Source organism: Carassius auratus, unplaced genomic scaffold (assembly GCF_003368295.1).
Source record: "Carassius auratus strain Wakin unplaced genomic scaffold, ASM336829v1 scaf_tig00017072, whole genome shotgun sequence".
NCBI classification, from domain to species: Eukaryota; Metazoa; Chordata; class Actinopteri; order Cypriniformes; family Cyprinidae; genus Carassius; species Carassius auratus.
In genome coordinates this window covers 172,499-244,587 of record NW_020524738.1, presented here as the reverse complement: position 1 = coordinate 244,587, position 72,089 = coordinate 172,499, and the positions used below count along the sequence as shown (strand labels likewise).

General features: G+C 36.7%; 4 protein-coding genes across 4 annotated transcripts in view; 3 read left to right on the top strand and 1 right to left on the bottom strand.

The window, feature by feature from the left end:
• The window catches only part of LOC113075489 (zinc finger protein 271-like), a 6,788-nt gene extending 523 nt beyond the window's left edge, over positions 1–6,265 (top strand). Inside the window, exons 2-5 of the mRNA XM_026248207.1 lie at positions 220–420; positions 705–1,338; positions 4,447–4,628; positions 4,939–6,265. Coding sequence (XP_026103992.1) covers positions 363–420; positions 705–1,338; positions 4,447–4,628; positions 4,939–5,573 — 1,509 coding nt within the window. The 5' untranslated portion in view covers positions 220–362 and the 3' untranslated portion in view covers positions 5,574–6,265. The remainder of the gene's footprint in view (positions 1–219; positions 421–704; positions 1,339–4,446; positions 4,629–4,938) is intronic.
• Positions 6,266–17,353: 11,088 nt separating this feature from the next.
• Positions 17,354–30,601, bottom strand: LOC113075484 (gastrula zinc finger protein XlCGF57.1-like; the record flags this gene model as incomplete). Its single annotated transcript, XM_026248203.1, has 4 exons — positions 17,354–18,132; positions 23,153–23,356; positions 24,147–25,280; positions 30,547–30,601. Coding segments are annotated over 4 exons (1,485 nt in total), but the record flags the coding sequence as incomplete, so codon positions are not given.
• A 16,533-nt stretch (positions 30,602–47,134) lies between these two features.
• LOC113075476 (zinc finger protein 271-like) lies at positions 47,135–63,546 on the top strand. Its single transcript, XM_026248194.1, has 3 exons — positions 47,135–47,301; positions 54,808–55,132; positions 61,393–63,546. Exons 2-3 carry the CDS (start codon positions 55,054–55,056, stop codon positions 63,132–63,134), a joined length of 1,821 nt encoding a protein of 606 aa, XP_026103979.1. The 5' UTR covers positions 47,135–47,301; positions 54,808–55,053; the 3' UTR covers positions 63,135–63,546.
• A 5,716-nt stretch (positions 63,547–69,262) lies between these two features.
• LOC113075482 (zinc finger protein 239-like) overlaps positions 69,263–72,089 on the top strand; it is an 8,867-nt gene continuing 6,040 nt past the window's right edge. The window contains exon 1 of the mRNA XM_026248202.1: positions 69,263–69,315. The gene's annotated coding sequence lies outside the window, so the exon portion shown is untranslated. The remainder of the gene's footprint in view (positions 69,316–72,089) is intronic.

Sequence of the window (72,089 nt, the reverse complement as noted above, 5' to 3'; positions counted from 1 at the left end):
GCATTGTTACTGAGTGAGCATTTTAAACTAATGTGCTCTTTGTGTAGACGCCATTTCTTTTAATATAGTAATATTATGATCTACAAAGAGGCAATACTCTTGTGTTTTTGTAGGCTCTTGTCTCTTCAAATATTTGAATTTAGAAGACATTTCCTTCACCTACATAAAAAGTAACTAGTTGTTATTGTTGATTTTGGCAAATCTGCTTCTTTCACTTAGACATTCATCTCCATTGAAGCTCCTCCCACGACAATCACACATTTAGTAATTCAGCAATAAATGCTAAAGTGAAGTCGAGCATCAGATCATCAGAAGAGCTGAAATCTGTAAAGACAGAGTTTATTAAAGAGGACAGAGAGAAGATGAGAGATCCAGAACCCTGCAGAATCAAACACACTGAAGATACTCAAGAAGAAACAGGTTGGTGTTTATTATTCATTCTTCATTCATCAACACAATTTCTGTTAGATGATGGTGTAGCTGATCAAACATATTTAATAATTTAATTTGTCTATAATGTTTTAAAAATGATAATTTGAAGATCAATGTACTTCCTTCATGTAACGTTACAGAGGTATATAATAAATAATAAAAATACTATAATGACAAACATTTTGCATAGCAGTTGTATTTTTTTTTTACAACAAGGTTCATCAGGATTTTTGAGTGTTACTGTAAATTAACCATTTTTACTTTTATTTTAGAGTTGATTGAAGAAGACGAAGAGAATGAAGAATTGAGTGAAATTGATATGAATAATCATGTCAAAACTGGAGAACAACTTTTGAATTGCTTTCAAACCAAACAGAGAGATTTAATGAAAAGTGCCGAGAAATCTTTCACCTGCACTCAGTGTGGAAAGGATTTCTTATTGAAACATCATTTTGATGTTCACATGAGAGTTCACACTGGAGAGAGACCATTCACTTGTGATCAATGTGGGAAGAGTTTCACACAATCATCAAGTCTTAAGATACACATGAACATCCACACTGGAGAAAAACCTCACAAGTGTTCACACTGTGACAAGAGATTCAGTCAGTCAGGAGACATGAAAATACATGAGAGGATCCACACTGGAGAGAAACCATACACATGTGATCAGTGCGGGAAGAGTTTCACACGAAGACCACAATTTAAGGAACATGTGAGGGTTCATACTGGAGAGAAACCGTACAAGTGTTTATACTGTAACAAGAGATTCAGTCAGTCGGGAAACCTTAAGACACACAAGAGGATTCACACTGAAGAGAAACCGTATCACTGCACTGAATGTGGGAAGTGTTTCAATCATTCAGTTTCTTTACGCAGTCATACAAAAAACTATCACAGCAAGTAGATCATCTTCAGATCCAGCTCTTTCAGATCTGATGCAGCGTACTCAACAGATAAGACACAATTATGCATCAAGTAGTGAAATATCATCTGGATGAATCTCTCATTACAAGTGACATGTCAAAGAAACATCTGAAGTTTTCACAGTGAACAAAGTTCATCTTCAAAAGCAGCAGATTCAACTGAGATTCAGATCAACTCAAAGATGGAGTTCCTCTCAAAAAAACAATGTCACAAATTAGAATAGAATAAAATAAATTCCATTGCCTATCCTCTCAGGATACCTGGAATCACTGGAACAAGTATTCCAGGAACATCGTTTTCCCATGTTTCCATCTACAGATGTCTGAGTTCTGCTCCCTGTGCAACTGATACTCGACTGCCATTGGCTCTTCTGCGTTAGAGGGAAGGGGTTTACCTGTAGGTCATTATTCAAAGCTTTCGAACACGGTTTATGCTAAAAATAAATGACACCTTTCAAATGTTTTGTTCCATTACAGCCAGTTATCTGGTTCTACAGCTGATTCTTTGTTTTATTATATTTTATAAAAATAACATCATTGCCAAAGTCATTAATTTGTGTCGGTGTACTGGCAATAAAATAAGTGAATAAAAAAAATTCATAAATTAAATCTAAGATCTGTTTATTTTAACTCTGCCGATTATTAGGTCATGGCCAAAGTAATTTTTTGAGCTCAATATATAAATTACACATTATAATGTAATAAAGGAAACTGCGCTGAGATTTGTTTAGTTTGAACCAGATACTGAAGCAGTCACATGGTTTTCAGGCGAATAAAGCTTTGTCCGTCATAGATCATGTGCTTTTCTCAAAATGAACCAAGCTCTGATACAGTGCTTTTATATGAAATGTGTTGTTTTTTGATACAAGCTTCGGTGTTGAATGTGACATCACTAGTCAGCTGTAGTTTAATCACTTTTTCATGAAGGAAAGAAGATTTTAAGCAAGTTCTTGTTCAGGAGCCTGAAGAAGAGGCTGTAACTCTTCTGTTGTTTTTTAAATGAATAGTTATTCTCCATTTATGATGTATTTTGAAAACGGAGATGCACGATATACTGTCATGTAGCTTTGCAACTGATCCTTCCAACTGATTCTTCTCTTGTAAGTAGGAATAGTACCTGAACCCGGTATTAAACGAGCTGGGTTAAATTACGAAAGACAATAGTATTCATAAGCTCTGACGTCATCGGTTCTTCAGTACTGGAAAATTTCAGAAAAGCCAATTACATTTTATTATTGCTATATAAAAGTTATCAGGCAAATTGTATCTTTCCAACCGTTTGTATTATGCGATAATATCTACATGTGTCTATAATTGTGTTTTCGTATTTATTTATAAATATTTCAAAGCTTAATCTCTGACAGACCTGGATCCAACCAGAGGAGACTGCTACACCTGCAGCACTCTCCAATAATTTCCCATTTTCCCTTTCCCCCCGTTTGACTGGAAGAGGTGGAGGTACTGGTCTGCTCATCTCTAATGATTGGATATTTAATCCTTTACCATCTTTGGGTATCAACAGCTCCTTTGAATCTCATTCAGTTACTGTTACCTACCCTTTTAAAATACATTTTTGTAGTGGTCTATCGACCCCCAGGACCATTGGATAACTTTTTGGATGAATTATTTCAAATACTTACACTAATAACAAAAAATACTTACAGTAGCTGATTCGTAGCAAAGTCAGAATTACCTCCTCTCCTCGGTTAACGAAACGGTCATCCTAAAGATTCCTAAATGCATCTACTTTCAGAAGACCAAATAAAGTGGTTTTGCTTTCTCCTAGATACACACAGCATGGTCCTAATTCTCCTACTTGTTTAACTTTCTGTTTTGGACTCTGTCCGTCCATCTCGGTCTCTCCTTTTCTAATTGGTCTCATCTGCTAATGAGTATTTGGGAACACTTTTCCACTCCATCAGCTTACATGTCAACACCGTCACCGTGAATTGACAATGTTTTTTCAGCTTAATCATGTCTAAGTAATGGTAGCCATTTAGATTTTCCTCAGTTGCCTGCTGCCACTAAACTAAACCAAAATACCAACTTTTATTTTATTATTTTACTCTTGATTTAAATCGTCCCTACTTTGAACACCGTGTTAACACATAAAAGCTGTGATCACAGGGATTTCAACTTGTTAGCTTATTGAAATTTAGTACCTACTCGTAAAGTATGCGATTTCGGACGCAGCCAACGAGTACACCATTTCAGACACAGCCAGATTTGACGCTTTTTCGATGACGCCATCACTAGCGCGCGCTCACGCACTCGTCAGCGCCGAGTCTTCTGAGGAGAGGTGAGCAGTTCACATTATGTTTACACAATTGTAAAATACACTTTACACCGTATGTTCATGCAACAATAGGTCGTTTCTGCCTTGTTTTAATAGTGCACAGCGCTGTTTCTGCGTCTGCTAACTCAAAGAAACATGAGAAAACGTAAGTTCATTGAGGAGGGATTTCGTGTTTTTGTTTGTTCGCGTGAATCATTGTTTCGAGGTCTGGAGTGATAATGTTGCTGTTACTGAATGTCTCAGGATCTGTGAGAGGAATAAACACGAACTGATGTCAAGTTATGCTGACGGTTTTATTTAAAACTTTATCTGTCGTTTATCTTTGGACAAACTAGTTATTGTCGTTTCAGATGGTTAACATTACTTTCAAACCCTGATAAATAGATAATATTGCGCTTATCTAATGAGCCACGTGGGACATTTAAAATGTGGATATGAACAGATTTATAATATACATCTGTTCATGTTCATGTATCTTAAATGTCCCATGGCTGTTAAATGCATTGTGTGAATTACCACGTGAGATTGCATTGTTACTGAGTGAGCATTTTAAACTAATGTGCTCTTTGTGTAGACGCCATTTCTTTTAATATAGTAATATTATGATCTACAAAGAGGCAATACTCTTGTGTTTTTGTATGTAGGCTCTTGTCTCTTCAAATATTTGAATTTAGAAGACATTTCCTTCACCTACATAAATATGTAAAAAAAAAAAAAAAAAACAGTAACTAGTTGTTATTGTTGATTTTGGCAAATCTGCTTCTTTCACTTAGACATTCATCTCCATTGAAGCTCCTCCCACGACAATCACACATTTAATAATTCAGCAATAAATGCTAAAGTGAAGTCGAGCATCAGATCATCAGAAGAGCTGAAATCTGTAAAGACAGAGTTTATTAAAGAGGACAGAGAGAAGATGAGAGATCCAGAACCCTGCAGAATCAAACACACTGAAGATACTCAAGAAGAAACAGGTTGGTGTTTATTATTCATTCTTCATTCATCAACACAATTTCTGTTAGATGATGGTGTAGCTGATCAAACATATTTAATAATTTCCCCTAAAGAAACACGGGATTTGTCTATAATGTTTTAAAAATGGTAATTTGAAGATCAATGTACTTCCTTCATGTAACGTTATAGAGGTGTATAATAAATAATAATAAAAATACTATAATGACCAACATTTTGCATAGCAGTTGTATTTTTATTTTTTTTTTACAACAAGGTTCATCAGGATTTTTGAGTGTTACTGTAAATTAACCATTTTTACTTTTATTTTAGAGTTGATTGAAGAAGACGAAGAGGATGAAGAATTAAGTGAAATTGATATGAATAATCATGTCAAAACTGGAGAACAACTTTTGAATTGCTTTCAAACCAAACAGAGATATTCAATGAAAAGTGCCGAGAAATCTTTCACCTGCACTCAGTGTGGAAAGGATTTCTTATTGAAACATCATTTTGATGTTCACATGAGAGTTCACACTGGAGAGAGACCATTCACTTGTGATCAATGTGGGAAGAGTTTCACACAATCATCAAGCCTTAAGTTACACATGAACATCCACACTGGAGAAAAACCACACAAGTGTTCACACTGTGACAAGAGATTCAGTCAGTCAGGAGATGTGAAAGCACATGAGAGGATCCACACTGGAGAGAAACCATACACATGTGATCAGTGCGGGAAGAGTTTTACACGAAGACAACAATTTAAGGCACATGTGAGAGTTCATACTGGAGAGAAACCGTACAAGTGTTTATACTGTAACAAGAGATTCAGTCAGTCGGGAAACCTGAAGACACACAAGAGGATTCACACTGAAGAGAAACCGTATCACTGCACTGAATGTGGGAAGTGTTTCAATCATTCAGTTTCTTTACGCAGTCATACAAAAAACTATCACAGCAAGTAGATCATCTTCAGATCCAGCTCTTTCAGATCTGATGCAGCGTACTCAACCGATGAGACACAATTATGCATCAAGCAGTGAAATATCATCTGGATGAATCTCTCATTACAAGTGACATGACAAAGAAACATCTGAAGTTTTCACAGTGAACAAAGTTCATCTTCAAAAGCAGCAGATTCAACTGAGATTCAGATCAACTCAAAGATGGAGTTCCTCTCCAAAAAACAATGTCACAAATTAGAATAGAATAAAATAAATTCCATTGCCTATCCTCTCAGGATACCTGGAATCACTGTAACAAGTATCCCAGGAACATCGTTTTCCCATGTTTCCATCTACAGATGTCTGAGTTCTGCTCCCTGTGCAACTGATACTCGACTGCCATTGGCTCTTCTGCGCTCGAGGGAAGGGGTTTACCTGTAGGTCATTATTCGAAGCTTTCTAACACGGTTTATGCTAAAAATAAATGACACCTTTCAAATGTTTTGTTCCATTACAGCCAGTTATCTGGTTCTACAGCTGATTCTTTGTTTTATTATATTTTATGTAAATAACGGTCATTACCAAAGTCATTAATTTGTGTCGGTGTACTGGCAATAAAATAAGTGAATAAAAAAAATTCATAAATTAAATCTAAGATCTGTTTATTTTAACTCTGCCGATTATTAGGTCATGGCCAAAGTAATTTTTTGAGCTCAATATATAAATTACACATTATAATGGAATAAAGGAAACTGCGCTGAGATTTGTTTAGTTTGAACCAGATACTGAAGCAGTCACATGGTTTTCAGGCGAATAAAGCTTTGTCCGTCATAGATCATGTGCTTTTCTCAAAATGAATCAAGCTCTGATACAGTGCTTCTATATGAAATGTGTTGTTTTTTGATACAAGCTTCGGTGTTCAATGTGACATCACTAGTCAGCTGTAGTTGAATCACTTTTTCATGAAGGAAAGAAGATTTTTCGCAAGTTCTTGTTCAGGAACCTGAAGAAGAGACTGTAACTTTAATCATACACTAGATTTAATTATATCGCATGGAATCGATCTTACTGCTATAGATATTGTACCTCAAAGTGATGATATTACAGACCATTTCCTTGTATCGTGCATGCTGCGTATAACTGATATTAACTATATGTCTCAGCGATACCGTCTGGGCAGAACTATTGTTCCAGCCACCAAAGAAAGATTTGCAAATAACCTGCCTGATCTAGCTCAACTGCTAATTGTACCCAAAAATACACACGAATTAGATGAAATTACTGACAACATGGGCACTATTTTCTCTAATACATTAGAAGCTGTTGCCCCAATCAAATTGAAAAAAGTTAGAGAAAAACGTACTGTACCATGGTATAACAGTAATACTCACTCTCTCAAGAAATTAACTCGTAGTCTTGAATGCAAATGGAGAAAAACTAACTTAGAAGTTTTTAGAATTGCATGGAAAAACAGTATGTCCAGCTATAGACAGGCTCTAAAAACTGCTAGGGCAGAGCATATACACAAACTCATTGAAAATAACCAAAACAATCCTAGGTTTTTATTTAGCACAGTGGCTAAGTTAACAAATTACCAGATGCCACCTGATTCAAATATTCCACCAACGTTAAATAGTAATGACTTTATGAATTTCTTCACTGATAAAATAGATAACATTAGAAATACAATAGCGAATGTAGATTCTACAGCGTCTAACACTTCAGTTTCATCCATCGCACCCAAAGATAAACTGCAGCGCTTTACAACCATAGGACAGGAAGAGCTAAATAAACTTATCACTGTATCTAAACCAACAACATGTTTATTAGATCCTGTACCCACTAAATTACTGAAAGAGCTGTTACCTGTAGCAGAAGAAACGCTTCTCAATATCATAAACTCGTCGTTAACTTTAGGACACGTCCCAAAACCATTCAAGCTGGCGGTTATCAAGCCTCTTATTAAGAAACCAAAACTAGATCCTAGTGTACTGGCCTATTATAGGCCTATTTCAAATCTTCCATTTATGTCTAAAATTTTAGAGAAAGTTGTGTCTGCTCAATTGAGCACCTTCCTGCATAAAAATGATATGTATGAAGAATTTCAGTCAGGTTTTAGGCCCCACCATAGCACAGAAACTGCACTTGTTAAAATTACAAATGACCTGCTCAGACCAAGGCTGCATCTCATTTCTAGTCTTACTTGATCTTAGTGCTGCGTTCGACACCATAGATCATGACATACTCATAGATCGATTACAAAACTATACAGGTATTCAAGGGCAGGCTCTAAGATGGTTTAGATCCTACCTGTCCGATCGCTACCATTTTGTTTACTTAAATGGGGAGTCATCTCATTTATCATCAGTAAAATATGGAGTGCCACAAGGATCCGTCCTAGGTCCCCTTCTATTTTCAATATATATGTTGCCCCTTGGTAATATTATTAGAAAATACGGAATTAGCTTCCACTGTTATGCTGATGATACTCAGCTATATATCTCAACGAGACCAGATGAAACTTCCCAATTATCTAAGCTAACAGAGTGTGTTAAAAATGTAAAAGATTGGATGACACACAATTTTCTCCAATTAAATTCAGATAAGACAGAGATATTAGTTATTGGACCAAAAAACACTACACAGAATCTTGTAGATTACAATCTGCAACTAGACGGATGTACTGTTACTTCCTCTACAGTCAGAAATCTGGGTGTTATATTAGACAGCAATTTGTCTCTTGAAAATCATATTTCCAATGTTACAAAAACTGCATTCTTCCATCTTAGAAACATTGCCAAGCTACGAAACATGTTATCTGTTTCTGATGCAGAAAAGCTAGTTCATGCATTCATGACCTCTAGACTGGACTATTGTAATGCACTTCTAGGTGGTTGTCCTGCTTCGTCAATAAACAAGCTACAGGTCATCCAAAATGCAGCAGCTAGAGTCCTTATGAGGTCAAGAAAATATGATCATATTACCCCAATTTTACAGTCTCTGCACTGGCTACCTATTAAGTTCCGTATCAGTTACAAATTATCATTACTTACCTATAAGGCCCTAAATGGTTTAGCTCCAGCGTACCTAACTAGCCTTCTACCACGCTACAACCCATCACACACCCTAAGGTCACAAAACGCTGGACTTTTGGTCGTTCCTAGGATAGCAAAGTCCACTAAAGGAGGTAGAGCTTTCTCACATTTGGCTCCCAAACTCTGGAATAGCCTTCCTGATAATGTTCGGGGTTCAGACACACTCTCTCTGTTTAAATCTAGATTAAAAACACATCTCTTTCGCCAAGCATTCGAATAATGTTTCTTTTTAATTGTGAGTGTAGTTGCATCTGTTCAAAGTTGCATTTTTATTCATTAGCTTGGGTTAAACTAATTTTACTTTGTTGGATCAGCAGCTATGCTAATGATGTCTGTATTTTGTTTCTATGTTTCGCCACGGGATTTACATCCCGTGGTAACTAGGATTTACACAAGCTCCAGTCTGGATCCAGAAAACCTGAGAAGAGATGATGCTGACCCTCAGAGGACCCCAGATGATGCTAACCTTGAATCAACAAACAGAACTAACAATTATTGCTAAATGTGTGACTGAATCATATAATAACTTAATAATATTGATAGTTCATCGTCTAGCTGACTACGTCTTGTATTATTATTATTATTATTTTTTCTAAAATCCTGTCAAATATGCACAAACTACTAGCTACTACTAAATATTGTAGAAACATAATTTTCTGTAAAGTTGCTTTGTAACGATTTATTTTGTAAAAAGCGCTATACAAATAAACTTGAATTGAATTGAATTCAAATTGAATTAACTCTTCTGTTGCTTTTTAAATGAATAGTTATTCTCCATTTATGATGTATTTTGAAAACGGAGATGCACGATATACTGTCATGTAGCTTTGCAACTGATCCTTCCAACTGATTCTTCTCTTGTAAGTAGGAATATTTCAAAGCTTAATCTCTGACAGACCTGGATCCAACCAGAGGACACTGCTACACCTGCAGCACTCTCCAATAATTTCCCATTTTCCCTTTCCCCCCATTTGACTGGAAGAGGTGGAGGTACTGGTCTGCTCATCTCTAATGATTGGATATTTAATCCTTTACCATCTTTGGGTATCAACAGCTCCTTTGAATCTCATTCAGTTACTGTTACCTACCCTTTTAAAATACATTTTTGGATAACTATTTGGATGAATTCTTTCAAATACTTACACTAATAACAAAAAATACTTACAGTAGCTGATTCGTAGCAAAGTCAGAATTACCTCCTCTCCTCGGTTCACGAAACGGTCATCCTAAAGATTCCTAAATGCATCTACTTTCAGAAGACCAAATAAAGTGGTTTTGCTTTCTCCTAGATACACACAGCATGGTCCTAATTCTCCTACTTGTTTAACTTTTTGTTTTGGACCCTGTCAGTCCATCTCAGTCTCTCCTTTTCTAATTGGTCTCATCTGCTAATGAGTATTTGGGAACACTTTTCCACTCCATCAGCTTACATGTCAACACCGTCACCGTGAATTGACAAAATGTTTTTTCAACTTAATCATGTCTGAGTAATGGTAGCCATTTAGATTTTCCTCAATTGCCTGCTGCGACTAAACTAAACCAAAATACCAACTTTTATTTTATTTTTTATTCTTGATTGAAATCATCCCTACTTTGAACACAATGTTAACACATAAAAGCTGTGACCACAGGGATTTCAACTTGTCAGTTGAATATTTAAAAAATCTTACACCATGTGTTTTTACTGCTGCATCCATCAACAGAAAAAAGTCAAAGTGGGTCCTCCGGGTTAAAGGTGACCAAAATATGCCTGATTTATTTAGAATTTGAAAAAGTTTCACTTTTTGAATGGAATTAGTGAAATTAATCAACTTTTTGATGATATTCTAATTATATGACCAGCACCTGTATATGTGTATGAGCTGCAAGAGCCAGATTTCAATGATCACGGGTTGAGAGGAGAGATAACTGACAGATCATAGAGGATTTGCTGCCCAACAGATCCTGAGCTCATTGATAAATATCTGATCTGTCTTTACACAGAAAGCATGTGATCACTAAATCTAAAGTAAAAGTGAACAGCGAGCACTCATTCAAGAGATTAAAATACTCTGCATATTGATGGCGGCTCCCTGATGAGCGAAAATTATCAGTAATATTATAATGTTTGAGGGAGCGGGCGGGACCGGACACAAAAAACATGAGAGCGGGCGGTAATGGTCAGAAATTCAGCTGGAGCAGATTAACAAAACAGTATCTCACAGGGCTCTTAAAACAAAAACCAAACAATGAATCGCGGACTGTAGAAAGCAAAAGCCGAATCCTGGACATTTTGGGAGATTTTGAAATCCCGGGAAAAGAGGACGTAGGGTCCCCCATTAAAAAAAGGTTTTGTGTCGATACATTAACTGCACCCTCCTCCCCTCCCAAACACACACAGCACACACTCACTCACTCCTGTCCCACCCACTTTTTTCTACACGTCAGATTGATATTTCCATCACATCGGCTCAATGTTTCCATCAGCAGGACATCATCAAGACAAGAGACATGACACAATGAAACAAACAAGACAAAATGTGCTCACGCAAAACAAACACACAAGCACATGGCCAGCAAAACAATAACCAGCCATGTGCTTGAACAAGACAACACATGGAAATATCACTGACATAAAGATAAATCTTGCTGTAATCTGGCCTGTTATTTGTAGAGAGAGTATTTTATTCTCATGTTGTATCCATTACTATTTCCTCTTGGTGCTGCGGTTTCTTCCTCCTTGCAAAATAATTAAACTCAAAAGCATTTGGTGAGCTCTCATGATTGCAGATTGTTAAGTGTTCCTGTGGCTCAGTGGTAGAGTATTGTGTTAGCAGTGCAAAAGGTTGTGGGTTCGATTCTCAGGGAATGCACATACTGGTGTGTGTGTATATATATATATATATATATATATATATATATACAAAGTTTAGCCTGAATGCACTGTAAGTTGCTTTGGATAAAAGCGTCTGCTAAATGTAAAAAAAATTATAAAATTTTAGATCATTGTAATTCTTCAGATTGTCGTGTCACCTTTATTTATATTTTATTTTATATGGCACTTTATACAATACAGATGATTTACAGAGTTAAACAGGAAAAATGTGTGCTGATAATGCAAGAGGACAATAGAGAACAGTCAGTTTTCCAGTTAAAGTCAGGTCATCATTGATTCAGTGATGTCATCATCCAGCTCTGTTCAGTGCAAATAGTGTCTGTGCAGTCAAGTCAACAATCCTGCCAGAAATTAAGTGCCCCAAACTAGGCAAGACAAAAGTGACAGTGGCAAGGAACCAAACTCCACTGATGACAGAAAAGGAGAGAGAGAAAAACACTTGGGAGGGAGCAGGTTCAGTCGGGGGTCAGTTCTCCTCTGAACAGAATTTGGATTGTTTGAGGCTTAAAAACTCAAGAGAACTTCTTACACAGATGATCTGAAGAACAACCACAGAAGGAGCAGCAAACACTGTGAACTCAACAATAATCACAATCACTGCAGGACAGGTGATCAAAAATCAAGAGGGAAAAAAACAGACTGTCTGTGAAACTGTGAATGAAATGAAATGCATTTTAAGACAATAATAATTTGAAACTCATACGCTTATTACAAATCATATAATTTATATCACGAAACAAAAATTGTTATTTGGGGAAGAACTGAATCTTTGAGTTAATCTAAATCTCACAGTTGAATCTGTTGGTTTTGACGATGAGCTTTATTCACTGTGAAAACTAGATAATGTTTCTTCATCGTGTCACTTGTAATGTCTGGTTAGGACAGATTTATCAAGACGATATGTTAATGCTTGATTCATTATTGTGTCTCATTTGCTGAGGATGCCGCATCAGATCTGAAGATGATCTGTGACAGTGTTTTGTATGTCTGTGTAGAGAAGATGATTGACTGAAACGCTTCCCACATTCAGTGCAGTGATACGGTTTCTCTCCAGTGTGAATCCTCTTGTGTCTTTTCAGGTCTCCTGACCGACTGAATCTCATCACAGTGTGAACACTTATAAGGTTTCTCTCCAGTGTGGATCCTCTGGTGCAGTTTTAAACACTATGCTGAAATAAAAGTCCTCCCACACTCAAAGCACATGTGATCTCTCACACCAGAGTGAACTACACTTTGTTCTTCTTCCTCTGTTTTCTTCAATCAACTCTGAAATAAAAGTAAAATTGGTTGACTTTCAGTAACTCTCCGTAATGAACCCTGATGTAAAGTAGACCATTGAAGAATCAGATTTCATTCATTTTGATGCATTTTTGTAAATATGTCGCTGAAACTCTCCAAGAATGATGTACATTGATCTTAAAATTATTATTAGTTTTACAGAATTATAGGCACAAATCCCATATTTCCACAGGGAGAGCTATTAAATATGTGTGATCAACTACAAAATTATCTAATAAAGTTATTGAAACAAATCTAAATTATCTTGAAGCTTTATAAACATCAGCATTATTAATGAAGAATAAACACCAACCTGTGTGTTCTTCAATATCTTCAGTGTGACTAATTCTGCAGGGTTTGTGGGAGGAGCTTCACTGAATATTAATTTCTGTCTGGAAGAACATTTGCCTAAATTAATATATTAAAATGTAACAGTGTCAACACAAAGAGCACATCAATTTAAAATGCATTCAGTAAAATGTGTGCTAAATTCACACATTCTATGCAATTCTGTTTCTCTCTTTCAATTGTTAACATTTCTATCTAGTGTTGTCAAAAATATCGATATTTCGATAAATATCGATACTAAAATATCTGAATGGTAGCAATACTAATTTCTCTTGGACGCGCTACTTGTATGCGTTAAACATGAATATTCTTTTTTGTATTTTCCTGTTTGTTTTATTTTCCTTGTTTTCCGGTAAAGACTATGGTGTTTCTTAAAGTGGGCGGAACTAATGCGCAAACGGAATCTCATTGGCTAGGTTTGACTGAACGCAGACAACCTGATTAATATAAAATATTCATGAATCCATTACTGTTCTTATTAGTAGAATTCATATTATTATAATTATTATTATTATTATTATCATTATCATCTTATCAGTGTTATTGTTAGTTTGTCCCGTTTTTTACAGAAACACTAAATGATCAACAAAGCACCACCATCAGTCCTAAATTCAGTTAAAATGTCTATGCATTCATACACGGTTACCAAGTTTTAATTATAATTACTAAAGTTCTATCATTAAATAATACTTGATTATCCAGATATCATATTATAATTCTTGACTGACTGATGTTAAGAGTGTACTTTCAGGTATTTAAAAGCTGTGCCATTTAAAAAACATACAGTACACACACACACACTTATATACATATATATATATATATATATATATATATATATATGACGTTATATTTATCTTTTAAAAAAATAATATTGTGGCAATTTTTTCTCTGTGGTATCGAATATCGATATTTTTTCAAGGTATCGTATCGACGTTTGAAATTCCAGTATCGTGACAACACTATTTCTATCCTTGTTTAATTCTTCCCCTCAGTATTAACATATTAAAACATACGTCTAGAAATATACAAAATAAATAGTATAAATTCTTCTAAATATAAATAATAGTAAGAATTAAAAATTCAAGCACAAACACAGAAATTTTGTGACACCCATCTTCATTGACAAATAAGTAAATATACAATAGAACACATAAAATATAAATAATACTTGACTTCCTAAATCTTTACAGCAATAAAGTAATTAAAATATATCCCGGATGGCCCAATAGCGAAATGTCATTTCCAACTTAATGTTTCCAGCAATTTCTCGGAGGGGAAATGTTAAACCAGATTATTTCTACTGCTTTTTCATGGTGTTTTCACTGTTACAGGCTATCTTTACCAGAAAAAATCTGTCTCTATGGACCCTTTTCACATTTCCGGGTTTCTCAGCAGCAGAAGTCGTCATAGTTGTGTTAACTTGAAGAGCAGTGAATGGGAGAATACCACAAATATATTTTTTGTATTGTATTGCCATTTGCTCAAATAGCAAAAGAAAAACTCCACAATAGTGGTTTTGTGACTTTTTTTATTAAAAAGAAAAAAATTAATAGGCCGATAATGGCAGTCAGAAGCGATAACGATGTCAAATGAATGGTCCCTCCCATAGATGCTGCATCAGAAACACCCTCGCGTTAGCGTTAACTATTTTTTGTAATCTGATGCAAAGGTGATACAATACAAAGAATAGTGTTATAAATGTGCATACATTAAAAAAAAAAACGTATGAGGATATACGATGCTGATGGCATTGTGAACAATTGATTTATGATGAGTTATTGTTGCTTTTTGAACTACAAAATGAGTTTTTAATTCATTACTGAATAATAATTACATTAAATTTATCCATTTAGCAGACGCTTTTATCCAACGCAACTTACATTGCATTCAGGCTAACAATTTTTTTCTAACATGTGCTCCCTGGGATTCGAACCCCCAACCTTGCGCTCGTTAACGCAATGCTCTACCACTTGAGCTACAGGAACACTTGAATGAGTGATTGAATAATTGAATGAGACTGTAAATTATTACTGTAATGTTTTAATTCTAGACGTTTATTTGTATAAATGCTGTGTGTGCGTTAAGCTCTGCGTGAGCTGGGAGCAGAGTTGCCATGGAAACTCTTACTGCTCTTTTCACTGCTTTCAGGTAACTTTAGTCCCTAAAATCAAACAAATATTGCATATAAATGTTCCTGACACGTTTCTTACTTGTAATTGACATGTCTATTGAATATTTATTTTATAGAAATGGTTTAGTGTCTTCAAAAACAGTCCGTTAGCAGTTTTCAGGTAATGTAGACTAACCATGTTCCATACACAACGATATTCCGTATACATGACGTTTTAGCGTAAATTGCTCAATAAATACTTCCAGGTCGTACATAAATTATATATCCGTAGGATCAGTAAGTTTTCTAGGTGCGCCCAACAAGCACAAATCAAAATCACAATCACAAATGGTTAAATATATTACCTTTTGTTTAATAAATGCTTTGAATGGAAACTTTTCAACTTCGAATGCGGGCAATGATGACCACTTGCTCCACTCTCATCTGAGACGGGCAGCATATCTGTCAGCACAAGACGCGGTTTGCCCTTCATCCTTCGTTTCAGGAGGAAAAAAAGAAACTCTACAGAACAGATGGGAAGCTCCAAGATTAAAATGGGGGCTCTGAAAACACTGCTTGTTGAATAATTTGTTAATATTGTAAACTTTCATTTGAATACATTAAATAAGTGTTTAATGAATATTGTTGTGCCCTTTTTTTTCCAACCCCACTGTTACTGAACTGTAAAGTGAAAATATTGTGTGATTTATTTTGCATTCATTTTTCAGTTAAATATATTTCCCAATATCAAAGTTGATATTTTATGAGGATTTATTTTTGCTTTTTTTTTTGTTTTTACAGGACAGTACAGAAAGCACAGAAGTGGGAGAGAGAGGAGGGGATGGCGTCAGAAAGGACCTATAACCAAAAGTTGTATTGAAGTTTATAGCTGCTAGTCATTTGATTTTTAACCTTTTTCATGGACAGTGTTGATCTAAAAGCAAACTAGGCTCTAATTGAACACGTACAGTTGTGTATTTACCCATGTTGAAAGGTACGACGGTGAAACAATGTTGCGTTATCAAACTTGATTCTCATTACAAAATAAACAACTAATTCAACATTAATTTAACAAAATTCGCCCATGTGGAAGGTAAGTCGATGATATATATACATATACATTAATAAAGTGTAGTAAATACTATAATATATTACAGTGTACTACAATTTACTACAGTTTACTATTTACTACATTTTATGAACTCACTTAAGTCGATACTATAGTATGCAATAGCACAAGTTAAAAATGTGTAGTAAATACTATAATTTACTACACTTTACGGTAACACTTTAGAATAAGGTTCTATTAGTTAATGTTAGTTAATATATTAATTAACATGAACAAACAATGAATAATACATTTATTACTGTATTTATTCATCTTCGTTAATGTTAGTTATACAGTTATTCATTGTTAGTTCATGGTAATTCACAGTGCATTAACTAATGGTAACAAGCACAACTTTTGATTTAAATAATGCATTAGTAAATGTTGAAATTAACATGAACTAAGACTTATAAATGCTGTAGAAGGATTGTTCTTGCTTAGTTCATGTTAACGAAAGTAGTTAACTAACATTAACTAATGGAACCTTATTCTAAAGTGTTACCCACTTTACTATAGTAAATACTCAGTATATAAAGCAGGTTTGACGAATCAGTGGTCTGGCCTCCGTAAGTTAGACTACTAAAAAAACCTTTGGTCACGTACAAACAAGTGTGCGCCAAACACACCCGTGGATAATTTCATTTCCCACACAAATCGAGTCCGCTGTATGTCGGGTGTCCTTCGCCTTCAAGTCATGCATTCAAATAGTTTAATGCACAGCTAGCCATTGACTAATCCTCGGAAGTCAGACTCAATCAAAAATAAAATTATATTAATCACAAAGCATTAAAGTACAATAGATCTTTCAGCTGGATTGCAAAAAACGATATCGCATCGCAGACGGATATCTGGATATTATCACATGTAGAAACAGTTGGCAAGATACAGTTAGCTTGAGAATATTTATATACAAATAATAAATTGTTATTGTATTTCCTTAATTTCTCCAGCACCGAAAGCAGAACAGTTAAAATTTGAGTTTATTGATATGACGGTCTTTCATAATTTAGCCCCAGGGCGTATTACTGAGTTCAGACATTAATTCCTACTGAAAGAGAAGCAATTAAAGATCAATTAAAAATCTACATGACAGTATATCTTGCATCTGTGTTTACTAAATATATCATAGAAGCATGACTCATTATAAAAATAACAAAGAAGAACCAATTAAAAATATATCTTGGTATCTCTTAAAATGTTAGTCTCCTCTTCAGCTTCCTGAACAGTTTGTAAAAAGCTACTTTCCTTCATGAAAACATAAGCAAACTAAAAGTGATATGCATTATAAGACAAATGAACATGAATTAAATGAAAATCTAATTAGGGCTCAACAACACCGTGGGTAAAGACATGCGATGATGATAACATCGTTTGACAAAATATACAGACTGGCTGTACACATGAAAAAGATAAAGTGTCAGTTTTAGATTTATCAACTCTGGGACCAAGATGCTTTTTCCAGTGTGTATCTTCATGTGTTCCTTTAGATTTGCTGATTGTGTGAAACTCTTCCGACATTGATCACATGTGAATGATTTCTCTCCAGTATAAACTCTCATGTGATCCTCAAGACTTGTATTGCTTTTCAATCTCTTTCCACACTTAATGCAGATCACATATTTCTTGGCTCTTCTTTTCTTTAAATATTTCTGTTTGGTTTGAGAGGAACTCTCAAAAAAAGAAAAGTTTTTCTCTAGTTTTGACATGATGTTTCTCCTCAACTTCACTTGATTCTTTATACTCCTCGTTTTCTTCAATCAACTCTGAAATAAAAGTAAAACAAAACGTTTTTATTTTCAGTATCTTGTAAAAAAGCTGAGAAATGTGAAAATAAAAGTGAAACCTGATGTAACAGCGCAGGGCTCCAGTCTAATGCTGGGTACACACACAAGATAATCGGGCTGACTTGGGACCGATTATTCCCCTTCCGATAATCGTAGGCAATGTCCCGATTATGTAATTTTCATGTAGAAAAATTGATATATTCTACTCTTACTAAACGTAAAATATTTTCGAAATTCAATATATAAAGCAAATCATAGAAATGAATGAATAATAAGTAAGTCACCTTCACTGCCATCTACTAGGCATGTAACAATTCACTGAACTCAAGATTCAATTCTATTTACGATTTTGATTTAACGATTTGATTCACAATTTTTGTGAAAAATGATTTTTAAGACAAATTATGAATTAAATGTGTCTTTTTATTATTGTTTGGACAAAATGTTGTAAATTTCTTTGTGAAATTATATATCTATAATAATATACAGGGCCGCTGCTGGCCAAATGGGTGCCCTAAGCAGGATTGTATTGTTTTAACCCCCTTCCTCATATATTATAAGAAATAAATAAATAAATAAAACCACTATGGGGTGAAAATAGAACTTTAATAAAATAAAAAAAGTTAATAAATGAATAAATTGTATTATTTACAAATTACAACTGTAGCTCTTGACATTTATCTATGGGTATAACTTTATTATGACTCTCATTTATTGTTTAGTCTCAAACATTCAGAAATCTTGAAAAAGAAAATTAAATAGTTTTACTATGATAAAACCATGGTTTATTTTAGTAAGGGTTGTTATGTCCACATGTATTGTTTAAGGAAATTATAGAGTCTATGTCATCTATAACAAAAAAAAGAAAGAAAAAGATTAAAGGGGGGGGGGGGTGAAATGCTTGTTTTCACTCAATATCCTGTTAATCTTGAGTACCTATAGAGTAGCACTGCATCCTTCATAACTCCAAAAAGTCTTTAGTTTTATTATATTCATAAGAGAAAGGTAGTTGTAGAGAAGATAGTTGTTAAAAGTGGTTATATATAGTGTTACTGCTTCTGGGTTTCTGTGTCAGCACTTGTTTGATCTGTTCATAACAGAATGATTCTCATTAGATCTCGCAGCACTGTGTAGTATAAGTCGTACTTATATGACCGCCATCAGTTCGTAGCAGTGAATGAAGATCTAATCTAACACAAGTGCAGTATTGAGTACCTCAAGGCTCAGTACTAGGGCCGCTACTCTTCACGCTTTATATGTTACCGTTGGGAGATATCATTAGGAAACATGGTGTTAGCTTTCACTGTTATGCTGATGATACGCAGCTCTATATTTCCTCGCAGCCAGGTGAAACACACCAATTTGAAAAACTAATGGAATGCATAGTCAATATAAAAACTGGATGACGAGTAATTTCTTACTGCTAAATACAGAAAAAAAACAGAGGTGTTAATTATAGGACCTAAAAACTCTTTTAGCTTGTAATAACCTACAACACTGTCTAAGACTTGATGGCTGCCCTGTCAATTCTTCATCATCAGTTAGGAACCTAGGTGTGCTATTTGATCGTAATCTTTCCTTAGAAAGCCACGTTTCTAGCATTTGTAAAACTGCATTTTTCCATCTCAAAAATATATCTAAATTACGGCCTATGCTCTCAATGTCAAATGCAGAAATGCTAATCCATGCATTTATGACCGCAAGGTTAGATTATTGTAATGCTTTATTGGGTGGTTGTTCTGCACGCTTGGTAAACAAACTACAGCTAGTCCAAAATGCAGCAGCAAGAGTTCTTACTAGAACCAGGAAGTATGACCATATTAGCCCGGTCCTGTCAACACTGCACTGGCTCCCTATCAAACATCATATAGATTTTAAAATATTGCTTATTACTTATATTACTTATAATTGAATGGTTTAGCACCTCAGTAGTTGAATGAGCTCTTTTTACATTATAATCCTCTACGTCCGCTACGTTCTCAAAACTCAGGCAATTTGATAATACTTAGAATATCAAAATCAACTGCGGGCGGCAAATCCTTTTCCTATTTGGCGCCTAAACTCTGGAATAACCTACCTAACATTGTTCGGGAGGCAGACACACTCTTGCAGTTTAGATCTAGATTAAAGACCCATCTCTTTAACCTGGCTTACACATAACATACTAATATGCTTTTAATATCCAAATCCGTTAAAGGATTTTTAGGCTGCATTAATTAGGTAAACCGGAACCGGAACACTTCACATAACACCGTACTTTCTACATCATTAGAAGAATGGCATCTACGCTAATATTTGTCTGTTTCTCTCTAGTTCCGAGGTCACCGTAGCCACCAGAGGAGGTCAGAGGAGAACTGGCCCCCCAACTGAGCCTGGTTTCTCCCAAGGTTTTTTTCTCCATTCTGTCACCGATGGAGTTTCGGTTCCTTGCCGCTGTCGCCTCTGGCTTGCTTAGTTGGGGTCACTTCATGTACAACGATATCGTTGACTTGATTGCAAATAAATGCACACACACTGTTTAACTGAACAGAGATGACATCACTGAATTCAATGATGAACTGCCTTTAACTATCATTTTAAATTAAATGCTCTTACATTTTCCACCCTATTTATAGTTCTCCTTGCCCTCTTGTTTTTGCCAGTTTGTGGTCATTTTCAACCCTTTTGTCACTGACTTTGTCTGTGGATGTGTCTGAGTGGGGTTTCTTGTCTCCCTGCCTGGTTGGTCTTGTGCCCTTGTCTTACCTAGTCCTTTGTAGTACCATGTTCTTGTCTTTCTCCTTGTTTTTGCAATTTGCCTTTTGTCACTTTTTTTATTTATCCAGTTCTTCTAGTCCTGATCTTTTGTTTTGCATTTTGTTTGGTATTAAGTTAGATGTGTTTGTTAGATTTGTAATAATTTCTTATTTAGTTACTTTACTTTTTATAAGTTTTCTTATTTTATTTATCCCCCTGCCTGTTTTGGAGTATTTGGGTTCCTGTGGAGCTTTGTCCTTTCTTGTCTCTTTGTGTTAGAGTTCCTGTCCTGACCTCTGAGTCTTGCCACTGGTTCTCCCTGCCTGGTACTTAGTTCACTTCAGAGTCGGCGTTCAACAAGTATCTGAGCTCAGCTCTATGGTGCCTTGCTTGGCCCTCTCTATCTGCCTGGTCTTGCAGCTCCTTCTGCTGCTACTGTAATCTGCCAGTTGCTGTCCCAGACTGTTCTAGTGGTCTACCCTAGCTGCCTCTTTGTTTACTGTGTTCCTGATGTTGTATCACCTGTGCACCTCACTACCCTTTTGTATCAGCCCATTTTGTCAATAAACCCACATCACTCAATCTGCTAATACAGTGATACTCAAATCTGGCTTGTGAGATCCAATTTCCTGCAGAGTTATAAGGAAATACTGAAAGTGACATTCAGCCAAGTATGGTGACCCATACTCAGAATTCATGCTCTGCATTTAACCCATCCAAAGTGCACACACACAGCAGTGAACACACAAACCGTGAATACACGCCCGGAGCAGTGGGAAATCATTTATGCTGCAGCACCCGGGGAGCAGTTAGGGTTTGGTGCCTTGCTCAAGGGCATCCAGTCGTGGTAATACCAGCCCCAGACTCGAACCCACAACCTTAGGATTAGGCCACTACTTCCCCCAACTGACTTCCCCCAACTAGCTCCAACCCTAATCAAACAAAACTACCTGTGATTTTCTTATGATCCTGAAGACATTGATTAGCAAACTAAAGGTGTGTTTGATTAGCGTTAGAGCTAAACTCTTCAGGAGTTCTGGATCTCACGAGCCAGATTTGAGGATCACTGTGCTAATGGGCCCTCCTTTCAGATCCCTGACAGGCGTTGTGTGATTAGTGACGAATGCCATTCAACAAAACAAAATTCCATTCACGTATTAGAAGTACAAACTGAGGATTTGCAAAGAAAAATGTCAGAGGATTTACTTTGCTTCCTTTGCTCCTATAAACAAACTCTCAAGACTAGCATATCTTAGAGGTTTGTGCACTGCACATACGTGCTCCATCATCTGCGGGAACAGCTATCACATATGACAGATAATGGAAGTGAGAGAAAAGAGTTTATGTTTGAAATATGGAAATTTTTTCTTACAAAAACGCATGCATTCACTACATGAGATTATTAACCCACCAGAGCCGTCTGAGCCATAATTTATTATGAATGTTCATGCTTTATTTGTGGACTGTTCAAATGCAAGACCCGCTGAGTGCAATGATAGAGCTTAGATAGCCTGGACAATTTTTAATATAACTCCGTCTGGATTCATCTGAAAGAAGAAAATCATAAAAAATCTAGTTTGCTTGTCTAATTTGAATTTTTGGGTGAACTAACCCTTCAAAAATATTTGATAAACTACGCAACTGACCATTCGCAGGGAACATGATGGACAGGTGATCTGACCAATCAGAATGTGGATGTATTTTGTGCTGCCGCTGCTATCTGCCATCTTGCCCGACTGAATTGAAATATATTGAAATTTTATTTTTCAATATAACTAAACATAAAAACGTGTGCAGAGGGGTTAACCTGTGCTCTTGTCGATTGCCACAGTAACAGCAATACAAATGTATCCCATCCAAAGTAAACACAGCAGTGAACACACTACCAGAGCAGTGGGAAGCCTTTTTTTGATTTGGTGCCTGGGGAGCAGTTGGAGGTTCTGTGCCTTGCCTTGGTGGGAGAGCAATGTTATGTTTAATGACTAAAATAGTTTGTAGAACCCTTCAATACATTTGGTAAATATTTTTCCCTAAAAGGGGTGGGATTCTTTTTTTCATTAAATACCATGTTCTGGTACCCATCCCTTCTTACAAGAGAAGCACAGAAAGATCAGTTGCAAAGCTACATGACAGTATATTAGTCATTTTATAAACAACAGTGAATTAAAAAAAAAAACACAATAATAATATGTTTTGGCAGTTATTTGGGGAGGAACTTCATCTTTTATTTGATCAGAATTTCAGCTGAATCTTGAATACTTACTATGATTGTTTTTTGTATGAATGTGTAGAGCAGATGAACGATTGAAACACTTCCCACATTCAGTGCAGTGATACGGTTTCTCTCCGGTGTGGATCCTCTCATGTCTTTTCAGATTTCCTAACACACTGAAGCTCTTGTCACAGTGTGAACACTTGTAAGGTTTCTCTCCAGTGTGGATCCTCTCATGCTGTTTTAAACAATTTGCTGTATGAGAGAAAAGAGAATCAGTGTGGTACAGTTTTTGCTCAAGTCACTTCAGTGTTTTTAACGTTTTACTGAGGAGATGCATTTTTTATTTTTATTTTTTCTGGAAACAGCCGGGCCAATCAACAAACAGAGGGCGGGCTGAGAGCCGTGACGTAGATGCGTAGATTAACTTCGCATAATCTGCAAAAGTCATTTACAGCCATGTTAACTCCGGTATTTCGCTCGCATCATCATGTGTTTACAACAGGTTTATAGTGGAAGTTCAATCATAGATTTGAGTTCGATGCATGATGTCTGTGCTTCGATGCGGCTGTACAGGCGAATAACATACGTCATAACTAAACGTATCTGATTGGCTTAAGGTAACCAATGATTTTAAACTTCAGACAAGCGCCCCCTAGTGAGAGAGAAAACACTTCTCTATTGTGCCATTCCAGACTCTGTCTACGAAGCAAAGTGAAGTAGCAGAGCCTGGTATTACCAGGCTACCCCCCCCCCCAACTCGAACCCTTGGTATCGTTAATATTTTATCAGTATCGTTAGTATTCTTACGATACTGCACATCAGTCCAGCTCTTTAATGGTATTCTTTTTTTCATTAAATACTGTGTTCTGGTACCCATCCCTTCTTACAAGAGAAGCACAGAAAGATCAGTTGCAAAGCTACATGACAGTCATATTAAAAACAACAGTGAATTAAAAATAATACTAATATGTTTTGGCACTTATTTGGGGAGGAACTCCATCTTTGATTTGATCAGAATTTCAGCTGAATCTTGAATACTTACTATGATTGTTTTTTGTATGTTTGTGTAGACCAGATGAACGATTGAAACACTTCCCACATTCAGTGCAGTGATACGGTTTCTCTCCGGTGTGGATCCTCTCATGTCTTCTCAGATTTGATGCATGGTTGAATCTCTTGTCACAGTGTGAACACTTATAAGGTTTTTCTCCAGTGTGAATCATCTGGTGCTGATTTAAACACTTTGCTGAAATAAAAGTCTTTTCACACTCGCAGCACATGTACTCTTTCACACCAGTATGTGTTTTCTGATGTTCATTCAAAATTGAAAAACGTGAAAAACTCTTTCCACACAAACTACATGAATGTGGTTTCTCCTTTGTATGAACTTTCAAGTGCTGCTTCAGGTCTGAAGCTCTTAAAAATCTTTTACCGCATTGATCACATGAGTGCTGCTTCTCTCCAGTGTGGGTGTTCATGTGTCTCTTAAGGTTTGCTGAGTGTGAGAAACTATTCCCGCACTGATCACAAGTGTACAGTTTCTCATCAGTATGAACTCTCATGTGAATCTCAAGACTACATTTGCTAATCAAACTCTTCCCACATTGATTACATGTGTACAGTTTCTCTCCTGTATGAATTCTCATATGTCTTATAAGGATTCCTTTCCATGCAAAACTCTTCCCGCATTGATCACAAGTGTACAGTTTCTCACCAGTATGAACTCTCATGTGACGCTTAAGACTATATTTAAATTTCAAACTCTTTCCACATTGATTACATGTGTACAGTTTCTCTCCTGTATGAATTTTCATATGTGTCATAAAGATTACTTTTCGTGCAAAACTCTTCCCGCATTGATCACAAGTGTACGGATTCTCTCCAGTGTGGATCCTCTCGTGTGTTTTCAGTCTTGATGGATCCCTGAATCTCTTGTCACAGTGTGAACACTTATAAGGTTTCTCTCCAGTGTGAATTCTCATGTGAACATCAAAACTATTTTTTCTTCTCAAACTCTTTCCACACAGAGTGCAGATGAAAGATTTCTTGGCTCTTATTTTCTTTAAATCTTTCTGTTTGGTTTGAGAGCAACTCAAAGGTTTTTCTCCAGTTTTGACATGATGTTTCTCCTCATCTTCACTCAATTCTTGGTTCTCCTCACTTTCTTCAATAAACTCTAAATAAAAGATCAGAAATGTTAAAGTACATAAAAGTCAACCCTAGTCTTACAGACAATTTCTATTCTAAATTTTGCTCCTTTTGATGCAATTTTCAAAACCTTACCTTCCTGAAACTTTTCATGAGTGAAGTACATTGATCTTCAAAATAATATTTTTAAAACATTATAGACACAAATCATGTTCCTATAAGGAGAACTATTAAATATGTTTGATCAACTAAACAAGTATTTAACATACATTTTGTTGAAAAGGTGTACCTTATTATTTGCTGCTCCATCTATATTATTCAACCGCTCTAAAGATTGTTTCTGTTACAACAAACTAAATATAAACTGCAGTGTTCTGCAGTGATGTGTTCTTGCTCTGCCCCTTTAATCAGGGCTACATCTATATATATTTAATGTAATCGTAGTAAAGCACTGAATTTGGAGCACACGTTTGACTGAACTGTTTGCTTTGTCTTTATTTCCTATTACATAAGTCTCTTATACTTAATACTTATAGTTTTGTAATGGCTATTATTGTTCACTAAAACTGATAGGCTTTTTAACAAAAAAGGTAGAGTTGTGCTTCATGTAATATTTCATTGTATTATTCATACAGTAAAGATAATCAGAGTATATGTGGACATATTGCCTAAAACACATTAATATGTTTTATATTTTAAAAATCAAATGAAAAGAGGGTTGTGTTTTATCATTTGTTTTGTTAATGATACACAAAGTGAAGAAAACAAAGAGGCAGTGGTGTTTGATTTCATTTTGTTTTATTGTGTGTATGCATTTCAAGAACCACAGGTTTTGGGCTGTTAATTTTAAAAGTGTCATATGATGCAATTTATGTTTTTTTCCTTTGTATTTGGTGTGTTATAATCTCTTGGTGCATATAGAAGATCTGTAAAGTTGCAAAACCTAAAGTCTCAAATCCAAAGAGATATTCTTTATAAAAGTTAAGATTCGTCCACACCCCCCTAAAATGGCTCCCACACATCTACCTCACAATGTGTGAATATTTGCATAATGCCAGAGAAGACTACAATGCCGGGTGTTCTGACTCAAAGACAGTAAGTACATTTTTTTATATTTAAAGAATTTTCATAATAACTAGTTTAGAGGTCAACCGATTTATCGGTTTAACCGATTAATCGGCACCGATAGTTGATTACTGAAACAATCGGTTATCTGAAAAAATCCATGCCGATAGTTTTCTGCGTTTCATCCGTTGCTGGAGCGGCTAATAGTTTCCCAGTTTAGGTCCATTGCTGGAGCGGCTGAGAAGGGTCTGTTTTCATTATACAGTGCGAGAGCGGCCTCTAGAGGCTAAATCCCTGACTGCATGTGCTGTCTGTTTAGACATGTGACTCTGTACACTGAACAAAGCGAGACACACAGAAAATCCTGCCGTGCCTCAGAGTGCCATTCACATAGTTTTCCATTAAATTACATTAACAACAATTCGGAGCGAATGTAATGTACATCATGAATTGTAAATTGAGCATTTTCATCTAAACGTTTGTCTTTCTGTGGCTCAAATAAAGCCTGTATGCTTCATTTATATAGCTATAACATAGATCGATTTTTCTGTTTGCTCCGTTTTTTAAACACGAAACTTCAAACTTATATTTGCCTCACTGTTTATTCTTAAAGTCAACGTGTCCGTTTGATGAATAAATAAACTGTTTTAGAGCGCTGCTCGAGTAGAAAGCGACGTGTGCGGAGTAGAGCTGAAGATCTTTGCCCGAACCCGACGGGACCCGTCGGGACCCGACGGGTTCGGGCTTAATTTCTATCATCTTACGCGGGCTCGGGCCGGGCTCAGGCTTGCACTTTGGTTTGTGAGGTAAACGAGCGGTCATGTGATGTGTTTCGATTAGCGCGAGAAAGATGCGAAAATGAATGCTGAGCAGGTGTAACGGAGGCTTGCTTCTGGTGATTACGTTTTGGTTGCACCAGCAACTAAAGCAAACTCTGAGCAAGGTGTGGAAAAAGAATAATGAGTGAATAATGACGCACCATCAGTGAGCGCAGGAACGCGCTGAAGACATCTACAGTGGATTCAATCATTTTCCTCCACAAAAACATGTAGACCTAGCCTAATCTCTGTGAGTAAAGGTTTTTCAAATGATAACTAAATATTCATTGAGTCTTAAATGCATAATGTTGACAGAGAATTTACGCTAATGTTGGCATTATTCTTTTATTAAATAAAGCAAATCCGGCGGAGCCTTTATCTTAATTTCGTTATTGCCAAATACCCATCTTAATTTAAAATTAATCTTAATTTAATTTTTTTTAAATGACTCGTTTTTATTGGTGCGTTGGTCTATTTACTACAGGTTAAATGAGCCTATGTCTAGAATGCTGAGATGTTACGATGTTACAGAGGACTTATTTTATTTCTTTATTCCAACTTCCAAGTGGTCTAGTCTACGTTAGCTATGAGTAAATTATGTTAAAACATGAATAAATTGCTCATTGTTGGCAAAAGGCAAAAGAGCTGTGTGCGTGCGCACATTTGAATAATGTCGGGCTGTAAACGGGTTCGGGCTTTAAAAAAGCTGTCAATCAAAATGTACTTGTCGGGCTCGGGTCCTGTCGGGCCTAACTTTTAAGGCCCGATTACAGCTCTAGTGCGGAGTGTATGTGACACAGGTCCGGAGTGTATGTGACACAGGTGTGCACCCCCTGCTACTACTAAAATGAAACAAACATAATTTTTACAGGAATAATCACACACATAATTTTAAGTAAATGAAATACAAATAAAATTTATGTTTCATGTCTTGATTTGATAACAATAAAAATGTAAATAAATAAAGAATATTTGAGGGGGAAAAATCATTAGGCTTCTTTAAGAAGTTAAAATTAATTAAGTTGTTTTGTGCGTTCAAATAATTAGACATGCTAAAACAGAATTTTGTAACAGGTTCAGTACTGTTTTTTGTTTAGTATCATTTTAAAAACTATCGGTTAATTACTCGGTATCGGCCAGTGTGGTCCAACCTTGTTATCGGTATTGGCAAAATCCACTATCGGTTGACCTCTAAACTAGTTATAATGACTTATACTGCCTTTTTACGCATTGCGTTGCATTGCACCACATAAACATAAAACCATGTCTGCATTTGTGATCGAAAAAAATGACAAACTACAAGCGCTAATCTACACTGCTCAAAACTCACGAAACAGAAAAGAGGCAACGGTGGTTGATATCATATTGTTTCTTTGTTATGTATATGCGTTCCCTGAACTTCATTTCTACAGCTATTTATATACAGAGGTGGGTAGTAACGAGTTACATTTACCTCATTACATGTACTTGAATACATTTTTGGGTAACTAATACTTTTGGAGTACATTTAAAAATAGGTAGGTGACTTTGAAATAGGGGTGTCTGATCTGCTTTTGCAGAAATATCGTAGTATGGTGCTAAAGCGCTCATTTTATCAGCTGCAGTTCTGGAGCATCCGTCATTTAACTTTACAACTCCACACGCATTCACAGCAGTGTTAACTCAGCGGTAGAGTTACTCTCTCATTCACATGTGCTTTTAAATGTTTCATTCGCAAACTGAACTTAGCTATCTTTTGTGTTAATACTGTCAAAACACACAAGGTTTACATGTAGACTCAAGTTGGTTATGTCTCAAAATAGCATTTATGTTCAGAAGAATAAAGAATCAAAAGTGGTTTTAAACCTGAAAGAGTTTAAGTAAATGGTGGTATAAAAAAATTTAACAGCTGACATAATTTTTATTTTGAGTGAACTATTTAACGTTAATGAAACAACAAAACACATTTAGATTTGAATTTTCTCGAGCCAACCTAAATATTAGCAGTTTTAAATGTTCACAACAAAACTGCGATGCAAATAAAAAAACAACTGCAAACTAAGAAAACAACTTAATCAATTTGAAAACGAATGTGCTGCAAATACTTAACACAGCCAAACAAAGAAACGCTCAGCTAATAAAATTGCTTATTCAGTTGTGAGCATTTGCAGCAAACTGCTGTCAAACTGATGATGTTTTCTTGATTTACTGGTGCTTTTTTTATTTGATTGCGTTTTCTGAAGTTGCAGCACGTTGAGCTCTCTCGGCCAGAAACAGCCTTAGTCTAGTCCAGAATTCAATAAATTAAATTAAACCTACCAGGAAGCAGGTTTAACCTCAAATTAACATTGCCTTTCCAGTCTTTGTGTAAAAAAAATTATTGGCACCCTTGGTAGATATGAACAAATAAGCCTGTGAAAGCCTTATATATATGAAGAGTTCGGTTGCAAAACGCGATAAACGCCATTTTTTGACATTTGGATTTGAAATCACTGTTCAGATGTACCTTAATCTATGTGTGAATTGCTGCCATTAATAAGATTTAAAAATGTACATTTTAAGCCTACTACAAAAAATTTTTTTCACAAAACGCGATATCCGCCAGCCCAGTTTCTTTACAAAGTGCGATATAGGATAGCAATCTTTGTATATACTATTCCATATATTTATGATGTATTGTTTTTTTAACCAATTTAAGATGTTTGACAATGTTATGATAAATATGTTGCATTTTGGCATGGTTTTTGACTTATTTATGAACTATTTATGGACATATAAATTAAATAAAACATATCCTGGATTTGAAGAATATTGTGTCCCTGGCCTTCACTGAGCTCAAGTAATAGTTTAATATATTTAATTGTGAATGAACTTGACTGTTGATGTCTTAAATAATAATGTCAAATAACCAACATTTCTCAAAATGGATATATCTCGTTTTGCAACGAAACTCTTCATATATATATATATATATATATATATATATATATATATATTTTTTTTTTTTTGAAAGATCAAAAGGTAAACATACAGGTTTATTTTCACATCCTTCTTTGATCAGATTTTCTTAGGGTGCCAATAATTCTGACCATCTCTGTCTCTCTCTCTCTCTCTAAAACAGCTGTTTATGTTTAACATTATAAACAATAATTTGCATGTTGCAAAACTGACAAAAGTGGGAGATGATATGCAATAATTTTTTACAAACAGATTTCTAGGCATTCCTTTTCTTTTCTTTTACACCTGTGTTCAGTTTACTTTGCTTACTTTAAAAAAAAAAGTTAACTGTTTTTTTTTCAGTATTTTTCCACTGCTATTGTTTTCTTTGGATTTGATTCTCAGTTCCATTAAATTTCAAGCTTTTCTTTGTTCATTCCATCTTTTATAGGCAAATAGTCAAACATTAAAGATGAATGAAAAATAAACACCAACCTCCTTGTTCCTCGTGTTTTATTCTCCTGGTTTCTGGTTCCTCGTGTTTTATTCTCCAGGTTTCTGGTTCCTCGTGTTTTATTCTCCATGTTTCTGGTTCCTCGTGTTTTATTCTCCTGGTTTCTGGTTCCTCATGTTTTATTCTCCTGGTCTCTGGTTCCTCGTGTTTTATTCTCCAGGTTTCTGGTTCCTCGTGTTTTATTCTCCAGGTTTCTGGTTCCTCGTGTTTTATTCTCCAGGTTTCTGGTTCCTCGTGTTTTATTCTCCAAGTTTCTGGCTCCTCTTGTTTTATTCTCCAGGTTTCTGGTTCCTCATGTTTTATTCTCCAGGTTTCTTGTTCACTCGTGTTCTCTTCACTCTCCTCTTTAAAGAACATCATCTTCAAAGAAGCAGATCTCAGTTCAGATGACACTCCTCCAGATATTATTCCTGCTTGATTCAAAACTTATTCTCGACTGTGAGGATGAGAATATTACAGGTATTTTCTAACCTGATTCAAAAACTGTATTTTTCTACTTACAGAAACAACATTTCTAACCTATTGTATTAAAACAGCTTCACAACAAAACAAAACAAGACGGTCTGGCTGCAGACATATGGGCGAGTGGAGCTCCACTCAAGAACGGAAATACGTCACCTCCACTAGCGACGCCGCCGCCATGTTGGACCGGGCCACACTTTCCGTAGAATTATGTCGCCTCCACTAATGACGCGGCCGCCATGTTGGTCCGGGCAACACTTTCCGTAGAATTACGTCACCTCCATGGGGGCGAGTGGAGCTCCAAGAGCGAAAATACGTCACCTCCAACTTTCGTTTTGTATTATTACTTGTTATATACGTGTATAAAGGGTGCTTTGCAAGATATGTCACCTGTTTGTACGCAATGTTAATATGTTCTGTACTTTTATCTTTGTTACTTTTACCTAGTAGAAATAATAAAAATAATAATATACTAATCTTTTACGGTTTATGACAGGACAGCAATTTTTTTATTTTATTTCCCCCCAGCAATTTGCACTACAGACATCCACAATCCATATTTTAGGGCTTCTGCCTTTTGTTCATGTTTGTTTTACCAATGTACAACTGCCAATGTAACATTAGAAAGTTAACCTTATGTTTGTAATATTTAGCAGTGAAAAAATAATGAAATATTAAATAAATTATTAAAATAATACCTCATCAAGAATTTTCTGTGCTGAATTTTGTATTTTAATTAAAATAACAACATATTCAAAATAAACACAGTAAAATAATGAAGAATAACTTCCACAATTCAGAAGTTTTAATGGTTTTTGAGTAATAATAATAATAATAAACACATCTTACACTACACTGAAAACACATGAACTGCAAGTGACCATAATTGTTACAGTAAAAACACAATGTGTGCGCACGCACGCACGCACACTTTACTCTTCAAGACCTCCATCGTCTGTGAAGCAATCCCAGCTACAGTAGCCAGGGTGGTCATCTGAGGAGTAAAACCCCAAAAGCACTCCCTGTTGTCCAATTTCTCTGGTGCTTCTGATGGAAGCGTAAGTCACTTTATCATCACAGCGAACCTGAATCACCATCACAGTCTCTGTTTCAACCCACAGTTATTACAGAATGAGGTTTGAGCTCAATTCAAGACAGATTTATATAAGAATAAAACTAATACAGGTCATGTAGAGGGAAGATCAAGAAGTGTTTGCTCACCTTGTTCTTCTTGGCTCTGTTTTTACTGCACACAGTAACTTCAGTATAAGTCACATCATCTGTCTTCTCCTAAACACGAGTGAAAATACATCAGATCAAGCTGTTAAAGACTCATCCATCACTACTGTGTGAAGAAGACTCATTATTCTACTGCAATCATACAAACATGTGGTTATGGAAAATTACCACAGTCTGTCAAATATACCTAAAGTAAAGCTAACTTTGAATTCAGACGTGCCTTGATGGCTTTCTTTTTTCTTTGTATATAATTTTTTAACTAAACAAATAATATATAATTTATTTTTTATTTATCTTTTTTATGGAAATTGATCTAGGTGTTAGGGGTAGAATTCTGCCATCAGCTGGTTAGAGAAAAAAAGTGTTATGACCATAAATATAAAGCAGAGGTCCATAGATTGTAAACAGGAAATGAGAACCATATGAGGGTTAAAACACTTCAGAGATGCTAGAAAAGGCAGCTACTTTACATTTGGTGGTAAAATGCTATACTTTATGAAAATCTTCATAAATATGTCGTTATGAAAGTCTGTAGGTGTCATGGGCACCATGCCCTTATGATACTCCAAATATTTAGGGGCAAAATAATGAAGCTTCAAAAATGAGGGTGGTTTTTAACTAATTGTTCCTATTGTAATGACAGATTCATTGAGTCATAATGAGATAAGTGATACCAATGATGTCATAATCTGCCATTTTAAAACATGTTCAGACTCCTCCTAGACTGCTGGTCCAATTTCACCAAACTCGATTCAGATCATCTTCAGACCATGCTGGCACAAAGTTATGGATTTCATGCTGATATACCGATGGCACAATGTCAAAACAATTTTATCTATGCAATACTTTTGAATATTGATACCAAACCTTTGACCAAACTTTTGACCCGTCCCAATATCCACACTTGCACAATTGCTAAACACAGTTACAGACTATTGAACAATGCCTGTATCTGCTTAAGCTTAAATAAAAAAAAAAAAAAAAAATAGAAAATAAAAAAAGCAGAAAACAAGAGAGCATGAACACAACACAAGCCAATACACATGCTGTAAAACATGCTGCTGCTTCAACAGACACACATCAGCATTAAGACAAAGGTGCTGATCAGAGACGTCTTTAAGAGTCCAGAACATCACCTTTTCGTAGGGCTGTAGTACTCGAGACGTTTTTTCTATCGTCTCGGACTCGTAGGTGTTTGCACTCGGACTTGTCTCGGACTTGGTCATTGGACTCGCCAAATGTTCTTGTTGGTTTCGACCAAGTCCACCAAAATTTGTTTTTCTCCTTCAAAACAAACCACAATTGCATGTCACACCTGCAAATGTGTGGAAAACGCTAGGCACGCCGCTTTCTCCTTCTATGTATCCTGCACTCTATGCTTGCACTTCAGTGGCGTCTGCTGTTGATAGGCAACCATGACCTGCTCTCCATGAAGACGCAGAAGTTTCAGCGAAAAATAAATGGATTTCCAGCACTAAACATCCCTTGCAGTAGCTCTGCTAATAAATGAATTTAAAAATGGCTAGCCTTGTACACTATGATCAGCTGTTTCTCCATCTTGGCTTAGTTTTCAGTTTAGTTACAGGAAAGGATGTGCATGACCAGCGGTGCACTTGCTGAGTTCTGAAAAGTTTAGATGTTTCTAATTAAATTTTCTACATGTTAGATTGTGTTTTATTTACGTCTACACCTAGATAGCCTTAAACTTACCCTTTACAATACTGAAATACTAATTAATGTTGTACAGTATAGGGGTTGCAGGACTACTGATTTCTAGTCGAGTTACTCGACTACTCGTGGTTCATGCTATTGTAAATGAAAAAGAAAAATGAAAACACATTAAATAGTTTATCAATAAACGCTCATAATTCATAGCCTTATGCAACAATTACATATGTAAATTGTCAAAACTTTATAGTTATGACATTACATATTTAAATTGTGTCTGTATTTGTATCTGTAACAATCACAAAAATGTTTGAATCTGCATGCGGATACAACGTCGTACAGTTACTTGATAAGACCATTAACTTATGACTATCTTTTTTTTATAGTTATCACTTAACAAGTATGTCGTGTTACTACAATAGTTATAATATATTAATTTCTAAAATAATATTTATCATGCAAGCAGAGAGATTTAGTGATCATTCCGCAGAACTCTTTAAGCGAGTCTTAATGTTTAGTGAACTTTAAACAAATGCGCTTGTGCCGCGCAAGTAGACAATGTATCTGTATTTAAGCTGATTACTATCCTACTCTTGAGAGAGAACTGGTTCGGTTTTTGAGAGACTGAGATGCGCAACGCTGCCGTTTGATTGGTGAGCGCACTGTACTTATTCCATTCATTCGTTTCATATCGTAGCCTGAGGTTTAAATCTTTGTGTTTTAAATATATATAAATAATAGAACATAACCATGCAGCCGTCAGCTACAGAATACTTTGGTCTGTATTCAACTTATCAAAAAAAAAAAAAAAAAAAAATGGCAATTAATATTTCGTTTCATAGTAATGGCTGTATATATAAACATTATCCTTAACTAAGTACATTTCTGTGGCTATTATTATGTTTAAATTAAAACAAAAGGAGGCAGTGGTATTTGATATCCTATTTCGTTTTATTGTAAATATACAGAGAGGAAAATTGCAGTATCCAAGGCGAGATGACTGATGTTATCAAGTCGCAGACATCACACTCCCAAGTTGAATACGCAAAGTCTGAACTACCAAGGATGCAAGTCTAAAAACAGCGTTCTTTGTATTAAGAAAAAAGAGTTTCTTTGCTTTAAGAAACTCTTGAAATAAGAAATAGACTGGTCAAATCTTCCCGGTACTTTACACTGCGGTGGAAACACAGAAACAACTGGTCTGGGGGGGGAAATAGTTCCTGGGGAAAAAAGTTCCTGGTACAGTTGTTCCGGGTAATTTTGGTGGAAATGCGGCTATAGATGGGTAAAGACATGCGGTGATGATAACATTGTTTCACAAAATATACAGACTGGCTGTACACACGAAAAGAAAAAAGTGGTTTCAGGCTGGATCCGTCTGGATGAATACAGCTAAATGCATCTTTGTGTGTACAGGGCATTATTGAGAGCACATGTACTCTCTCACACCAGTGTGTATTTTCTGATGTACTTTCAAATTTTGTAGACATGAAAAAAAAAAAAAAAAACCTGTTGCCACACAGATGACATGAATGTGGCTTCTCCTTTGTATGAACTCTTAGGCACTGCTTCAGATCAGGGGTGCTCAAAAAATGTTTTTCCTCATTGATCACGAGTACAGTTTCTCTCCAGTGTGAATCTTCATTTGTTCCTTCAGGTTTGATGATTGTGTGAAACTCTTCCAACATTCATCACACGTGATTTTTTTTTTTTCTACAGTATGAACTCTCATGTGATGCTCAAGACTTGTATTGCTTTTCAAACTCTTTCCACACTGAGTGCAGATTAAATATTTCTTGACTTTTCTTTTCTTTAAATATTTCTGTTTGGTTTAAAAGCAACTCTTAAGTTTTTCTCCAGTTCTGACATGATGTTTCTCCTCAACTTCACTTGATTCTCTATTCTCCTCGTTTTCTTCAATCAACTCTGAAATAAAAGTAAAAAAAGGTTTATTTTCAGTATTTTGTAAAAAGCTGAGAAATGTGAAAATAAAATTGAACCCTGATGTAATAGCACAGGGCTCCAGTCTAATGCTGGGTACACACACACACACACACACACACACACACACACAAGATAATCGGGCTGATTATTCCCCTTAAGACCAAAACATAGAAATGAATGACTAATAAGTGAGTAAGTGATCCCCTACTGCCATCTACTAGGTATGTAATAATTCACTGAACTCATGATTCGATTCAATTCACAATTTATTCATTTATTTTTTTAACAAAATTATATTTAAGACAAATTATGAATTAAATGTGTCCTTTTATTATTGCTTAGACAAATTGCTGTACATTTCTTTATGAAATTATAATATAACTATAATAATATAGCACTTGCCTATTATTGCTCTTTTGTTGGTTTTGATTGATTCTTTTATCCTCATTTGTTAGTCGCCTTGGATAAAAGTGTACTAAATGACAACATTTATCAATAGAATGCAGATGTAAATAAACAAAATATATAGAAATGTTGAAGCAAGCCCAAAGAATTTGTGGCTTAGTGGTTAGAGAGTTTGACTCCTAACCCAAGGGTTGTGGGTTCGAGTCTTGGGCCGGCAATACCACAACTTAGGTGCCCTTGAGCAAGGCACCGAACCCCCAACTGCTCCCCGGGCGCCGCAGCATAAATGGCTGCCCACTGCTCTGGGTGTGTGTGTTCACTGCTGTGTGTGTGAATTTTGGATGGGTTAAATTCAGAGCACGAATTCTGAGTATGGGTCACCATACGTCACTTTCACTATCAAATAAAATATATAACACAAATAAATTAAATCTCTTCATATAAACAAAATAAGGCTTTGTCTGTGCTCTTTCAATTTAAAATTAAACTCAATTATTCATGATCCAAACAAAGGTGCTGCATACCTGCAATATGGGCATTTTTAAATTTAAACTAGATTGTATAATTTAGAAATTTTGAAGCAAAAACACAATGGTTTGACTTCAGTTTTGTGAAACCATACATAAATATCTGCATGAAACTGAAACAACAGATGAGCTGAATGAGATGCAGATTCACTCTCTGCCAGCAGACGGCACTTAAAGCGTTTCTTCAGAGCCATATGCCAACTTTGCTTTTTCCGTGTTCCTCCGTAAACGTGGCATCATCTAAAGAAATATCTGTGTACACACTAAACCACTGAAACCAACTCAAATTGATGTTGTTTTCAAGATGGCGGCGCGTCCATATGCAGCGGCTTCTCTCGCTCCCGACAGAACAGTGTTTTAAACAGAATTAAAAATGTTAACCTACACCTCCATGTTAAAATGGGGTGATAGGAAGTCTGTTTTCATATGCTGCATAGAGTCCATAAAAATTTGATTGAAATACCCATGTATAGTTGATTTTATCGAACGAACCAGTCTTTTTGTAGTACAGACTTTTTTCTGTTGACATGGAGGGAGAACAGTAAATAAACCAGGATTGTGATCAGCAACCAGGAGATCATATATGATAATGTCACTGACTGATAAACCAAGTGACAGAATCAAATCCAGCGTGTGTCCATGGATATGTGTAGGACCGTTAACCATTTGCTGAAGGCCAACAGAGTCAATGAAATTTAAAAAGTCTTTTGAAAGAGAATTTGTTGGACAGCATACATTAATGTTGAAGTCACCCAGTATTAATATTTTGTCATATTTCACAATAATATCTGCTAAAAACAAAGACAGCTCTGAAATTAAGTTCTTAATAAGTCCAGGTGGTTGGTAAACAATAGCACAAAGCACAGGAGATAACAGTTGCATTTCAAATACTTGGAGTTCAAAACTTGAGAAGCGCTCAGTATTGAGCCTATTACAAATAAAAGTATCCTTAAAAATAGAGGCCACACCACCTCCCCTTCTAGGTACTCATATGAGCTTCGAATATTTAAAAGTGTATAACGGTCATAAATCAGTGCGGAGGTAGCATCAATTTATAAACAATGTTGTTAATAAAACAACCATAAAAAACAAACAGGAAAGGACAGAGAGACGGCATGCCATAAGCACAGACGCCATCTTTAATCAAATCAAATCTCCATATGGACCAGTATCTGTAAATGTTAAGCCGCGAAAGTTGGTTGAAATATGAATCCTGCAGAAAATGGCAGAGACGTGCGGTTTTGTTTACTACATAGACTGAAGCGCGTGACGCTTGCAGTAATTTCAGCATCTGCCATCTCAATGAGGACATAAATACATAAAACACATCATCAGAACTGTTCTTAGTCACTTTACAAGCATTTTAACCGATTCATTTGAGTAAAACCAGTGTCAATTTAAAGGTATTCACGGCAACCCGTCAAAATAAAAGTTCATTTTTACATAAAGGCATTGTGCTAGAAATATTACTATTATTTAGTAGAATGTATGTGATACTGCTACTACTGTTGAAAAAAAATAACAAAACTTTATTTTTTAAAGAAATAAATCACACAATATGTCTTCCATTTTTTTATTTTAATAGCAAATCCCTTTTATTTGCCAAAAAAATAAAATGTGTGTACATTTCATTAATTAAAAGACAATTTAAATTTGGGTGAAACTTGTTTACTGTTTTTCATAATTATATTACTTGCCGAAAAATTTTAAACACAATTGTAAATAAGTATAAAGAATGACACTGGTTTTATTTTTAGTGATAAAAAGTATTTTTTTTAAATTAGCATATTTTTGTTTTTTGCTTTGGTACAGAAATTGGTACAGAGAACGGTGGATTTTCACTGGTATCGGTACCGAATACTGAAAATGTGGTACAGTGACAACACTACTAAAGTCTATAATGCTATAATCTGTCATTACATAACAATGAGAAAATTTCTCGTTATTACGAGATGTTAAGTCTTTATTACAATAAAGTTTCTCATTATTATGACTTACAGAATCATATTTCTCTCAACTCTGGAAGGAACAGGCTTCCATAGATTCCTGTAGATAATTTTACACAATTACAAAATGTTTTTATCTAATGAAAAATTTGCTTTATTAAACAAAGTAACAAACTATTATTTATAAGTTTTTATTTTCCTTCTGGGCCCTGAAAATTGAGGAATTTTGTCAATATTGATAATTAAGCAATATTTTGCTGAATGTGTTTGTGTTGCACCCTGCTTGGTTTAGGCCGGTCATTGATAAAAAAAAATGACAATATCCTGTTTCCTGTTATCCAAAGTCCCTGGTTTAATAAATTATTTATTGAATCATTTACATCAAAAGATTTGTTCAAAATGGCTGATTCAACTAGAAACGAAACAAGTGAGTCCATCTAAATGGACCACTGAAACATTGGCTCACTCGATTCATTCAAAAACTGATTTATTCAAGGAACGAAACACTGTTCCTATATGCACTGTAAAATAAATTAATTAATAGCACATTTGTGCTTGCGCACTTGTGCTGATATTCTGAGAATTTTCCTTGTGGAATGAATATATAAAAAAATACAAATAAACTCATACATGGGTATTTTTCCTTTCATTGCTGGCATTCTAACTGCATTCTAATAGACTTAATCACACAGTGAATGCTTTTGGACTTTGAACAACACGTGTTTTTGTTTGTTGCAGTGTCGGTAACATACTTGATAATGTCAGCTCTCATATTGTCTCTCAGTCCCACACAGTCACACATACAGTACAATAACATTGATTTGAACAGAATCTCAGCTGAATCTTGAATACTTACTGTGATAGTTTTTTGTATGACTGTGTAAAGAAGATGAATGTTTGAAACACTTACCACACGCAGAGCAGTGATACGGTTTCTCTCCAGTGTAAGGTTTCTCTCTAGTGTGGATGTTCATGTGTTTTCTTAAGGCCTAATAATCTTGTGAAACTCTTCCCGCACTGATCACAATTGTAAGGTTTTTCTCCAGTGTGGATCCTCTTGTGTGTTTTCAGACTTGATGACTGACTAAATCTCTTGTCACAGTGTGAACACTCATAAGGTTTCTTGCCAGTGTGGATCTTCATGTGTCTCTTAAGGCTTAATGATCGTGTGAAACTCTTCCCGCACTGATCACATGTGTACAGTTTTTCTCCAGTGTGGAACCTCTCATGTGTTTTCAGATGTGATGAATGACTGAATCTCTTGTCACAGTGTGAACACTTATAAGGTTTCTCTCCAGTGTGGACCATCTCATGTGTTTTCAGGTCTCCTGACACACTGAATCTCTTGTTACAGTGTGAATGCTTTAAAGGTTTCTCTCCAGTGTGGTTCCTCTCATGTTTTTTCAGATGTCCTGACTGACCGAATCTCTTGTCACAGTGTGAACATTTGTACTGTTTATCTCTAGTGTGAATCCTTTTGTGTGTTTTCAAATGTGATGACTGACTGAATCTCTTGTTACAGTGTGAACACGTGTAAGGTTTCTCTCCAGTGTGGATCCTCTCGTGTGACTTCAGGTCTCCTGACTTAATGAATCTCTTGTCACAGTGTGAACACTTGTAAGGTTTCTCTTTAGTGTGGATGTTCATGTGATACTTAAGGGTTGCTGATTGTGTGAATCTCTTCCCGCACTGACCACAAGTGAAAGGTTTCTCTCCAGTGTGACTTCTCATGTGAAGTACAAGACTATTTTTTATCAAACTCTTTCCACATAGAGGACAGGTGAAAGATTTATTGGCTCTTTTCTTTAAATCTTTCTGTTTGGTTTGAGAGCAACTCAAAGGTTTTACTCCAGTTCTGGCATGATGTTTCTCCTCATCTTCACCCAATTCTTCTTTCTCCTCACTTTCTTCATTAAACTCTAAAATAAAAGCAAAAACATTTTTCAGTAGCTTGAAAAACAACCAAACAAAAACAAAAATGTGAAGTACATTGATCTCCAAAATATAATTTTAAAACATTATAGACACAAATCATGTTTCTAAAAGGAGAACTATTAAATATGTTTGATCAACTACACAATTATCTAACATACATTTTGTTGAAAAAAGTGTCTCTTATTATTTGCTATATATATATTTCATGAGTTCACACTTACATATAATTAGCTGAAGTATGTTAATATGTATTTGGCGTGCTGTCCGGGGAAGGGCTCCGAGCTCCGAGCTCGGGAATGGCCCGAACCTAGAGTACCCCCCATCCGCATATAGTTGTAAAATAAACACAAAGCGAAGAGATGGGGTGGAGGAGGGATGCTGATAAACCATCAGTGGATAGTGGTAAGTCAGCTGTATTTATACTGTGGTGTTGATTACTTGATTGTGCTCCACCAGTGTTGATTAGGCTAATTATCTGATGAAGGTCCTCCTCCAGGACCTTGTTAATTGTTGAAGCCAGTGTCAATGTATATGTATTTTGGGCTGTCACCAGGTGGGGGCAGTAGATGCACAGAGTGTTTTTAAACCGATGTTTTACACGTACCAGCAAAGTGAAAGACCCAAAAAACAAAAGGAACAACTCTTGATGAATGCAAAAATAGCAGCCAATGATGCAAAGTTGTCAGTTTTAACTACTATGCATGATGGAAGTAGTAGAAGGGCACTCTCTGATGATTCAAAATGTAAATAAAAAATTTCACATTCACTGAATCACAATGCAAAACTACACTTGCCTGAGCATTCTACTCAAATTCCGATGCACTGTTCAACCACACAACAAACTTCAGGTATGCAGAATGTGGCAGCTGCTGTTCAAAATAATCCAGTCTCTCATTGTCAATCACAAGTTTATTCTTCACAAACTTCATTAGGCCACGACTTCCCCATTACTAGTAAGTAATGCTCTTGTTACTCTGCAGACCTATGCTCATACTGGCGCTGGAGAACAAGACTATTCATTGTCTATTGTGCCAGTTAATGTGAAGTCTAGGCTTGGAGACTTTACAGTAACAAAATATGCCTTCTTGGATCCAGGGAGTACAGCCACCTTTTGTAGCGAAGGGCTTATGCAGAAGTTGAAGATGAATGGGACAAAGAAGTGCATATTGCTGCGAACAATGGGACACTAAAATGTAGTAAATGCATCTGTGCTCACTGGATTAGAGGTATCAGGAATGTCTAAATTCTTGGATTTGCCATAAGTCTTTACTCAGAAGACAATACCTGTAAACAAAAGCAATGTAGTTGATCAAAAGGTTCTAGGAAAATAGAACTATTTGGATGTTGTCAATATTCCCAAACTGGATGCTGAAGTTGAATTGTTAATTGGTACAAATGCTTTACAGCTCTTGTAACCATGGTCAAGGACCCTACACCGTTAAGACCCTCTTGGGGTGGGTCATAAATGGTCTTGTAAAACAAGCAGATGATGGAAGGAAGACTGGCTTTCAATCAGTGACTGCTAATAGGATCTCGGTTGCCAAGATAGAATTACTGGTTCCACAGTACAATCACGATTTCAATGAGAAATCTTTAGAAGATGACTTAAAACCATCTAGAGAAGATCAATGTTTTATGGAGATAATGGATTCAGTTAATTACCACTGAAAACAGTCATTACTGTATTGACATGCCATTTAGGAAGCATGATGTTATCATGCCTAATAATAGGTGCCTTGTGGAACAGCGTTTAATGACCTTGAAAAGAAAGTTCACCAAGAACCAGGAGTTTAAAGAACAATACTCAGCCTTCATCAATGATGTTATCGACAGGGGGTTTGCTGAAGCAGTACCACAAGATCAGTTACAGCAGGATGATGGAAAGGTGTGGTATATCCCACATCACGGGGTATACCATCATAAAAAAAAAAAAGATTAGAGTTGTGTTTGACTGTAGTGCAGTCTTTAAAGGAATGTCCTTGAATTCACATTTACAGCACATTGTTGGGGGTTTTGACCAGGTTCAGGCAAGATCACGTGACTTTGATGGCGGACATTGAGGCTGTGTTCCATCAATTATGAGAGGGAGACAGAGAGCAGAGAGGGAGCTTAGGGAAGCTTTGCAGTCATTGGATAATGATGAAATTCAGCGTACTTTTCTATCAGAAGGCATAAAATGGACCTTTAATCCTCCTCCAGGACCCCATCATGGAGGTGTGTGGGAAAGGCTCATTCGCCTTGTAAAGAAAGTTTTGTACTCCACTCTTGTCCTACAATTAAGATCAAAACCACTTCTTCCACCAGGACTTTTTCAAGAAAGTGACTTGTATATCAGACGTAGATGGCGGCAAGTCCAATATCTGTCTGATCTTTTCTGGAAAAGGTGGATAAGGGAGTATCTTCCATTGCTTCAGGAACGTCAAAAATGGATAAAAACACGTAGAAACTTTGTTGTCGGTGATATAGTAGTCATCATGGATCCAACAGCTCCACGTGGTTCATGGTCATTAGGCAAAATCATCCAGACATATCCTGTCAAAAGAGGATTTGTTCGCTCTGTACAGTTGAAGACAAAAACAGGACTACTGTATGGATGGATTCATACACTTTTTTTATTTATTTTTTGGCTCATTTGATAATTTAAGAAATAATTGTAGTTACACCAACAATTATGGGGACGGTGTGTTGGAGCCAGTGTCAATGTATATGTATTTTGGCTGTCACCAGGTGGGAGCAGTAGTGTTTTTAAACCGGTGTTCTACACGTAGAGCCAGGATACACAAACATCCCAATAATTGGGTGGACTATTGTAATGGTCTCCTCACCGGCCTTCCCAAAAAGATCATTAGACAGCTGCAGTTCATCCAGAACCAGAAGATCTGAGCATATCACACCAGTCCTCAGGTCCTTACACTGGCTTCCAGTTACATTTAGGATTGATTTTAAAGGACTTTTACTTGTATATAAGTCACTAAATGACCTAGGACCGAAATATATTGCAGATATGTTCACTGAATATAAGCCTAACAGAGCACTCAGATCACTAGGATGGAGTCAGTTAGAAATACCAGGGGTTCACACAAAACAAGGGGAGTCCTCCTTTAGTTACTATGCTGCTCGCAGTTGGAATCAGCTTCCAGAAGAGATCAAATGTGCTAAAACACTAGTCACACTTAAATCTAGACTCAAAACTCATCTGTTTAGCTGTGCATTTATTGAATGAGCACTGTGCTATTTCCGAACAGATTGCACTATATTTTCACTGTTTTATCTATTTTTTTAAATCATTTTCTAACTGTTTTTTAAATGTTTTAATCATTTTAAAAGTTTTAAAATTGCTTGTTTTATTTTTGTTATTTTTTTTCTTCATGATTATTTTACTTTCTTTTATGTAAAGCACTTTGAATTACCATTGTGTACGAAATGTGCTATATAAATAAACTTGCCTTGCCTTGCCTAGTACTAGTACTAGTACTAGTATTGAACTACAAGAAGCAAGACAGTTGCAAGCCTTTGATTAGAGTTATGTAAAGCTTTTGATGGGACAGTTAGGTCCTAGAGATGTGGTGACAACAGCTGCGCAGAGGGGGCCCAATTAGATTTTTTTGTCATGGGGCCCAAAATTCCTGGCGGCACCCCTGCTTCAATATAATGACGTCCAAGTTTAAGAATAGCCAACACTATTATTATTATTTTTTGAACTCTCTATTTAACAGCATGAACTTACAATGAAATACGTATCAAACCATTTTACTGCAGCAGTCCCACTTTATATTACGTCCTTAATACCTGTGTATTTACAAAGTAACTACATGTGTATGTAGTATGTAACCACAGTGCAGGGGAAGTCATGGCCTAGTGATTAGAGAGTTTGACTCATATCCCTAGGGTTGTGGGTTTGAGTCTCGGGCCGGCAATATCATGACAATATCACGCGTGTGTGTGTGTGTGTGTTCAAGGTTTTTGTGTGTTCACTGCTCTGTGTGTGCACTTTGGATGGGTTAAATGCAGAGCACGAATTCTGAGTATGGGTCACCATACTTGGCTGTATGTCACTTCACGTCAGTGTAAGTGCTCATTGTTACATAGTATCTACAGCTGTAATATTCTTGTAACTACACACATGTAACAACCGTCTGAATGGTTTGTGCAAGTACAAATGTGTAACAGGACATATAAATACACATATTACACTAGTGCAATGGACAGTAAAGTGCATAGAAAATATTTCAGCGTGCAAAAGGATTGCTTAGTGTTTCTGGATGAACAGGCAGAAGTACAAGTAATAACAAGTTTACTGTTTTTTTTTTGCTTGTTGTAAATAAATAAATCAGTCAGATGTAGTATTGAAGAGGGGTAAGGAGACTGTGTGTATGGTGTGTGTGTGTGTGTGTGTGTGTGGGGGGGGTGTCAGAGGGCAGAGTTCAGAGTTCAGCAAGGAGCCAGCAGTAGGGAAAAAGCTGTTCCTGAATCTTGTGGTACTTGTCCGAGGCGAGATGTATATGATTGATATCGCTCAGTTGCATTTGACACTTGACTTCAGCTCAAAGCACAAGATCTTTTGATCTAAAGTGGTATGAAAGAGATGCCCTCCACCCCATCAGGTCTACTTCTCCTTCTCTGCTCTTGCATCTCTGATCAGAGTTTTACTCCCTCTTTCTTGGGCTCACTTGAATACAGAGGGCCCTATTTTAACGATCTGAAACGCAAGTGTCAAAGCGCGAAGCGCAAGTAAGTTTGTGGGCGGGTCTCGGCGCTGTTGCTATTTTCCCGGCGGGATAAATGGCTCTTGCGCCCGGCGCAAACAAGTATAGGTCTCTGCAGGAAAGTAATGGTGATAAACGCCCCCTTTTGCTCTGCAGAGACCTAAGTCTCGGCGCAAATCTAAAATGGGTTGGTCTGAAGTAGCTTCATTATTCATAGGTGTGGTTTGGGCGTAACGTGAAATAAACCAATCAGAGCGTCATCCAACATTCCCTTTAAAAGCAGGTGCGCAAGTTCCATTATGGATTGCTATTATTATGACGTATTTACCAGGCGCACGCCAGGAGCGGTTCACAGCCAAGCAGACTGATGTTCTTGTAAGAGCAGTGAAAGACAGAGAAGTTGTGTTGTATGGGGATGGGAGAAACCCACCCAAAATTGCGTCGGTTAAACAGGCGTGGGAGGAAATAGCCACAATTGTTTCATCGATTTTTTTTCCTGGTTCTTGACGGACAAACATATTTGTCAGATGTCCTTACATAGCCTATATGTCTTGCCACTATTGGGCAAACAGGTCTGATCCTTAATTACTACAATTAGCCTGAATAATTTGTAAGCTAGATTTATGCCTATTTTTTCACATCTTCGTGGCACACCACAATGATTTCCGTCATCTCATGTGTTAATATTTTTTTTAGTGTAACAGTTTATGATTTGCAAAAATAACTGTTGCATCTGTGTAGATTACATGAGCAAAGTGTATGCGCGTTGTGCACGCTATACATTATGGTCAAGCATGCGCCCTTAAAATAGCATAATGAACAACGCGCAACGCGCCACTGACTTTAGACTAGGTTTTTTCTGGTCAGTGGCGCAATTGTTTAATGGAACAGCAAAATAGCACCAGGGATTGTTTTCGCCAGAACACGCCTCTTTTTTTGCGCTGAACCGCCCAGGGAGCGCAAGTTCATTCACTAGTTTAGCGACGTGCTTCTGTGGAGGGAAAAGCGCTCTTTGCGTGGGTGCAAAATAGGAATAACACATGCACCGGTCTACAAAGTCAATTGCGCGGGGTGCAAGATAGGGCCCTTAGACTCTCACAGGTTCTATTCAACTCTGATATTTTGTATCACCTTGTATTTTTATGTACTTGTATTTTAAGATGCTTTGTATTTTTGGATATTTTGTATTCTTATCTACTTTATACATTTCTGTATACAATTCATTTTTATTAATAATAAATGGGCACAATCCATCATAAATTAATTGATTTTAAAACCATATTGATTTTGGATTTGTATTTTCTATATTTGAAGCTGATTATGATACTTAAGAATCTTGTTTCCAAGTTATGATTTGTAGTTTCATTTTTCTAGATTTTTCTGAATAAATTTGCATATTAAACCTGACTGGATTGGATTCTGCATCATTCACATACTCTTTTTTTTCCTACTTTATAGTAGGTGAGTGCATATTAGAACTCAAATTATGTCCGAAACTCGCGAGAATTAGTGCAATTTTCGCCTACTCTTTTATGAACAGGATTCAAACATTCTCATTTGCTCTCTTACTGCTTTCTGCCTACTATAGTGTTTTGCCTATACTTTACAGACCCGAGCACAGCCGTCCTTTAGCCGTGTCGACATATTTATTTTTAACCTTATGCCTCTGCCTCTGGACAGTTATCCTGGTTGGCCAGTTTAAAACGCCCAGTGTTTTGGAAACGCTTCTTTTTTTTGTTCTGCTTGAGCTCAACAGCTGCAGTCCTGGATTCAGTGAGAGCTGAGGAACAAATAACTTTCAGCAGAAACCGTGAACTAAGAGTCATCAAAGCTTTCGGACGCAGCTGCAGCGATCTTCTGAGGAGAGGGGAGCAGTTCACGGTATTTCTCATCTTTAAACAACGGTAAAACACACTTTACACTGTATGTTTGAACAGTACACAAGGTCGTTTCTGTCTTGTTTTCATTGAGTAAGCTGTTTGTGTGTTTTCTGGCAGAAGAGCATAACAGACTCAGTTCTGTCTTACCATTAGTTTTCATTTCAAAGCACTTTTTTTTATTATCATCTGTGTCTCATTTTGAATTATGCTGTATCTCTCTGGTTGTAGTGTCCTCAATGCAGTGTTAAACAGGATGGCCTTGTAAGACATACAGGACTCAAAAAAATATTTGATATTTATTTGATATATATTTTTTTAAATCTGATAAACTTTTGAATGTTTGTGGTTTTACTCATTAGCCAGATGGTTCATAGTGCCTGGAGAAGGAAAGAGAATCTACCTTTTTAGGTTTTAAAGATGCATAATGAAATAAATGCATTTTAAGTTATTTAACAAGGTTTCTCAGATCACTTGTGTTTCCTATATCTCTATCAGCAGCTAGAGGGCTTTTTTTCTGACACTCCTAAAACCAAAGTACAGTTGTTGTGTTTTTATTTTTTTGTCTATTTTGTCTACAATGAAAGATAAAAATGTGTTTGGAATAGTTTCAGCCTATTTTAGTTCATCTAAGTAGATTAACAGTTTTTTTTTTATCATTTCATGGTTTATATTTCTTGTTGAAGTTGATTACTTTGCACTGAGGAGATTGCAGGGTAATTTACAGTTATAACTCAAGGACCAGATATGTCGCAATGAAGACCAGGAGTCAGAGATGAATTCAAATAATAATTATAATTTTACTTGAAGAAAATAGTTTGCAGTTTCATCAGCAGAAGTCAGATTCAGTACTCTCGATGGAGTTCGCAGGCCGCTCTGCGTACAATTCAAAATCAACAACAGTTATACTCCAGATACTAATTGCGTCAAAGCGCTGCTCAGCAGCAATCTGATTGGTTCCAAAACCTAGATAAACTTAGACAGTCTCCACATATGGACATAAACATCTCCAGCATATCTCCAATGATTGTAGCAGACGTCAGCACTGGTGAAGAAGACACCTCATCTCAGGTCAGGATGTCAGCAGAAACTGGTCTTCTCACAGAGCATAAGTGCTGACATACACACACACACACAAAGCCCTTATCTTCAATTCAAGGTTCTCTAGCACTGGCAAGTGTCTTATCACTACGGTGGGATACACACACATAATATGCAGACATTAATCTTGAGCAATAGAAATACAGGATAGAACAGGATTCTAATGTCTAGTATTCATTTCTAAATGTCACATTTCTCTTCGTCCCTCGCAGCGCACGTGGAGGATGGGTCACCCCTGACCCTTTTAGCTGACCTTGTGACCCTAGGAACAGGAATACACTCACATGTGTTCATGTCTGTTACACTCTCTTCTCTCTCTCTCTCTCTCTCTCTCTCTCTATATATATATATATATATATATATATATATGTGTGTGTGTGTATCCATGCATCTATCTCTACGTGTATAGATGGCTTGTCACTTATTTAGTTAAACCATCCAACAATCTTGGAGGTTAAATACTGATTGATAACTTGTTTAGTAGTTATACAATATTAATGAGATAATTAATACAGAAGGAAGGATATGATCAGGCGGCATCCACTCATCCTCTCCTTCAACATAATAACATTTAATGCATATATCAATACAAAGGTGTGTAAAATATAAAATAGTATTTAGAATGTCTATTATTTCTGTTTAAGTGATAAAGAAGACCTAAATATACAATTTAAGTTATATCAATTTAAATATGCGACTCATTTTAAAGAAAATGTGAGTAAATAAATAATTGAAACATAAAAGTCACTGTCTAACAGGGATGACCCACTTGTCTTTATACCCGGGATCCCTTTAAAGTGAGAGACAGATGGGAAAGTGTCCTGTAGTTGGTGCCAGAGCTGCTCAAACTCTCAGGGATGAAGCTTTAGCGGCGCATGCGCACATGTGTGGAGTAACGGAAGACCATTCAAAACAATGTGAAATGAATTCATGAATATTGTGTGTATAGCCTCGTGGTTTTTCATGCTTGATGTTGGAGGACTTGAGTTGTTGGTATTGTTGTTAGTTTGTATGATGTTTTTGTGTGGTTTGGATCAATATCTGTCTTCATCAAGCCATCAGATCCTCAGACTTAGCTGTGTTTCTAGACTAAATGTGAAAAATGTGTTGCATTAAGCTGCACACTGTAAATAGTTTGTTTAAAAAAATTAAAATACTAGATTAATGCACATATAAGGAGCATCGTCAATTGTGCATGAATCACATTGCAAATAGGTATTTAAAACATTGTTAAATTTTTAAATGTGAAGATCAAGCCATTCCTCTCACATGTGAACATTAAGTCAGAAAGAGCTTTATTATCAAGTATGTTTACATGCATACTTGGTAATAAAGTGCAGACATGCATAGAATTACACAGTAGAGATTGAATATAACACTAATGTCCGGAAAACTGAAAATTAAATAATGCACTATATACACAAGTTGAAGTATGGGGGAAACATATCATTGTTAAAATGTAATGTCCAGGGGTCTCATTTATAAAACTCTCCGTAGATTTCATCCTAAAATTTTACGTAGGCACAAAAGCTAGATTTTGCATACGGCCAAAAGTTTTTGAATTTATAAAACCATGCGCACAGCAGGACCTGCGCAAAACTCTCTTTATAAATCCCAGTCAGGGAAAGATTGTGCGTACGTGCATCCTCCCCAAAATAACCATATATGAAGCTTACAATGCCTAGTTTTACTATTCATAACCTCATCTTCATATCATTTTCATGCAAATTCCCATGCACGTGACATCATGTTTAACACAGTGACATTAGAGAAATAGTAACCCTGCTATGTTTTAGAATAAATACATGAAAATATCCATAAAAACAAAATGGTTTCAAATAGTTAAAGATATTTTAGATGATCTCATTCTTTATGTAATTGTTATTTCAGTGTTAATCTCTTTTACTGCGAGTGGAATATTTAATGTAAATGTGTATATCGACATGAAAACAGAGTTTAAAGTCGTTGTTTACTTCATTAATTTTCTCACTCCATGAAGGTGCGGTGCGTACATATTAACGCCAACTTTATATTTTAGAAATCCCGATATGTGCATAAAAAAATGCGTACGCAATTTCTATGCCTATTTTGTGCCTACGCAATGTTATAAATGAGACCCCAGGTATGTTATTTACAAGTGGACGAAAGATCAAAAAGATAAACTGTGCAGATTTATTTTCACGATCACCTTTGCTCATATTTACCAAGAGAGCCAATATTAGTGGAGGGCAACTTTTACTATATCATGTGCTCCGACAATCAGAAGCGGTGACTGATTCAAGAACGAACTGATTCTTTTTACTTTAACCTTTTTTATATCGGATCACATATCGCACCGAACTATTTGTTCACAGATTATAATGATCCGATTGCAGCTGTTCTCAAGTCGACAACTCACTGATTCAAATGAACCATTTAGTATGAGTCTGTGAGTTTGTTTTAGGTAAAAAAAACAACAACAAAATAAAAAATAACAGATTAAATAAAACAACTCATGTACATTCATGCCATAACGTTAAAAGTTTTATTAAAATGATATGCATTTAGCCCTATGTGACGCTTACCAACAGTAGCATTTTTGTATATTGTTTGGATTAACTAGCTGAGTAGATGGATATTAATGTTTATTCATAATCGTACTGGAAATAAGTAAATATTGTTAGCTAATGCTAACTGTCTAGTTAACAAGCTTGCTTGTGCTAAGCTGAGGTCATTTTTAGATATAAAGTTGTTGTTTTTTATCACTTTTTTATGCATACAGCAAACATCACAACAACAGACATCATCTATATATTTTAAACCGTTTTACATGCTCCATGAATAACTCTCAAACATACAAGACGATGAACCAAGTTTTCAGAGGTTAAACTGAGGTCAGACCACACCCTCTCTGACAGATAAAACAAGGTCAGATAATTCCAGATTCCAAACAGATTTAACAGAAAAAAAAAAAAACTTTGTAATCAACAATTCCACCATACACCAAGGAAACCAGAAGATAGCGCTATCCAATCTCACACAGTAGGAAATCTCCTTAAGGGGGTCGCACACCGGACGAGAAGCGCAGCGCCGCGTCGCGCCACGTCTTCAAAATTTAAACACATTATTCTCTACAGGTGTACACACACCGGCGGCGCCTTTCAGCATCTGTCCATGGCTCCCAGCTACGACTCAGGACTCTGTTCAAATTCCTGCCACGCCACAGAGCGCCATTTACATAGTTTTATACTAAATTTACATTTATTTGTCTCAAAACGTCGTTAACGTATATACTGACTTCACCCAGTACTTAAATATACATTTTGTTTTGCATTCATTTACAGAAATCAGCTGCATGGATGAAAACTGCTGATATTATCGGATTTTCAGGTGATATTCTCAATTCATTCAGTTAACGGAAGCTCTGAGGTAAAGTGTTCAGACTGCAGACTTAGCAACGATTGTATTTAATTGTACAGTAAAATAATAACATAGTACAGACATTATCTTAATTCCATGATGTCCTTAAACATAACAATATTGCTGGCCATAAACTGAGAAAATGCACATCCGGTGTGCGATACTTCGAGTTGTCCTACACGCGACGCGACGCTGCGCTTCTTGTCTGGTGTGCGTGTAACGGAGGCCAGCGAGTAGTGCTGTGCAGGTAAACCTCACTCCTCGATCTCTAGAGACGCACTAGCGACAGACGCTAGTGGCTGTAGCCATTTAGCCTCCTTGATAGTGCGCCCGCCTCCCATGCCGGAAGACCTGGGTTCGAGGAGCGTCAGAGAGGACCCGGGTGAGAGGGGTAACATTGGTGCCGTGACCCGGATGGGAGTGAGGTTTAGGGGGGTGAGTGTAACGGAGGCCAGCGAGTAGTGCTGTGCAGGTAAACCTCACTCCCCGATCTCTAGAGACGCACTAGCGACAGACGCTAGTGGCTGTAGCCATTTAGCCTCCTTGTTAGTGTGTCCGCATCCCATGCCGGAAGACCCGGGTTCGTGCCCCGCTCGGAGCGAGTGCGAGGAGCGTCAGAGAGGACCCGGGTGAGAGGGGTTACATGCGACCCCCTTAAAAATAACTCTTTCAAACTACCAGAGTGCGCATCCTTTTAAAATTCAAATGAAATAAAGATATCAATGTCAGTTGTATAAGATAAAAGTAGTACAGAAAAAACGACAAACAACTTTAAACAAGATTCAAAACAGACCACACAATACCAAGAATATAGCTCTGCTTAAGAAAAAAATATATATGTTTGGATAGATGACTAATCACACCAGTGCAAAACCTGTCCTCCCAGTGTCAATAACTAATCAAAACCCTCTCTCCATTAGCTCAAAAAAAAAAGAAACCTAAGCGTCTATCTCTTGTTATTCTCCTCTCCTGGGCAGTTAAAATGCCTTCTTATGAGGCAATAAGCTGATAAAATCTTCTGCTTCCTGAGAAGAGTCGAACCTCATCTGCTCACCGTTGTCGTAGTTTGATTATCGCCGGATAGATGAGAAACGGCTGCAGACCCAGTGATGTCTTCCTCCTAAGGACTGGGTTGAGGTTTCTTCTCCTGGCAGATGTGGCTGGACTGAAGTCAGAATAAAACAGCAGCGTGACATTATCCTGCATATATTTCACCGGGTATGCACCCTGCAGGATCACTGATCTGTCTTGCCATCTCTGCACACGAAAGCTACGAGTATGTGGATGCTCAGAGTTACTTTTTCTTCCATCATAGATGCGATGAGCCTGCTCAATCTCAAAATCGCATCTTTTCAGTGCAGGAATCCACTTGGAAAGATTATCTCTGAGAAAGCCGGCATTCTAGCTGCTTTCTCAGGTTTGTGACTGTTCTCCTATCTTCACGATCAGCAGCTTAAATGGAATCGAACCGGCCATGTGTCTGTTTCGCCGTGATGGCTGTCTTTTCAACTTCTGCTTTTAGCTCTTTTACAGAATTGTTGGTTGCTAGTATGTCCAGATGTAGGTCACGTAATACCGGGGTCAGTACGGAGTCTATCCCATCTCTTACTGTCGAGGCCACAATCGAATTTAAGTGCTATTGAAGTGCTAGCTTGATACCGTTAACAATGGCTCCCTTAAGATCTTCTTTAGTATGTATTTTGTTTAAAGCACCATATAAATAAAGGTGATTGATTGATTGATTTAGTGATGGTGGAATATTTTAATTTTTTCTTTATTGGCGATTGATCAATCACTCTTTTCCGATTGTCCTTGATCGTTGAAGTACTCATGATGGAGTAGATAGAAGTTGGTTTGAAACTACTATAAGGATTGTAGAATATTTGACAAAGTGAGCAGAGGGAAGGACCGTATGTGCACCACCGTCAAAGGGTTACGTGATCTCCTCAAGTCCAAATATTTTAATTCAACCACCTAGATAAATTACTTCTTGGGGAAAAATAAAGGATGTGATGTTCAGAACATGGTAACTACAGTAATTATCAAAGTGGGAAGTGATGCCCTCTGGGGACATTTGGCCAGGGCTGTTTTTACAACAAATTTGTTTTCATTAAAATGCTTTTCATAACTCCAGGCCTTATTAAACTTAAAACTCTGATGTTCTGCAAAACAACTTACTGGTGAAAATCAGATGGTCAAATCTGTTTTCTCTCAGGAACATCGCAGTTTAAGCTTCACATTGAACATTACTACAACACTCTCATCACCATAGTCCACATTAACAACAAAAATATATCTTGACTCTATATAGTGGTTATTTTGGGAAAATCACAGGTATTTTGAGCAGTAAGATTATACAAATCTATCAGTACTTTTTTACTTTCACTTGAGTAAAATTGAAAAAGGAGTACATTTAATTCTACTGGAGTAATATTTCCTTATATGCATATGTACTTTTACTCAAGTACTTGATTTGTGTATTTCGTCCACCACTGGCTGACACAAATTTCAAATGATTTTCAATGGTCGCTTTGTCGCCTCCAGTGTAGACAGACTTTAGCTGTGGCGGTGTGGCGTGTCAACTATTGCGTCCGGTGTAGACACAGTGTAAGGCTTGTAAATAGATACATACATAGGTACTATAATATAAATACATTACCTAAATTTATTGCTGTTGGTAATAATAATAAATAACAAACAAACAATGTAATTAATGCGGCATATGTCCAATCATTCATTCACAATCACATGAATTATTTTTACAGTGTTATAGTAAAAGCTAGTGGCCAAACTCACTCACTGAATGTGAGCTACACAATTTTTGGAATGTGAAAAAAATTTTAAATAATCTTTTGGTGAATTCCATTGCATTTTTTTTATCTGAGTACTGTACCTGTATAAAGATAGGTAATTTAGCTAAATAATGGAGTTGTGTTGTAAGGCGGTGGTTCATTATAGTATTATAATGATTTACAAAGAGACAACACTTAATCCTTTGATTTATTGTTGATTTTGACATGTTTTTCCACACAGAAATTCATCCCCTCTCACAACTATCACATCATCAATGAAGCTCCACCCACAACTTACACATCATCAGTGAAGCTCCTCCCACAACTAGTACATCATCAGTGAAACTCCTCTCACAACTATCAGCTCCTCCCACAACTATCACTCCATCATTGAAGCTCCTCCCACAACTACCACATCATCAGTGAAGCTCCTCCCACAACTACCAAATCATCAGTAAAGCTCCTGAAACCTGCAAAGAGTGAGTTTATGAAAGAGGACAGAGAGAAGATGGGAGATCCAGAGCCCTGCAGAATCAAACACATTGAAGATACTCAAGAAAAAACAGGTTTATTTTTCATTCCTTAAAAATAATGCTGCTGATGAGTTTTATATTTTGTTTGTTGTAAAGGCTGGGACACAGTCACACCGACTTTAAAGAACTAGTAGTGACGAAAGAAGGTGTGTTTCGGACCAAACAGCTGCGCTCAAACACACCACACAGACTACGGCAGACGGCAAACTAACACGTGCATTATGCCAATGCCTGAGAAGAACGGGCTGTTCATATCAGCAGCTATCAATAGTATATATTTGTTATTCAAAAGGAGAAGCCGAAACAAAGATATATGAGATAAAGGCAGATATACGAAATGTGAACAAAGCAGCGCTTGCTTACCATTTTGAATATCAGTAACGTTGATAACTTTAATAATTTTAAGATGCTCATGCAGTTATAAAAACACTTGCGTATTAGAATGATTGGGAAAGATCATGCAACATTTAAATAGCCTTTTGTCTGTACCGCTTTCATCTACAGGTATGCGCGTTTTCGTCACTGGTGCTTTAATTCTTGGCACTGACTCTTTCGCTAAACTGAACATCCTATCAGAGCTCTTGCTCTCATCGATGTCCCTCACGGGCAAACTGCCACCGACGAGTGGAACACACCAAACAAACTATCTGACTGTTGACTTGGGGTGTCCTGAAAAATCTCTAGAACTGTTGAATAATGTTGCTGAAGCATCAAATAATAAGGGACACTTCCTATGAACTGGGTACTTTTTTTTTTTCTTAAATAAAATGTATATTAGATCGAGTCTCCATGGCAGATGATCAAGATCCGGTCCCGAATGCAAAATCCTTTCAGAAAATGTCAATTTTGTCTGGTATCTGATCAAATAGTCAGCAGGGTTGTCGATACCCAAAACCCATTAAAGGTCCAATATGTAGGTGTTTTGTAATAAAATATTCCCAAATCACTTGAACAGTGTTATAAATTTCCTGCAGTTGTGTACTTAAAATATCCCAAAAGTCCCCAAAGATTTTTAATTTCAGAGAAATTTTAATTTTAAATAATTGTCTGTCTCGGAAATTTTTTTCACTTGTCGCCTGTCACTGGTGTAATCTCCGCGTTCTCCCTGGTTTCTGCTGTATAGTAACCAGAGACCTCTGATTGTAACCAAGGTGACAGATGAGGACAACTGTGTAGTTTGAAATGTCTATCTGCACGTTTGTTTCGTTCAAACATTATGGACCATGGCAAGCAGACTTTAGATAAAAAAAGTAGAACTTAAATGTGAATCAACATCAGCGCTGTGTTTTCCAGATGTCGAGAGCTCTACGTTCGAGACTAACTTCCACTTGACGCTGCTCTTACATGTACTTTATTAGACAGGTAAGAAATGTATGTAAAAAATGTAAGAATAGGATCTTTATGTTATTCTAATGTTGAACTTACTTCTAGTCTCATACAGACAAAGTAACACGTAGAATAACATTATAACTTACAATACACTAGTTTAGTTTGATTGTGTAACGGTTGGATCAAGTGAAACAGTGCTGCAAGTTTCATTCGTCTAATAAACTGACCTGTGAGTAGTAATTCAACACTTCAGTGTATTTCGGTATAATTGTCAATATTCCTTTATATTCGCGGGACTCGCGTCACATGTGTCTCTTAGCACTCGCTACCTGCTTCATATCACATTCATGATAAAAACATCTATGTATTCACTCATCCATAAACATCATTAGATTTGTCGGTGACAGTTGACGACAAGCTCCATAATTCTTAGCAAATTTTTCGTCATCAAATTTGCGCCTTTGTTATTGTAAGAGGTTAGCAACCCCTAGCGGTGAAGAAATTTACATATTGGACCTTAACATCAAGTTTTGTCTGGTACCAAAATTGTCTTCTATCAACCAAGAGGTTGACTGAGCAAAGCCAAAGTAGCGCAGAAGCAGGAAACAGAATGATGATGATAAAAAGGAGCAAAGTTTATTGAAAAATCCTAGTTGAATATGTTAGATAATGATTTCATCTGACCAGCACAAATCCAAAAACTTGTGTTTTACCAAACACAACAACATCCCATAGACCAGTGGTTCCCAACCTTTTTTAACTCATGGCCCACACAGCCAAACACATATGTTTCCGCGGCCCACTACAAAAGAATTTAAACGATCCCGCTTTTGTGTCGGGTTAACTAAGTACTCGGAAGCAAGGCTGTTAATTGTCTTTATTGAATAAACTGGTAATGTATTGAATAAACAGAAAATATACATAACGGATCAGCAAGCCCCCAAAGGCAGCGGGTAGAACGTCAGCGAGCCGAAGAGATGTCAGAGGGAACAGGCAGAGCTGGGTTGAAACGAGCAGTCAAAACCGGCAGAGAAATGGAGCACTGGACAAAGCAAGACTAGAGTCAGACTCGAGTGACAAGCGCAAATCGAGAGAAGGCAAAAAAAAAAAAAAAGACACATTAAAGGGAAACGGAACTGCAATATGTAAATAAATTTAAACCAACAACCATGAAATAAATTTAGCTAAATGGATAACATGCACAAAAAAAAATCTCAACTTGTTTACAAGACAATTAGACATGAAACTATAAACAACAATCTTTGTCACTGACCTAATGCGAAGGTTGGTGTTGTTTAGCATTTATTAAGCGCTGTATGTCGGGCTGAAGGGAAGAAAGTTGCAAGCGGAGATCAGGCTCGACGTTAAGCTTATTCCGGTATTTTGTCTTGAGTGCCACCAATGCACCTGCTTCACATAAGTATGTTGTCGGAAATGGCATCAAAAATTTAAGAGGGAGCGCGAGAGAGGCAGAGAGAGCGCGCGTGAGAGAGAGAGACAGAGAGAGAGCGCGTGAGAGAGAGACAGAGAGAGCGAGCCGTCTTCAAACAACACGAGCGCTGTCTTGCTCTCTCTCCCTCGTGCATATTAATCAATTGACACGATGATGTCGATGTTTAAATAATTTAAAATTTGAATGTAAGTGTGCTCACCCCATTTTTGTTTGTAAGAAAAATTATCGCAATATATATCTCAGAAAAATTAAATATCGCAATGTCATTTTTTCCCCAATATCGTGCAGCCCTAGTGCATCTGATCTCTTCTGGAAGCTGATTCCGGCGGGTAGCATAGTAACTAAAGGCGGACACCCCTTGTTTTGTGTGAACCCTTGGTATTTCTAACTGACTTGATCCTAGTGATCTGAGTGCTCGGTTTATATTCAGGGAACATACTGTATCTGCAATATATTTCGGTCCTAGGTCATTTAGTGACTTATATACGAGTAAAAGTACTTTAAAATCAATCCTAAATGTAACTGGAAGCCAGTGTAAGGACCTGAGGACTGGTGTGATATGCTCAGATTTTCTGGTTCTAGTCAGAATCCTGGCAGCAGTGTTCTGGATGAGCTGCAGCTGTCTAATGGTCTTTTTGGGAAGGCCAGTGAGGAGCCCATTACAATAGTCCACCCTGCTGGTGATAAAGGCATGAACAAGTTTCTCCAAGTCTTGACTGGAAACAAAACATCTAATTCTTGCAATGTTTTTAAATGATAGTATTCTGATTTAGTTACTGCTTTGACATGACTACTGAAACTAAGGTCTGTCTCCAGAATCACACCACGTTTCCTGTCTTGATTTTTAGTTGTTTGACCCCTAGAGTCAAGGTATGCATTAACCTTGAACACTTCATCTTTGTTTCCAAATGCAATGACTTCAGTTTTTTCCTTATTTAACTGAAGATAGTTCTGGCACATCCAACTATTAATTTCATCAATGCATTGGCAGAGGGAGTCAATGGGGCTGTAGTCATTTGGAGATAAGGCTAGGTTAATCTGGGTATCATCAGCATAGCTGTGATAGAACCAAATTGCCTTTCTCATTATTTGACTTAGTGGAAGCATATACAGGCTAAACAAGAGCGGTGCAAGAATTGAGCCTTGTGGGACTCCGCATGTCATGGACGTCCACTTAGACTTATGCTCTCCTATACTCACAAAATAGCCTCTCCCTTCTAAGTATGACCTGAACCATTTAAGTACCATCCCAGAAAGCCCAACCCAGTTTTCCAGTCTCTCTAGTAGTATGTTATGATCGACAGTATCAAACGCAGCACTGAGATCTAGCAATACCAGCACCGATATTTTGCCAGAGTCACAATTTAAGCGAATATCATTTATTATCTTAATGAGTGCTGTCTCTGTGCTGTGATGTGGTCGGAAACCAGATTCAAAATTGTCCAGGTATCCATTTGAGTTTAAGTATCTGTTCAGCTGATTAAAAACTACCTTTTCTATAATTTTGCCAATAAAAGGAGGATTAGATATTGATCTAAAATTGCTCAAAATTGTGTTATAAAGATTGCTCTTTTTCAGGAGGGGCTTAACAACTGCAGTTTTAAGGGAGTTTGGAAATGTCCCAGAAAGAAGTGAGGCATTCACCACTTCTAAGAGATCTGCTTTTAAGCAGTCAAGCACACTTTTGAAAAAAGATGTGGGAAGTGTGTCAAGACAACAGGTTGACGATTTTAGTTGCTGCACTATGTCTTCCAGAATTTTGCTATCAATTGTTTCAAAAATAGACATAGTATCTTTTTGATATTTTAGCCGAATCTGTCTGACCTCTGCATTACTTGAGGATGTGCTAATCACCTTCCTGATATTTATGATCTTCTCAGAAAAGAAGGAAGCAAACTCATTGCATTTGCTGTCTGAGAGCATATCACTGGGAATCTGACTTGGGGGGGTTTGTAAGTCTCTCAACAGTGGCAAAAAGAGTATGAGTGTTATTTAAGTTGGTAAAGAATTTAGGAAAAGTTAAAGCAGATTTTTTTTTCTAACTATGATTGAAAGAGCAAGAGGAATTCCTTGAATCATTTGAAAACAGTTAAAAAAATGTACAGGACAACAAAATGAAGATATGACATTTCTAGAACTTAAAGTAAAGTTTTGTTATTTCTGTAGAAATCATTACTCGTTGTTTTCCGCCTGTGTTTACTAATGTCGGTCCAGTTAAAACAGTGGTGCCTGTTTTTGGAATAAGGCCTATCAGTGAATCTGAAGTTATGAGAACTATTAGATCTCTTTAATCATCTAGAGCAAAAGATAAATCTGGTATGGATGTTGTTATGCTCAAAGAGTCTAGTTCGACTCCACTTAATCTTATTACTAAAGTTAATAAACGTTCAATTTCTCAGGGAAAATTCTTAAGTGTTTGGAAGTCGGCGATTGTTGTTCCAATATTCCAAATTGGAGATCCCCTTTCTATTGATAATTATAGGCCAATTAGTATTTTACCCACTGTTTCTAAGGTTATGGAGAACTTAGTTGCAAAACAGATTAGCAGTTACTTGAGTAGTAATTAATTTTCATTGCATTCAAAGAAAGCCTTTGAGACCGTTAATCATAGAATCCTTATGTCTAAGATATCTTTTTTTTTTGTCATTACATACAATTAACTGGATAGAGTCATATCTAAAAAATAGATCTCAGTGTGTTCAAGTACAAAATCACAAATCCAATGATTTAGGTACATCAACTGGTGTTCCCCAAGGATCTATCTTGGGCCCATTGCTTGTGAAAACAATTTTTCAATTGTGAAACTCTGAAGCGCTCCGTCATAGTGTTCGGTTAGTGAAAATCTATCTGTGCTAAACTTTCACTTAGGCTGCAACTGAAACACTGGCGAGTAAAATCTGAGAATTTATTGGCCATTGGCTAATATTAGACAACATTTAGTCGCCCAGAGTGAAGATTTAGTCACATATGCAAGTGATCTACTCACAATGTAGAGTGTTGTTGGGGAAGTCGTGGCCTAGTGGTTAGAGAGTTTGACTCCTAACCCTAAGGTTGTGGGTTCGAATCTCGGGCCAGCAGTACCACGACTGAGATGCCTCTTGAGCAAGGCACTGAACCCCCAACTGCTCCCCGGGCGCCGAAGCATAAATTGTTGCCCACTGCTCCGGGTGTGTGTATGTTCACTGCTGTGTGTGTTCACTTTGGATGGGTTAAATGCAGAGCACGAATTCTGAATATGGGTCACCATACTTGGCTGTATTTCACGTCACTTTTTTTCTTTTGTTTAATAGTTCTACTTATAGAAACATGAGATTTGTGCCTCTTATATTTTTTCAAAATAGTAATTTGAAGATCAGTGTACCTCATTCATGAAAAGTTTCAAGTTATAAAAATGCAAGAAAATGACCAAAATGTTGTATAATAATTATCTACTTCATTGTTATATCAGGGTTCATTTATATGTCCACATTTTTATGAGTTACTAAAAATAAACAATTTTACTTTATTTTAGAATTGATGGAAGAAAACAAGGAGAATGAAGAACTGAGTGAAGTTGAGGAGAAAAACTGTGTAAAAACTGGAGAAAAACCCTTGAGTTGCTCTCGAATTAAACGGAAAGATTTAAAGAAAAGAAGAGCCAAGAAATCTTTCACCTGCACTCAGTGTGGAAAGATTTTCACATGGAAATATAGTCTTGTTGTTCACATGATAATTCATACTGGAGGGAAACCTTTCACTTGTGATCAGTGCGGGAAGAGTTTCACACGATCAGCAACACTTAAGAAACACATAAACATCCACACAAGAGAGAAACTGTACTCATGTGATCAATGCAGCAAAACATTTTTGTGGGCTTCATACCTGAAGGAACACATGAGAGTTCATACAAAGGAAAAGCCACATTCATGTCATTTGTGTGGAAAGAGTTTTTCACGTTTTTCAACTTTGAAAGTGCATCAGAAAATACATACTGGTGTGAGAGAGTACATGTGCTTTGAGTGTGAAAAGACTTTCATTTCAGCAAACAGTTTAAAACTGCACCAGTGGATTCACACTGGAGAAAAGCCTTATAAGTGTTCACAATGTGACAAGAGATTTAGTCAGTCAGCAAATCTGAAAAAACACGAGAGGCTTCACACTGGAGAAAAACTGTACAAGTGTTCACACTGTGATAAGAGATTCAGTGATTCATCAACTCTGAAAACACATAAAAGGGTCCACACTGGAGAGAAACCTTATAATTGTTCACTCTGTGACAAGAGATTCAGTAATTCATCAACTCTGAAAACACATAAAAGGGTCCACACTGGAGAGAAACCTTATAATTGTTCACTCTGTGGCAAGAGATATAGTGATGCAGGACGTCTGAAAACACATGTGAGGATCCACACTGGAGAGAAACCATACAAGTGTTCACACTGTGGCAAGAGATTCAGTCGTTCAGGAGTCCTGAAAACACATGAGAGGATTCACACTGGAGAGAAACCATACACATGTGATCAATGCGGCAAAAAGTTTATTTGGGCTTCAAACCTGACAACACATATGAAAATTCATACAAAGGAAAAGCCACATTCATGTTATTTGTGTGGAAAGAGTTTTTCATGTCTACAAAATTTGAAAAAACATCAGAAAATTCATACTGGTGTGAGAGAGTACATGTGCTTTGAGTGTGAAAAGACTTTTATGACAGCAGAGTGTTTAAAACTGCATGAGAGGACACACAATGGAGAAAAGCCTTACAAGTGTTCACAATGTGACAAGAGATTCAGTCAGTCATCAAATCTGAAAACACATGAGAGGATTCACACTGGAGAGAAACGTTACAAGTGTTCACTCTGTGACAAGAAATTCAGTGATTCAGGAAATCTGAAAAAACATGAGAGGATCCACACTGGAGAGAAACCATACAAGTGTTCACACTGTGACAAGAGATTCATTGATTCAGGATCCCTGAAAAAACATGAGAGGATCCACACTGGAGAGAAACCATACAAGTGTTCACACTGTGACAAGAGATTCATTGTGTCAGGATCCCTGAAAAAACATGAGAGGATCCACACTGGAGAGAAACCATACAAGTGTTCACACTGTGACAAGAGATTCAGTGAATCAGGATCCCTGAAAAAACATGAGAGGATCCACACTGGAGAGAAACCATACAAGTGTTCACACTGTGACAAGAGATTCATTGTGTCAGGATCCATGAAAAAACATGAGAGGATCCACACTGGAGAGAAACCATACAAGTGATCACACTGTGACAAGAGATTCAGTGATTCAGGATCCCTGAAAACAGATGAAAGGATCAACAATGGAGAGAAACCATACAAGTGTCCACACTGTGACAAGAGATTTAGGCAGTCAGGACATCAGAAAAACCATGAGAGTATCCACACGGAGTAAAACCGTATCGCTGCACTGCATGTGAAAATTGTTTCAATCAATCTTCTAATCTACACAAAAAAACTATCACAGCACTTACAGGTCTGATGCTGTGTCCTCACTAAATGTTACACAATAATGAATCAAGCAATAAAATACAGATGCATCTCAATAAATTAGAATGGTAATGTTAAGTTAATTTATTTCAATAATTCAACTCAAATTGTGAAACTTGTGTATTAAATCAATTCAATGCACACAGACTGAAGTAGTCTAAGTCTTTGGTTCTTTTTAATTGTGATGATTTTGGCTCACATTTATCAAAAACCCACCAATTCACAATCTCAACAAATTAGAATATGGTGACATGTCAATCAGCTAATCAACTCAAAACACCTGCAACGGTTTCCTGAGTCTTCAAAATGGTCTCTCAGTTTGGTCACAAGGTTACACAATCATGGTGAAGACTGTTGATCTGACAGTTGTCCAGAGGACAATCATTGACACCCTTCACAAGGAAAGTAAGCCACAAACAATAATTACCAAAGAAGCTGGCTGTTCACAGAGTGCTGTATCCAAGCATGTTAACAGAAAGTTGAGTGAAAGGAAAAAGTGTGGAAGAAAAAGATTCACAACCAACCGAGAGAAGCGCAGCCTTACGAGGATTGTCAAGCAAAGTCTATTCAAGAATTTGAGTGAACTACACAAGGAGTGGACTGAGGCTGGGGTTAAGGGAATCAAGAGCCACCACACAGACGTGTCAAGGAATTTGCTGAACCACAGAAAACGTCAGAGGAGTCTTACCTGGGCTAAGGAGAAGAAGAACTGGACTGTTGCCCAGCGGTCCAAAATCCTTTTTTCAAGTTTTGTATTTCATTTGGAAACCAGGGTCCTAGAGTCTGGAAGAAGGCTGGAGAAGCTCATAGCCCAAGTTGCTTGAAGTCCATTGTTAAGTTTCCACAGTCTGTGATGATTTGGGATGCAATGTCATCTAGTGTTGGTCCATTGTGTTTTAAAAAAATCAAAGTCACTGCACCCGTTTACCATGCTTCCTTCTGCTGACCAGCTTTCTGAAGATGCTGATTTCATTTTCCAGCAGGATTTGGGTTCTGCCCACAATGTATGTTGAGATACTGTATGTTGTGATTTTAAATGTTGTGATTAAGCAAAATTTGGTAGTTTTATAAGTTGTTCCAGGGTTAGCATATTTAGTCATCTGGGGGTTGGCATCTTCTCTTCTCAGGTGTTCAGTCATCTCAGAGCTTCGTAAGAGTTGGATCCAGACTGAAGCTTGACTAATTCCTAGTTGCCTCAGGATGCAAGTCCCGTGACAGAAACAGAGACTCAATAGAGACTAAAACTAGCGTAGCTGCTTTTCCAACCAAGCAAAGACGATGTGTTCACCCCAGGCAAAAGGATGAAAATGTGCATTTGATCAGATATAGCTGAAGTACCAAGTTACGAGATATATTGAGTGAATTATTGGCTAAAAATATTTGAACAGAAAGTGTGTCTGAACCCTGAACGTTATCAGATATACTGTATTATTACATCCAACAAGTGTACTCCTCAATCGCTTAGGTGACAATTGTGTCTACATCTGCTCCGGCATCGAAACAATGATGAACTGATGACAGCTCACTCAGAGCGGATGTGTGCTAAAACACCAGTGAAGGAGTGGATGCTGAGTTGCCATATCCTTCATACTGATATTAATTATATTATTACATGATTTCTTGTTTGACTATTAATAAAGTTATGGCAAGAGTGAAATGTGTAACCTTATGTGTGCTGTATTTCTTTTCCTCAAGATTAATGTCCACATATTATGTGTGTGTATCCAATCGTAATGATAAGACACTCACCAGTGCTAGAAAGCCTTGAATTTTAGATAAGTTCTCTGTGTATGTGTGTTAGTATCTGTCTGTACAGGGAGAAGCTCAGACAGTCCCAGGACAAACGATCAACTGCCAGTGTCCAGCGTATCAGAAATACGTCTTTGGAGAGTTTTATCTAGATTTTGGAACCAATCAGAATTTTGTTGACTTATGTATTGACACAACTTAGTATCCTCTGTCAGGGTATAACTGGGGTTGATTTATGAGTTGTACGGGGGCGGCCTGCGAACTCCTTCGAGAGTGTTGAAGCTGACTTCTGCTGATGAAATTGCAAACTATTTTCTTATTCAAGTAAAATTATTATTATTAATTGAACTCATCTCTGACTCCTGGTCTTCATTGCGATATATCTGGTCCTTGGGTTTTTAACTGTAAATTCCCCTACACTCTCAGATCACCATTTTTCTTTTTGGAACAGACCATCGAGTTCACCCAGTCTGTGGGTTCCTCCACTTTCTTAATTACTCCTAGAGCTGTCATCTTATCAAGTTCCTCTTTTAGTTTCTCTTTCAGTGGCACAGAAACCCTTCTCGGAGCGTGAACTACAGGGTGAGCATCTTCTTTGAGTTGAATTTTGTAAATGAATGGTAGAGCTCCCAGTCCCTTGAAAACATCATCAAATCTGCGAACAATGTCATCTGTAGTTTCCTGCTGTGTTGCTGTTACACCATGACTATTGATACAGTACACTCTTTTTACCAGTCCTAATTCTTTGCAGGCTTTGTCACCAAGGAGAGACTGATGATTATCTGGAACTACAACAAAGAGCAGGTGATGAATTTTGTTCTTGACACATACTCAGAGTCTGCACACACCTTGAGTCTTATTTCCGGTCCATTGTAGGTTTTAAGCAACACAGTGTTTCTTTTTATCTTGGGCTTGATTTTCATTTCCTTTATGTCACTTATGCTTATGAGATTGGCCTTTGCTCCTGTACCAAGTTTAAGAGGCACAATGGTTTCATTGACTTGTAGTGACACAATCCATTTGTCATCAGATACACAGTTCACATCGGAGTCATTTTTTAAATTTTCTTCTTGTTTTGCTGAATATTTTCTGTGTCTACACTGACCATGCCCACAAAGAAAGTGTCAGAAAACTCTGTCTCATCCACAACATGAACAAACAATGATTGCTTTGTTTTATTCTTCGAAAAACACTCTTAGCGAAGTGGTTCATGCCTTTGCATTTTGCACATTGCTTTCCATACGCTGGGCATTGTTTAGGCTGATGCTTTGAGCCACATCTTTTACAGCAAAATGAATCTTTGCCAGGCTTAGGTACTGCTTTTTGACTCTGCCTTTTCATTTTGTGGGTAACAGCACCAACTACTGGACAGTCAGCACCTGTAATGCCTTCTTTACCGGTGAAAGTCCTAGAATGCAACAGAGCGAGCTTATCTTAATAGCACGTTCTAATGTCAGCTCTGTTCTGAGCAGTCTTTCTCTTATTTTCTTGTCATCAATTCCGAAAAACAATTTGATCTCTGATCATTGATTCAGCTAAGACTCCAAAAGTTGCATGTTTTTGCCTTTAGCTTCAAGTCCGTAAAGAATGAGTCAAAACTTTCTCCCTGAGATTGAATGCGTGAACGAAACACATACCTTTCGTATGTTTCATTTTTCTTGGGTGAGCAGTGCTCGTCAAATTTCTTTATGACCTCATCATATTTTTCTCTGTCGCAGCGTCCGTGAACGTAAAAGTATTGTATACTTCAATCGCCTGAGGTCCAGCAACAGTCAAGAGCAACGCTATTTCTGTCAATCCGCCTTACCTTTCAGACCAACAGCCTGCATATATAGCGGTGGTTTGACAGCATCCATCTCTATTGTATCACAGGACAGTTCACTCCTGGTACCATGTAGTGTTATTGATCAAACACTCTGAACAAATTAATTGTTTGAACTGGCGTTTAGCCTCTTTATTTTCAGAACATACGATTCTTCTTTTTGTGCTCTTTAGGTAATTGTTCACTCTATTAGGTATTACTGCCATCTAGAGAACGATCATAGGAAACACACCTAATCACCACACTATAAATGCACACAAATGTGTTTGTGTTTTTGATATACAATCATGGATAATCATCTTTCTTTCTTTTGGGGTGATTTGTATAAGTAAATTTATATATTTCAGAGGTAGGATTCGAACTAAGAACCTCTGATGTCTTTGCTGCGGAATCAACCACTGGTCGCAGACAGGTGTATGAAGTAATTATTTTATGACAAATAAGTCTTTCAGTGAGTTAAACTGGCTGACCCAGTTGTGCCTATTTAATTATCCTTGTTCGGTCTGAGTGGCTTATGTTCACTTTGAGTTTGTCTGGTTTTACATCTTGAATGTGGCTGTTCTACACTGATTTACCCTTGTTGGATTAAAGACTTATGATATATAACCTTTCATTTTTGTTGTGTGCACTTTAACATAGTGTAGCCATGACACTATACATTTCTGAAAGAGTCTGAGTGAGAAGCATTTAAGTTCAAACTTGTGAAGAAGTCTTGGAATGTGTCTTTGGATATTTATCTTTGACATTTGAATTGCTGCTTGTGCAAAATCTGGGTTGGCATGATTTTACCAAGTAGGACACATTTCTGGAACTTGTTTGATCATTTAGGGAGGACATTTTAAAATTTCTCTTTACAACATGTTGAGTATTGTTGATGTACTGTATAACTCATTTAAGGCTTAGTGTTGTCCAGATGATTTATATTTATGGTTTAATTGGTTCATTATTATTGCCAAATCTGGAAACAGGAGTGGTCTCCAAAATGCCATTATCTACCCAGTATGTGGGCTGGAGCAAGTTGTTGGATTTGGACTGGATCTGGGCCAGGATTATGGAATGTTGCCCAGACTGGGCCAGTTCTGGTTTATATTATTTATATTCATGGTTGACATGTGGCCCTCTTATGGCTTGCTTGTGGCCAAAAATATGGCAAGCAGGAGTGGTCCACCAAAACTTCACAGTATGTGGGCCGGATCTGGGCCAGAATTTAAATCAATGTGGCCAGTTCTGCATTATTCAGTTTATTCATTCTGAAACTGGGCTTTCTTTGACTAGCTTGTGGCCCAAATCTGGCAAACAGCAGCAGACCGCCCAAGTGCCATCATTCCACACGGTATGTGGGCCAAGTGTCAGGTGTGTGTCTGATCTGTCGGTCCAGAGTCACATATTTGATTTAGGCAGATCAGCTCGTCCCACTGCACCACATCATCAGTGAAGCTCCTCCTGCCCTGTAATTCAGTAATAAATGCTGGAATATCTCCTTTAGTTTACAAGTGCAGACGAGCATCAAATCATCAGGAAGAGCTGAAATCTGTAAAGACTGAGTTTATTAAAGAGGACAGAGAGAAGATGGGAGATCCAGAACCCTGCAGAATCAAACACACTGAAGATACTCAAGAACAAACAGGTTATTGTTTATTCTTCATTAATAAGGCTGTCAGATAAGTTTTAATTTAACAAGTTAGTTTTACACTCTGAGTAAATTACTTTAAATTTAATGTCAATTTTAGAAAGTGTTCAAATGCTAATACTTTTGTTCTAAAATAAAAAAACTGTATTTGTCTATGACTGTTAAATAAAGTATTTTCAGAATTTAATTTTCTAATGACTTATTTCATCATGAAATGCACACAAATATAGTATTAGATATTTACCTTCTCTTGCCGCTTCACTCTCCAGTCCAGTGGATGGCGCTAAAACACATACGTTTGTTTGCCAAACACCATTAAACTTCAGAGGAAGAAGATTACTTTCACCCCTGCTCGCTGTTGTTTTGTCTAGAAATGTTGTTTCTGTAAATTGAAAAATATGTTTTGGAATCAGGTCACCAAATATCTGTATTACTGTCATCCTCACAGTTGAGCAGGAATATCTGGAGGACTATAATCTGAACTGAGATCTGCTGCTGTGAAGATGATGTTTGTTAAAGAGGAGAGTGAAGAGAACACGAGTGAACCAAAAACCTGGAGAATAAAACACGAGGATCCAGAAACCTGGAGAATAAAACACGAGGAACCAGAAACCTGGAGAATAAAACATGAGGAACCAGAAACCAGGAGAATAAAACACGAGGAACCAGAAACCTGGAGAATAAAACACGAGGATCCAGAAACCTGGAGAATAAAACACGAGGAACAAGGAGGTTGGGTTTTATTCTTCATTCATTTTTAAATGTTGATGACCGCTCGTGCTGGTATGCAGAACCTTAAAAAGCTTCAAGCTGTTTAAGATATTTTCAATATTAGGCATGTTAGATAATTGAGTAGACAATCAACATTATATAGTTAAGAAACAGGTATTTTTTTTTAAATAAAAAAATAATACATTTAAGATCAATGTACCGCATTCATTGAAAGTTTCAGGAATGAATATATACACTAACTAGACATCCAAAACGCCGCTTTTAACGCCACTCCTACCGCCGCCGCGGCGGTGTAAAGTGCATTTGCAGCCTTTGTCCGCTGAGTGGTGCTTTAACCACAAGTTATCAAACAAGCCCATCAAAGCACATTTTACCGCAAATAGCCGTCAGTTTTGCCTCACTGATGTGTTACATTTGATGGCTTCAGTCAAGGAAAATGAAAGAAAAACACTATAGTTTAAATATTTAATATTATTAATATAATATATATATATATATATATATATATATATATATATATATATATAATATATATATATTAATATATTTATATTTTCTAAGCTACATGGGATTAAACCGTATTTTAGATTGGACACATTTAAAAGGTGTGCAGTATTATTTATATTATATTAATTATGCGTTATATTATTCAGAAATTGAGAAATTAAGAAATTGTTGCATGTTTAAATGTTCCCATTACTTAGGCATAATTTGCCTAAAACAAGAAACGAATAAAATTAAACCAGCACGATTAAATCTTTGAAACTCTAAAGAATTAATAAAACGTTCTCTCATAATCAACAACATTCACACGATGTAAAAAAAAAAAAAAAAAAGCTTTAGTAATTTACAACTAAAGTAATTTAAGAGTAATGTTAGAGTCTGCACTGCGGATCATTTCAGAAAGATAACAGCTTTAACACCAGTATTAAAGACTTTTTAAAATAAGTTGAGCTCAAAACTCACTCTTAGTTAGCAGCAAGTGTTTGAAATAACTTGATCCGATGTGGATTATAATCACTAAACAAGGCAGAAATATTTATAAGCGATGAAAAAGACATGCACGCTAAACATTAACGTTACCATAGTAAACATGGTAAATATGACCGCTTGGATAAATCAGACTTAAGCTTTTTATTCTCTGTCACAATTGTGTATTTATTAAGTAACATTTTATCTGTCATCTCGTTTCTAGCCCCACGTTGCATATCATCAAAATATAATAATGATTTTTGTTCGGGAGCTTTTATAAAAATAGAGAGTCTGTGCTGTGGATCATTTCTTTACAGCTTTAACACCAGCATTAAACACTTTTTTAAATAAATCAAGCTCAAAACTCACTTTCAGTCAGCAGCGAGTCTTTGAAATAACTTGATCCAATGTGGATTATAATCACCATACAAGGCAGAAATATTTATAAGCGATGCAAAAGTCTGTGCACGCTAGGCATTAACATTACCATAGTAAACATGGTAAATATGACCTTTGAGGAAATCAGAGGTCAGCTTCGTATTCTCCTGTATTTTAGTAATGTATATCATCTGTTACAAGCCTCATCTCTTGAGTTTAGCTCACGTCATAAAAAAAAATATAATAGCCTAATGTTTTTGTTCTGGAGCTTTTATAAAAATAGAGATATTATCATTCATTCTAAATGTGACGGCTACTGTGGCTAATAAACAGAAACAGACTCGACTGAATAAGCAGGCTATTTTCATAAGCGTTAAAAATAAATAAATAAAATAGAAATACGTGTATTTATGTGTGATTAATTTTGAGTCCTAATAAATTAAATCAATAGCTTATGATCAATGTATCACTTATTCTACATCGATGCTTTTGAATGTGAATATATAACAAAGCATGCAAACAAACGACCGCTTTTATCATCTTCGTTTTGTGATCGCGCATGTTCCAGTTACTTTTTCTGATAACTTCTCTTTGTTGGTGAAATAATGAGGTTGCATGACGTTGTTCTGAGAAGCGTGTAAAGGGCGTGTTTTAGTGATGCGCAGCTGAGCTTCAGGATCCACGGTGGAAACCCTGCGCTATTCTGGCCTCGGTGCTACTGGCCCGAGGCTATGAGCCCCGCCCCGCCCGCTTTAAGCCCTGGCTCGCACTGGCCCGATATGCGGCTGATACCAGAAACACGCTCCGCCTTCACTCCATGAATAAAGTATTTCAGTATGTTTGAAATGTTATGTTCATAACATAGCATATAAAATAATAATACAAATTTAAAAAAAATAACAGGAGAGTTTCAAAGTGGCTTAAGCTATGTGCAAACTTTTTCCTATATATCACATGCCAAACTAATCTTTAATTGCTGCTTTCTGCTGTGAAAATTTTGTTTGTGATGAAAATAACATCTTTGTCAGTTATTTTATCTAAACAGATCGATTAACTTCAAGATTTCAAAATCAGAGAGCATGCTGATAATGTAGCACTGTAAGATTACATTTGTTTGAACGCATTATTGCGAAAGCGATTGAGTGTGAATCTGTTTAAATCATGCTTTAACCCGAAAATAATCAGTAAAAGAAACAGACTAACTCTTAACATCCCGCTCGACTCTTGCAGTCAACCTTCTGATCAAGCTAAATATGTTGGCTGTTGGCATGAATCTTACTCGTGATAAGAAGCTCATATTCAAGTGTTTGTGCAAAAATTATTAATGTGCATTAATGACAGGGAGGCGCCGTCTCATCACTTTAATTTTTCATGATAATGAATGTATAATTTTTTAATTAACATAATATCGTGGTGTCTCACAT

Excerpts from the sequence above, each read along its gene's own strand:
- LOC113075476 (XM_026248194.1), top strand. The coding sequence starts at position 55,054 with ATGAAAGAGGACAGAGAGAAGATGGGAGATCCAGAGCCCTGCAGAATC. Across the intron at positions 55,133-61,392 it reads AGATACTCAAGAAAAAACAG|AATTGATGGAAGAAAACAAG; the intron begins GTTTATTTTTCA and ends ACTTTATTTTAG.